The following is a 72,089-nucleotide window of genomic DNA, read 5'->3' as shown; positions in this document are numbered from 1 at the left end:
CCGTTAAGGTGCGGATGAGCTCTGGGTCTTTCGCGCCCTGGATGAAAGCAGCGCGAACAAGATCTTCGCTAATAGTGCCCAGACTTAGCTTCTTTGAATTGAAGCGCGTGATGAAGTCTGGTAAGGACTCATCTTCCTCTCGGATGCAGTTGAGGATTGTCCATTGCTCTTCGGTATACTTTCTTTGTTGGCTGAAGTGTTGGCTGAACTTCTGCTGGAAGTCTGCCCAATCGTAGATGTGGTGGACCGGTAGACGATCGAACCACGCTCTAGCTGGCCCAACAAGCTTCATTTGGAACATGTAACACCACGTAGGTTCCGTCCAATTACTGACGGTTGCCCCCGCTATGAATCTGTTCAAATGATCGTCTGGATCAGATATACCATCGTAAGTGCCGATGTTGGACATCTGTTTGGCACTTTTCGGGGCGATTGCTTCCGCAATGTCCCTTGCAAATTTGGACGTTCCCGCTTTTGCAGCAGTTGGTCTAAATGTTTTGGAGAAGTCACGTGGGTTTCCACCCGCGTTTTTTGGTTTGAAGGTTTCTCCAAAATGCCTTCTCGGTTGGGAGTCCGTTTCCTTACGCTTCCCTTTCGCCCTATGACGAGGGTTTGCGTCACTATCGGATTCCTCCGAATCATCGTCCAAGTACTCTCCGAATTCATCAGCCTGTTGGATTGAACGTAAGCGTTCATCCAACTCAGCTTGGAATTCTTTTTGACGTGCTTCCGCCCACGCTTTAACTTCATCGAGTGTTTGGCGGGGGAGCCTCGTTCGTTGTCTTTCTAACTGGGTATCGGTGAATCCCAGTGAGAGATTATTTACTGCACTTGCCCCAGCTCGTGTAACTGGGGTAGTGTTCGTAAAATTTACTGCACTTGCCCCGGTTTGGGTAACCGGGGTAGTGTTCGTAAAAACTGTGTAGTCGCCGGTATTCCCCCCAGTAGCTGGGGTTGTGGTTACCGGGGCTTCTTGGTCACTCGTTGGTTTTGGGACCGGAGTACCTTTAACCATCTTTCCAGAAGTTTTGAGAAAACTGAGAGAATTAAGTTCTAGCTTTTATGCACGGATGGCGCCAATGAAGAAACACTAATCGGCCCCGGGCAGATTACGGATAATCTGGGGGTTAAATAGATGTTTCCCACGAGGGGTTAGACCTGGCGAAGATGGTTCTTCTGATAACCTGCAAAACAGACACCGTGAGCTCGTCACTGAGAAGGGGGGGTACCTCCTTGTGACCACCCTCCGGCGTGAGAATCAGACTAGATTGCTCTTGAATATAAGTGTATATTAAGAGAATGACTAGAGCAGATATCAGGTAATATATCAAGATATGAAATATGAGATAAGATGATACCATTCCAAGGTGTTGGAGTATTTATAGCCGAAGGTAGGTTTCCAAGCAGGTACGGCCGGCTGAATAGTGTTCCTGTTCTGCCAACTGTGGGCTACGCACATGCCATGCTGGTGGTTGGTGGATAGGCAGCGGCTGATAGTGACCAGGCCGGCTGTGTACTATTCCTGTTCCACCAACTGCAGGCCATGCACGTCCTCCGACAGGTTGGTGAGTAGGCAGCGGCTAATAGTGACATACAGTACAAGAGCGTGCTGCTCGTCATACTGTTGTCAGTGAGCTGTCGTATCCTTGGTCAGATCTTTTGTCCATACCTCGTCAGGTACAGTACAAAAGATCCTCCAGTATCGTACGGACTGGCTCATTTGGGCGGGAGTTCTCCCGGCTTTGTGCGGGAGTGTTCCCGGCTTGCTCACTTCTTCCTCAGGTGACATTACTGAATTATTTAAGAGTTAAGTGCCTTGTGCGTGTAGCTTTGCTGCGCAGGTAGCCTTCCCTGATGGCTTGTATTCGCAACTGCGGGAACAGGCGGAGTACTTCACCATTGGGAGGCTTTTCCTGCGGGAACAGCTTGCGTACTGCGCGTAAGGACGTCACGTCTCTGAGCATGGTGGGTCCTGCGGGTCCAGTTGGTTTCTACGCAGACGTCCCTCTTCAAGGGGTTGCGAGTTTAGCCTTTGCGCAGACGTCCCTGTTAAAGGTGAGTCTTGCGGGTTCAACTGCGCAGACGTCCCTCTTTGAGGTGAGTCTTGCGGGTCCAACTGGGCTCTACTGGGACCTACCTCTTCACTACGTGTGAACTAACTTTGCGATTCTAGACACTTTGAGAACCTAGTTTTATTAAGACCAAGTTTGCTATTTTACACTTATACAATGTGTGATCTATACCCCCTAAAAGTTTTCATCCATTTGCAAACATGATAAAACGTAACTTTGAAGAATACGAACGAGATCCGGATGATCTTGCTTTTGCTAAGGTTCAATTCTTTGATGTTTTCTTGTGAAATATTGAGATCTACACGATGGTAATACCAATATTTGAATTCGAGATGAATTTACGAGTATTGCTTAGGCTGATTTTTAAAGAGGGAGAGATGGCGTATTCTTTTAAAGATGATTTACATTTTTAAGGGTTTAAAGGGTATCTATACTAGTAACGTTTCCTAGGCCTATACTCAAGCCCATCGTATTAAAAGGTCATAATTAGCTCTTTTTAAGACTTTGTAATTAAATAATAAATAAATTCCTGGATGTTACATATTCTCTGTCGGGTTTTTCATAATAGAGATTAGTTATAGATAATGAATAGTTACTCTCTTTTTCAACAAAGGTTTTTCTGAGTCTATCTGTTGATTGGATTTCAACCATCTCAATTATTTAGTTATTTCAACAATAAAAAATAATACAAGCACCGAGCGGCCTAGCTATCAATACAAGTCATCTTGGAATCTGCGCTCAAGCAAAAGATAAACAAGGTAGATGTTAAAGGATTAAAGTTATTACGCGGGTGACATATCAATCGATTAGGAATATGAGGAATGACTTGATTTTCAACAACAAAAACGCTTGATCACGAGGTTGATGAGTGAGTGACATGAAAACTACTACTTTACTGTGAGTGAAACATAGAAACAAGGTGTTGGGCTCAGATCGGGAGACGTGGAGTTCTTTTAATGTAGGTTAATCCCCATGTTATTTTCCTTATTTTTATCTTTTGTATAGTGATGTACTACGTATTTTTTACTCTGGTTGCCTGTTTTCTTACTAGGCTTCTTCTTTTTCGTTTTTAGGGTATGTTTAGACGAGCTTCTAAAATTTGTTTATTTATTTATTTATTTGTTTGTTGAAAAACAAAAGGTGTTTGAAAAAGATCCTCAAAAAATTTCAAAATAAAGCTTTTAAAAATGACTTTTACTTTTCGAAAAACAAATAAGCAAATCTAAAAGCTTACTTAAACACCCTTTAATATACCCGACCTTAAAAAAAAAGCTACCAATCACAGTGTTGAGTCGCCTCCACTAAGTTTTGGATGTGCTTTAAAGAAGAATCAAAGTGTACTAAAAATATTTAAAACAAATAATCCAATTTAAAAAGTTTATTTACAATGAGCTGTTTCTTATATTAAACTTTTAATAATACGATATTAACTCAAATCTCAAAGTGCTTTATATCGATTGATATTAAACTAATTGTCATGGACTCGTGGTTATGATAGCACTGCTCGTAGGTTACTTATAATCAATTCGTTAAACCTTAAATTGAGCCGTGGTTAAACGAGTTCGAGATAAATGATCCGATACATTAATCAATATTTGTAAAACTATAATGATAAAGGATCCGATACATTAATCATTTGTCGTACAATAGGTACGCGACACTCTGAAACGTCGATCTTCAATAACCACGCTAACCCCTAAAATCACAATTACGCGAGCCGGTCTTTGTCCACCTCTTCTCCCATTGATTCCGTCCACCTTCACCATCACCGTTCAACGATTCAGTCCACCGTCCACCGTCACGACCATCGTCTACCGTCGTGAACACCATCTTCTTCCGTCATAGCCATCAATCATTGTTCACAGGCCAGTCGTCAAATTGAGCAAATGAAATTGAAATTGATATTGTTGAACCTAATTGATCAATTAACCTTGAAATCGATTCAATTAATCATCAATTTAAAGATTCAATCGACCAATTTTGAGTTTTGAATGATGGGTTTTAACCTTGAACGTTTTTAGTGTTTTTAACCTTGAACGCTTTAGGGTTGGAATTTGGCTTGAACGCTTTAGTGTTTTTGACCTTGAACGTATTTCACCTACATAATGTACGTTAAGCGATTATAAAGTAACTAAATATATATTAGGTTATGTATAAGAATTATAATTATTTAAATCCTAATATATAACAATCTAGCCTTATAAAACTACTTACAAGCGCAACTCAACTTCTAAGTGAGACATTCAAAGATTTTTGGGTTCAAGTTTAGAACGTGACAAAAAATAAAGGGTATGAAATTGAGACTAGAGGTGCACTAATCGGGTATTAAAAAAACCAGGGTTCGGGTATGATCGTATATTGGAATATCGGGTATTAGCAATAACCGAGTCGGGTTCGGGTCCGATTATTGGCTTGAAAACCATACCCTATGTACCGAGTCCAGGTCAGGTATTGAATCGGGTCTTCAATACCCGGGTATTTGAATACTCTATTTTCGAGTATTGAAAAAACCATTTTCTGGGTATTTAAAAAAACCCCTTTTCTCCCGTTTTTATCTGTCAACGGGTCTGCTCATTTTTATCCTAACTCAATTTTTCTTTACATACAAGCTTCAAAGTTCATTCAAACATATATAAACAATTAAACAATGATATGCAAAACATATATTTTATGCGTATTTCAATTGTTGTAAGGTATATCAAAAGTGTTGCTCTAAACAAGTATTTATATCATATATGTGTTAAAAAAAAAGATCCGTTGGAGAACGACTATAGATTTATGGGCAGCCATACAACCACATGTGCACAAACTTTAATATCCGGGTATGCAAAAAACCCGGGTTTCGGGTATACCTAGAACCGGGTTTCGGGGTAATATCGGGTACGAGTTCCAACATTGAAAGTCATACCCTATCCGTATCATACGGGTAGGGTTGGGTTCGGGTTCGAGTATTAAAAACCCGGGTTAAAAAAAACAGTTCCGGATCTTTTTTGTGCAACTCTAATTAAGATGATCGGGTTAGTCAGTGATCCGTAGTCAGCAGTGATCTAAATATTTAAAAGTTAAACGAACGGGCTCGGGCCTACTTAGGTCACGCATTATTGAGTTGGTAGTTGATATTTTCCACAAATAAAAGCACTTGGAATCTTGTGACGAATGGACTTGCTGTTGACTATAGATATAGTGTCCCCATAAACGTAGTACAAGCTGTTGAGTTCACCATCATCATCATCATCATCATCATCATCATCATCTAACTAAATCATCTTCATTATCTGGTAAGTCTTTCACACATTGCATATCAAATCAATTAACCTACTTACTGTTGCAGAAGCCTTTATGCTACCATTCATATATATATATATATATGTTTTTCTGATCAATATATACATATGACCTCCTTGTTATAGTTTGTAAAGCTTCATCCCAGCATTAATCTCTTTTAGAAGGTTTATTATTATTATTATTGTTATTATTTTATTTTTATCAATAGCAGCTAATTTCTAAAAGTTTTTTTTTTAGAAAAAAATATGCATGGATTCATATGCAAAATTGGGAAAGTAGATAAATGAGGAAGGTGATAGGTTTGGTATAATGTTAGGTACCTAGGGAAACAAAGCTACTTTTTTTTATCTATTTTTGGTTTTGATGTGATTTTAGTTATCCTCACATATTAAATACTTTAGTAAATCAAATTTAGGGGTTTAAAAAACTCGGAACGAGCCGAGATTTTTCGAGCTTGAGTCGAGTTCGAGACTCGGCTAAAACTCGTTTAGTTATTGAGCTTGTGAGCACGGTATGAAAAGCTCGTTTAGGCTCAACGAGCCTTAACGGACCTTTTGTATTTTTAAGTTTTACCTCTTCTTAGGGGTGCAAATGAGCTGAGCTGGTCGCGAGCTACTCGAGATTGGCTCGTTAAAAAGCTCGATCAAGCCGAGCTTAATCGAGCCCGAGCCTAAAAATAAGCTCGTTTAATAAACGAGCCTGAGCCTGAGCTTCACTTATCGAGCTCGAGCAAGCTTGCGAGCCTAAACGAGCCTGAGCTTGAGCTTCACTTATCGAGCTTGAGCCAGCTCGCAAGCCTAAACGAGCCTGCCCGTTATATAGTATTTTCAAAATATATATATTTAATAGGTATTTATTAATATATATAATGTTATGAAAAAATAAATAAAAATAACTAAATAATATATATTATCTTATACATGAAATTATAACAGAAAAAAATAAATAAAATAATTATAATTATATAAAAAATAATTGATAAATAGTAAACGAGCCTAGCCTGAGCTGAGCTCGAGCTTCAAAATCCATTCACGAGCCGAGCTCGAGCTTTGGAACTAGAGCTCGAAACGAGCCGAGCTCGAGCTCTGTGTAAGGCAAACGAGCCAAGCTCGAGCCTAGTCGAGCCCGGGCTCAGCTCTTCTTGGCTCACTTAAGGTATTATACGAGCTCTAGCCGAGCTTAGGCTCTTTTGAGATATTTCTCAAAAACACATAAAAATACATTAATTGATAAATAAATAATAAACAAGCTCAAGCTCTTGTAAGTCACAACCGCTTGTTTACACCCCTAGTTAAAATACGGTAATATGAAATAATATTCTAGGAAAGTGAAGGTTAGGATTATCATCGGTCAAAATGTAAGTATGCATTATTATCGGCCAATAGTTCATAGTTTGGATTATCAAAATCCCATTTTCCAGTATGCTATTACATGATCATTAAATTGAATATTGCCTATACTAAGTTGTTACAAAACTGTAATTGTCTTAACCCTATTTGCATAAGATACGCGACTTCACTGAAAGTTGAAATTTTCGCTTAAATTGCTTAGCATTTTATCATTTTTCATGTAATATGTGATTTCAATGTTGCTGATTATATGCTGTATAATGTGAAACTGCAGCTGAAAACCGCTCGGTTGAATGGGTAAGACGGTTGATGTTTCTGGATTTCCCACTTTAGTATCTGCAGATGTTATTAAGGCAGCTTTGGAAAAATATACCGGTGCAGGAACTATTGAGGCTTTAGAGGTCAAACAAAAAAACGCAGGGGCAAGAGCGTATGCTCGAGTCCAATTTACAGCAAAAAGACATGTAGAGAACATAGTAGATTTGGCTAACCAAAGGAAATTATGGTATGGCACGTCTTATTTGAAGGCTTATAAAAAGGATATTGATCTTGTTCAGAAGCCTAGGCAGTTTGCGTTTGAAATGGATGGTGCAACTCTTCATTTCGGTTGCCAGGTGTCAAAGATGAGCTTGTCGGTGCTCTGTGAAATGGAAGATGCGTCGGTGAAATTTGGGTTTGGATTAAGAAAGTTATACTTTGGCGTTTCATGGTTGTCAGAGAGTTACAAGCTGCAACTCTCGTATGAAAATATTTGGCAAATTCGGCTGCATTGTCCACGTGGCGTTGCTTCAAGGTTTCTCGTTATTCAGGTTGTTATTCAGGTTTTTTTTGGCAAATTCGGCTACATTGTCGACTCGGCTCGAGCTTGGCTCGTTTTGACTAATGAGAGCTTGAACTCGAGCGTGGCTCGTTTCGATCTCCTTTTCTAAAGCTCGAGCTTGGCTCGTAAGATGTTTTTTCAAGCTCGAGCTTGGCTCGGGCTCGGCTCGTTTAATATATTAATTAGTTTATACATGTTTTTAATTATTTTTAAATTTTTTTAGAAAAATCTTAAACGAGCCTAAGCTCGGCTCGAGCTTGGCTCATTTTGACTAATGAGAGCTTGAGCTCGAGCTCGGCTCGTTTAGAGCTCTTTTTCCAAAGCTCGAGCTTGGCTCGTGAGATGTTTTCTCAAGCTCGAGCTTGGCTCGGGCTCGGCTATTTATCATATTAATTAATTTATATACGTTTTTAATTATATCTATATATTTTGAGAAAAATCTTAAACGAGCCTAAGCTCGGCTCGAGCTCGTGTAGTACCTTAACGGAGTCAAAGCTCGGCTTAAGCTCGGATATGCAGTGCGAAATTAATACATCAAAGTCTGAAAGAGGTAAAAAATACATTAGGCTCGACGAGAATCAAATCTTGAGTTGAATAGGTTTGTTATATTATGATAAATCAGAGATTACAACCATATATATAGGAAAACTAATTACACTTTAGTACCCTACACAATGTTAAATATTACTAACTACATAACCGACATAGTCTAACATTCCCCCGCAAGTTCAGGGCGAGGAGCGACCTGCAACTTGGATCGTAGAAACTCAAATCTCTTAGAAGACAAAGGCTTCGTAAAAATATCAGCTATTTGATCATCTGTAGAAATAAATTTGACATTTAGTTTTCCCCGAGTAACTTGTTCACGAACAAAGTGATAATCAACTTCAACGTGCTTTGTACGAGCATGAAATACTGGATTAGCTGTGAGATAGGTTGCGCCAAGATTATCACACCATAGCGATGGTGCCTTGCTGTCCAATCCGAGTTCACGAAGAAGAGACTTCAACCAAATCAGTTTTGCTACGGTGTCAGCAATAGCCTTATACTCAGACTCTGTTGAAGATCGAGATACAGTTCGTTGTTTGCGAGCAGACCATGAAATAAGATTTGAGCCTAAGTAGATAGCATACCCCCCGTGGATCGACGATCGATTGGGCAACCAGCCCAGTCAGAGTCAGAGAATGCACGAAGATTAGGAGCCCAATGAGAATCAGAAAATGCTTGAAGCCAATAACCCGTGTTGTGACGAATCCATAAGCCGAGATTGATTGTGCCCTTAAGATATCGCAATATACGTTTGACACTGGCCCAATGGTTTTCAGTGGGAGCATGCATGAACTGGCAAACCTTGTTAACAGCAAAGGCAATATCAGGACGGGAAAGAGTAGCGTATTGAAGAGCACCAACCGTCTGCCTATACCGAGAAGGATCATCAAGTAATGGGCTATCATATGGTAATAACACGTGAGAGGTACTCATTGGGGTAGAAATAGGTTTGCAATCTGCAAGGCCAGCCCGATGCAAAATATCACGAACATATTTCCGTTGCAAAAGAACCAAATCAGAACCATGATGTACAACTTCAACCCCCAAAAAATAATGTAACTGCCCCATATCCGTAAGTGTAAAAAGAGAATTAAGACGTTCAATGATCGTAGATACAACACTAGAATCGTTATCAGTAATGATGATGTCATCAACATACACAAGAAGATAGACAAGGGAGCTTGAGTGATTGAGAATGAACATCGACGGGTCCGTTTTAGACCCATAAAAACCCAAATGATGAAGAGCAGTGGACAATTTTGTAAACCAGGCACGGGGAGCCTGTTTAAGCCCATACAAAGACTTGTTCAATAAGCACACATAATCTGGTCTGGTTGGATCAATGAAACCAGGTGGTTGACGCATATAAACGGTTTCCTCAAGATCACCATGTAAAAAGGCGGTCTGAATATCCAACTGCCTGAGAGGCCATTTGTTTGTGACGGCCAGAGATAAAACAGTGCGAATAGTAACAGGTTTGATGACCGGGCTGAAAGTCTCATGATAGTCAACGCCATGTTGTTGATTGAAACCCTTAGCAACAAGTCGAGCTTTATACCTACTAATCTTGCCGTTTTCATCCGTTTTTAACCTGTAAACCCATTTACAATCAACCACGTTAGTATTAGGGACAGGGGCACTAGTGTCCATGTGCCATTCCTATGTAGCGCAGCCAACTCATCAGCCATAGCTTGGCGCCATTCTGTAGACTTGTTAGCAATGGTAAAACTGGTAGGTTCAACAGGTACTGGTGGGGAAGTGGTGGCAGTATAGGTTGCTGGACTGTAGCGGTTAGTTTGTTTAGGATTAGGACGAAGATTAAGAGGGTGAGGCCTCGGGGCTTGTGATGATTGAGTGGTGGTGTCGGGTTGGGGGTTGTTTAAGGACTCGGCAGTAGGAGTGCCGTACCCGGCAGTAGGCGGGGAAGATGAGGCAGGTGGTGATGACGGTGGGGTAGGTTGCGGAAGTGGTGATTGTGGAGGTGGCATTTGGGCAGGCTGTAGTGTGGAACGGAAGGCGGTGGTGGTGAGTTGGGCTCGGGTGGAAAACTAGGTGGTGGATTAGGAAAGATAGATATGTATGGAGCGGATGGTGGTGAGGAGGTAGTAGGGGGAGGGGGCTGGTAAGGGAAAACATGTTCCTTAAAACGAACATGTCTAGCAATATAAATCCGTTCACTTGAAGGATCAAAACATCGATAACCATGGTGAACTGGGCTATAACCGAGGAAACAGAAGGAGTTGATCGAAAATCAATTTTGTGATGATTGTACGGACGAAGATAAGGAAAGCACTGACAGCCAAAGACTAGTAAAAAGGAATAATCAGGCTTACGTTTAAAGACATGCTCAAAGGGGGATTTATTAGAAGAGACACGAGAGGGGAGCCGATTGATTAAGTACACGGCAGTTTCGAAAGCAAAGTGCCAAAAACGTTGCGGTAGACTGGGTTGAGCCAGAAGAGTGAGTCCAGTTTCCACAACATGTCGATGACGTCGCTCAACAAAGCCATTTTGCTCACTTGTGTGAGGACATGAACGTCTATGAATAATGCCAAGATTTCGACAAAAGTTGGTGAGAGGACGGAACTCTCCCCCCCAATCGGATTGAATGCATTTTAACTTGGTGTTAAATTGGCGTTCTGCCATGGCAATAAAGTTTGTTAAAACTGTATAAACATCAGACTTTTGAGTAAAAGGATAAAACCACATATATCGCGAGTGATGATCAACACATAATAAAAAATAACGATGACCATCAAGAGATGGTGTGTGTGAATGGCCCCAAACATCACAATAAACAAGATCCAAAATATTATTGCTACGAAAAGTAGAATCTGGTAAAGACAATTTTGATGATTTTCTCAACTGACAAGAACACAAGTTATTTAATAATCTATATGAAACAGGTAAAGAACAATAAGAAACAATGGAACAAAAAACTTGAGCATGAGGGTGTCCTAAACGTTGATGCCAAATATTTGAAGAAGCTTTGACAGCGGTGAAAGCAATCTTGGGCAAAGACTTGAGTTGTGGAAGGCGAATGGAGTACAAACCCTGTTCACTGGGACCCCTGAGGAGGATAGTGCGTGTAGACTCGTCCTTCACAACAAAATAAGAAGAGTGAAATTCAAAGAAAACATTATTGTCGACACAGAATTTTGAACAGATAAAAGATTTTGTTTTAATTCAGGAACATGAAGGATGTTGGATAAATTAAAGGTTTTGGTTGGAAAGTAGATTTTTGATGAACCAATATGGAAAATAGGTATAGAATTACCATTGCCAACAAGTAAAGAATCGTTACCGTAGTAGGCCTCAGAGTTGTCAATGCTAGATAGGTCTGGAGTGGCATGTTGATTTGCACCAGTGTCGGGCTTCCAAGTAGATCTAGAATGTGAGCCAGCATCTGAGTATGTTGCATAGTTGGCCTGTGGTGCTGGACGAGGCTGGTTCGGCTGATTAGGACACTAGGAAGGTAGATGAGATATTCCACATCGGTTACAATGACCATAGACAGTATTTTGAGTTGAAGCCCATGAAAATTTGCGTGTGCCACTGTTATCTCGGGTGCGGGGATTAGATGCACCACGTGAGTTGCCACGTGAATAGCCACGAGAACCACGACCACCTCGGTTGTTGGTGGCAGATCGAGATCCATAGTAGGTTTGGGGTCTTGGTGAAGACACGGGGTTCAGTTGATAACCCAATTGGGAAGCCATAAGTTGAAGATTTTGAAGTTGTTGTTGATCAAAATTGGGCTGCGGTACAGGGGAAGCAACAGCCGTAAGCGGTTGTGGTGTTGGTGCAGCATTTGCCCAAAAAGCTTGGGAAACTTGTGGAGCTGTGGCTAAAAATCTTGTAATCATGATCGCTTAAGATGCCATGTAGTTCATGAAAACTAACACAAGGCGACCGAGTTAATAAATTTGCCTTAAGACCATTATATTCCTCACGAAGCCCTGCAAGAGTTAACATCACCAGATCCTTATCTTTCATTGGTTCTCCAATATTGGCTAGAGCAGTTGCATATTCTTGTGCCCTGCTAAGGTAGTCAGCCGGTTTTTCATCACCCTTCATGGTGATTCTAAGAAGTTGATTTTTGAGAGTAAACTCGTGAGAGGAAGTAACAGGCGCATAGGCCCGTTCAAGAAATAGCCATACCTCACTTGATGTTTTGCCCTGAACATGTTGGTAAGATTCTTCAGACACGGTGGAGATGATAAGTGTACGAATATGGGCATCGTTTGAGATCCACGGAAGGTAGCTTGGATTATCGGTTGTGGCAGACTCGTTTGTGACCTTTTGTTCGGGACATGGGACTGTTCCATCAAGATAACCAAAAAGATTATGAGAGGTAAGAAAGGATTCTATCATAGAACGCCAGTAACCATAATTTGTAGGTTTGAGGGTGAAGGCAAATTTATGTGAATTGTGAGTGGTTTTCTCCTGATTTGAAAAGGTTATGATTGCAGCCATTGTAACAATTGGCTGATGTAAAATTAACAGTCGGATATTTTGTTCGACTGATGTAGGGTTGATGATCGGCTGAATTAGGGTTAGAGAAAGAGGTTGATCGAGATTTGTTTTTAGCCGAGGTTTTAGGATTTTAACCTGGCTCTGATACCAAATCAAATCTTGAGTTGAATAGGTTTGTTATATTATGATAAATCAGAGATTACAACCATATATATAGGAAAACTAATTACACTTTAGTACCCTACACAATGTTAAATATTACTAACTACATAACCGACATAGTCTAACAACGAGCCTAAAGTCCAAAACGAGCTTCCCATACAGGGATCGAAATCGGGCTCATGTTCGAAAAAGTTCCATTGTTTCGAGCTTTTTATCGATCCGAGTTCGAGTAGCTCGCAAGCAGCTTGGCTCTGCTCGTTTGCACCCCTACTTTAATCAACCTTGCTCAGTAGAATAATAACATTATCTGAAAACATTATGTTATATTTTGCAGCTGTATGGTACTCCGAGAATATCTCAGAAAGTTGAAGACAGTCCGTTTAGCTTTTATAGAGAACTTCCTGATGATCAGTGGGTTAGAGCAACCGACTTTGATCTTTTGCCATTGGACAATCATCTCATTTATGCATAGAGCTTCCACATTATGTTGAACCACCGGATCTTGAAAACTATTTTCCATATAATTATGAAGAAACTAACCACCCGTTTCAGTTGGTGACTGGTCATAGTTTCTCTGAAAGTTTGAATCTAGTCCCGATCGTGGGTCCCACCCGAGGTTATTATCTTCCATTTAATATAGTTTTTAAGATCTCTTCCTTGGTTCAACATGGCTGCATCCCGGGACCTGTTCTTGATGCTAGGTTCTTTGCGTTATTGGATCCTCAAAGACATCACATTGAATCAATTGAGTATGTTTTAGAGAAACTCTATTTTTTAAAAGAATGCTGTTATGATCCGGTTAGGTTGATAACCGAAGAATATAAAAAGAACAAAAGGTTAAAGTCGCCTGCTATCTCATTGGATAGTGGTCTTGTATACGTGAGGCGAGTTCAAGTTACACCAACAAAGGTGTACTTTTGTGGGCCCGAGGTCAACGTGTCCAATCGCGTTTTACGCCACTATTCAGATTATATTGATAATTTTCTTCGTGTTTCGTTTGTTGATGAAGAATTGCAGAAACTGTATTCCACCGATTTATCAACAAAAGTAGGCCGAACCGCAATTTATAGAAGAGTTTTATCAGTTCTCAAGGATGGGATAGTTATTGGTGATAAGAAATTTGAGTTTCTTGCCTTTTCATCGAGCCAGTTACGTGATAATTCCGCATGGATGTTTGCATCAACTGGAAGATTAAATGCAGCTGAAATAAGAAAATGGATGGGTGATTTTAGTAGCATTAAAAATGTTGCAAAATACGCTGCTAGACTCGGTCAATCTTTTGGTTCATCAAAAGAAAGTTTAAGCGTTGCATGGTATGACGTTGAAGAAATTCCCGATATAGAAACCGTAAGGTCGGGTACTAAATATGTTTCTCTGATGGAATCGGGAAAATATCTGCTGAACTTGCAAAAAGAGTTTCGAAAAAATGCGGCTACGATATCATTCCATCTGCTTTTCAAATTCGATACGGTGGGTACAAAGGCATCGTGGCTGTGGACCCCACCTCATACATGAAGTTATCGTTGAGGAAAAGTATGTGCAAATTTGAATCCGACAACACAAAGTTGGATATTCTTGCGGTTAGCAAATATCAGCCGTGCTATTTGAACCGCCAGCTCATCACTCTTCTGTCAACCCTCGGGGTTTATGATCACGTCTTTGAAAAGAAGCAAAGAGAAGCAGTACACTTGCTAGATGCCATTTTAGTGGAGCCAATGAAGGCACAAGAGGCGTTGGATTTAATGTCACCGGGAGAAAACACGAACGTTATGAAGGGAATGCTTTCGTGCGGATATATGCCGAATGCTGAACCGTTTCTGTCAATGATGCTGCAAGTTTTTCGTGCAACGAAGCTGCTTGAACTGAGAACGAAAATGAGGATTTTTGTTCCTAAAGGAAGATCAATGATGGGCTGTTTGGATGAAACCCGAACACTTGAATATGGTGAAGTTTTTGTTCAATATTCAAGTGTGGGAATCGGCTCGTATAAGTCCCGAATTGTTAGGGGGGCTGTGGTGGTTCCTAAAAACCCGTGTTTGCATCCTGGTGATGTACGGGTCTTGAAGGCTGTTAATGTTCCAGCATTACACCATATGGTGGATTGTGTTGTTTTTCCACAGAAAGGAGGAAGGTAAAATATATTGCAGATTTTATTTTTATATTTTTTATTATTTCTATGATTATTTTAGGTTTGTTTGTGCTTACATATATATGTTTGTTACAATGTAGGCCTCATCCGAATGAATGTTCAGGAAGCGATTTGGATGGAGATATTTACTTTGTCTGTTGGGATCCTGATCTAATTCCACCTCAGCAATTTGAGCCGATGGATTATACCCCGGCGCCCACTATGCAACTAGATCACGATGTTACTATTGAGGTATAGATGCGTTAGTAAATGTCACACGCACACACACTTATGAACAGCTCTATTTGGGATACTTTATTGTTCTTAACGAGTTGAATGAGTAAAAAGAAAAAAAAATATTAAAGAAAACACGTCAAACTTGACTAACGTCAACCAAAAAGTCTTCATAATGTTCGGGTGGACGGGCGGGCGGGTTCGTTTGATGGGTCAGAAAGGGCTCGGGTGAATATGTGTTTTGAGTAAATTGAGTTCAGGTCTAAACGAGCCTTTTTATAAAAAGCCAAAAAGTACTAATTTGGTTTGGGTCAAAACAGCTTCTTGTCAAAATGGAGTTGGATAAAAATGAGTCGGGTTTTGTTTGTTCATTGATATTCCAAAACGTTTTAGCATCATCATTTGTACTACAGTATAGGGGTGTTCACGGTCTGGTTTTTGCGATTTTTCGGTCAAACTGCGATGCAGACCGTTAGTACCGGTTTTCAGTTTTTGAAAACCATAACCAAACCGTAGAACTTTTAAACCGAACTGCACCGAAACAAACCGTTACTAACGGTTTGGTTCCACGGTTTGGGCCTTTCGGGTTTTTATACAAATTGTACAACATAAGGTATGATATATTTATACTAAAGTTGTCAATAATTTGCAAATATCAAACATGTTTAAACGCAATATGTTCACGGTCTAAGTTTAAACACAAGTTGTTCGAAACACACATCAAAATAACTATGTGACCAAACTTCATTATTACATCAAAAGTTAACGGTTTATTTAGCCCATTATCTAATTCATTGCAAGTATGCAGTTAATATATATATTATATACATTACTAGTTCTAATTTAACAAATATATTCATATATAATCTAAGATATATTAAGAAATTAAATATAATGAATTATACAGTACTGTCCGGTTTTATACGGTTGGTTTTCGGTATCAACAGTAAACCAAACCGTTCGCTACGGTTTGAAGTTTTTGAAACCGACCGACTGAAACTTAAGAAAAAAACCCAACCATGAAACCGAACCGATGACCGGTTTGGGCGGGTTTCACGGTTTTGAACCGAAGAAAAAAAATCTGTGTAAATAATAGAATAAAGTCAAAACTTTTGCATTTTATTGGTTTGAGTATTATTAGGCAAGAGTTAATAAAATGTTACAAGTTTCCTTACTAAAAATGTTTGTGATTTTACTACTTCAGGAAGTGGAAGAGTATTTCACAAACTACATAGTCAACGACAGTCTAGGAATAATCGCAAACGCCCACACGGTCTTCGCAGACCGAGAATTCTCAAAAGCAATGGCGAGCCCGTGTGTAGCGCTAGCAAAGCTCTTCTCAATCGCTGTCGACTTTCCAAAAACCGGTGTACCAGCAGAAATACCCGGGCACCTCCGACCCAAAGAGTACCCAGATTTCATGGAAAAACCCGACAAAACAACATACGAGTCACATAACGTGATCGGGAAACTGTTCCGGGAAGTCAAACACATCGCCCCACAAGACAGCCCGGTCACCCCCTTCTCAAAAGACGTGTTGAGACAAACTTACGACGCTGACATGGAAGTTTTCGGTTTTGATGATTACATTGACGAAGCGTATGATTTCAAAACCGATTACGATAACAAATTGGGTAACTTGATGGATTATTACGGGATCAAAACCGAAGCCGAGCTTTTAACGGGTAGTATTATGAAAATGTCGAGATCTTTTGACCGAAGGAATGATGCTGAAGCGGTCGGTTTGGCTGTGAAGTCGTTAAGGAAGGAAGCTAGAAACTGGTTTAAGAAAGGCGGAGGCGATAGGGATACCGAAGACGATAATGTTTATGCAAAAGCATCTGCGTGGTATCATGTCACGTATCATCCGGATTACTTTGGTCGTTATAATTCGTCACGTCAGCATTTTCTGAGTTTCGCATTGTGCGTTCATGACAAACTTATTGAGATCAAGAAACATAAAGCGAGCGTAAGTAGACATGTTGATTATGATTCGCTAACACAGCAGTTCGGCTCTGCGTTTGCGGTTTAATCTGGTGAGTTTGCTACTGTTTTGAGTTACCACAAGATACGTTTAAATTTGGTTTTTATTTGTGTAATAATATTAGCTGGTTTGGTTGCTTTATTATTATTGTAAATATTTTTGGTGTTTAGTATTTGAATAATTGAATCTTATGTAACTTTCTATGTTCATAGGTTTGATTGTGTATATATTGCCACTGCTTGAAATATATAATTTGGTAAACTAAGTTTAGTTCACAAACAAGGATCCATAGACTTAACTCGGTACCACGGTACCCCACTACTCAACTAGCGCCTTACAATTTTTGCATCCATGGACTTATTAAACATGACTAGTATTGAGAAAAATGTAAGTTTACTTTAATACTTATATGCGGGTTGTGAATGTGCGTACTATTGGGCGCTTGTGTAATTTAGGATTATAAAGATTTTGAAATTATATTTAGTTTATATTTGGATTGAACCAATATGGTTAGTTTGAAGTACCGCGTGAAACCATCACGTGAGTGTTGACGTTACACGTGGTTCACATGGAACACCATGTCGGCTGCTTGAGTGGGCACACGACCACACTCATGAGAAGCCAACATATCATGTCATGAGATGACCAAATATGCAAATGAGGATGACGACGGCAACAAATATTAGTTATATGTTGGTTATGTTTTTTATTTGTATGTTTTATGTGTATGTTTTTTATTTTTATTTAAATTTTAATTTTAGTATTACTACATTATTATTTAGTTTTTATTAATTTGTTACAAAGTTAAATAAATAAATAAAAGGTTTAATGCCCCTCACCATAGAGGGCATTATAGGTTGGGGCTTCGATGCCCTCAATGCTCATGTGACGCTGACATGGCACCGTGGAGGGGCTTCGATGCCCCCCACCATAGATAACAGCCTAAAACATGTACAACCTATATAGGCAAAGAAACATAAAGTTTAAAGCATTTCATCACCACCGCCACCAGAACTATAGGTGATCAAATCGGGTTGGTCAAAGGAACCGGAACCGGTTCAGAACCGGTTCCATTAGTCAACATCACTGTTTAAACCGGTTCCATGGTCGAACCGGTTCCCCAACCCTCGGACCCGGAACCGGTGGAACCGGTTCTGACCGGTTCCTAAACCGGTTCTTACACTGTAACCGGTTCCAACCGGTTACAGTGTAAAATATTATTTTTTTTTCGTTTTTCGTTTCCGCTGCTTGTGTAGGTGATGATTTGTGTTCTTCTGATTTCTGAAGAGGCTCATGCTACTTTTGTTGTTCACCCACAGAGCAATGGTAAACAACATATTGAACTTAATGCTATGAGTGTCAGCGTGTTTGAATTGATTAGTCTGTATCGTGTATCGTGTAATGGTGAACTTAAATCTGTATCGTGTTACATTTGTTGAGTTTGCTATGTATTATAGTCTTTTGGCTTACGCAAGTCAAATGCTGAATTATAATCAAGAGCGGTGTTATACGATTCGTATTTGTATAACATGTTAAATAAAAAAAACAATTAACATAAAATTCATTTTATTTACTTTAAGAAGTTCAAAATAAAAAGGTTACATGTTTTAAAATATTCAAAAACAAACTAACAAAACATTAAACTTATAAATATAAAGTTGTGACATATTATTTCTAGAAAAGCCTTCTTGTTCGTCGTAATTATTGAGTGGCGACTTATTCATCAGAATTACTTGTAGAAACGCCTTCTTGTTCGTCGTGCACTCGAACATCAAGTGGTGTTTCGTCTTCCAGAGTGGTTACGTGTTGAACACGATCGATTGAGTCAAAGTGATCCTTCAAGCAAATGCACATCTCCACCGACTCCGAATTCAGTCTTGTTCTTCTCACCGATATTACCCTGCCACTAAGAGAAAAAGCAGATTCCGAAGCTACCGTAGAAGCTTGGGCGGTTAGTAAATCACGGGCCATGGTGGCAAGAATCGGAAACTCGGTTTCCTTTACCTTCCACCAAGCCAAAACATCAAAAGTGCCATATTCCTCTTCGGATAAACCGGTAGAGAAATCATATGCGCTATACCTTCCTAGTTCGCTTGAAGGGGTGTTACCCCTTTGTTTTTTAGCCGTTACGTTGCGAACGGTGTTCATAAGGCTAATCATGGGGTCTCGTACTCTAGTAGCACTTGAACTTGATGAGACCCCCCCGGCGTAGGCATGTGTATGTTTGACCCATATTTATTTATATAAAAGTCATACATAAATTTAAAATTCAAGTTAAAATCATTTTGTGCCTCTGTTGAAAAGTTTGGGTCAACTTCATGCATATCTAAGGCTGAAAAAATTTCGTCTATCACACATTCAACCCCCGTAACATTTAACATTGGGTTTAAAGCGGCGGCGCAAGTAAAAATCGGTGGCAATTCAAGAAAGTATTTTTTTAATTTAAACTTCATTGGTAATATGATGTTTGAAAACATTGGACTTTTATTTTCAAATTCTTTAAGATTGTTAACGATTAAAAATAACTCCGAAAGAACCAAGGGACTTGTCGGATAATACGTTCCCGATAGTTTCGTAGTTGATGTTTTAAAAACTTCAAGAAAAGTCGATAAGTCATTGATAATTTTCCATTTCTCATTTGAAAAGGGGATTGCCAAATCATTCTCGGCAAGACTAGAATGAAACATTTGTAAAGTTTCTCTTTGTTTCAAAGCACTTTGAAACATTATGCAAGTGGAATTCCATCGATGAGGTACATCCCAATTAGCTCCCAAAGCTTTTCTTCCCGTATCTTTACAAAATTTTCTATAATCCATTTGTCTTTTTTTACCTTTCTTAAAAACTTCATGTAGCATTACTCTAAAATCGTTTATAACCGATGTAACCTCATCCGAAGCAAGTCCGTCTTGCACGATTAAATTAATGATATGTGCAACACACCTTGAGTGAAAAAATACACCATTGCAAATCGGCGTATATTTTAATTTTAATTTATCAACCGCCGATGTATTATTCGACGCGTTATCAAATGCAATTGAAAATATTTTATTTTCTAGTTTATAAGTTTTTATAACATAATCTAAAATTTCAAACAAATTATCTCCCGTATGTGGATACTCAAAGAGTTCGAAAGCAATGGTGCGTTTCATCATTTCCCACGATGACGGGTCTACTCAATGAGCGGTGACACAAAGATAAGATTCGGGTAGACCATGTGGAGCCGACCAAACATCACTAGTTAAGTTTATTCCCGTATTTATATTTTCAAAATATGCAATTAGTACCTCTTTGGCCTTCTTCCACAATTTTAAACAATAACGTTTAAGAGTATGACGACTTACGTGAGTGTATTGTGGTTGAAGCGTATCTCGAATCATGGCGGTTAAGCGAGGGTTGTCGAAGTGGCTAAACGGCAAAGCTTCTTGAATCACAAACTTCGCCATACGATCTTGAACTCGATCAATTTGGTATGTAAATATTCCGCCTTCACTATCCATTTGCGTTTGTTGCGACTCGACGTTCTGTTTCAACGCCCTGCAATACGGTCTTTCGATGTGTTTCTTCAAATTTGAATTCGAAAGTGGGTTTAAATAAATCCCACAAAACTTGCACCGAGCCTTCAATGAATGGTCACTCAATTCAACCAAATCCCAATTGCACCAAATCTCTTGATTACGATTATGAGGTACAATACGAACGAAACTTGGTCCGGCGGTGGAACCTTGACCAACCGATGATTGTGAGGCAGCCATAACAACAAATATGAGTATAGAAGAAGAGAAAACAAGAGATTAGAGAATTCAGAACGTTGTAATAGCGTTTTTTTTGTATTTTTTTGCGTTCGGGTTTGCGTTTTGAGTGTTGTGATGAACCCATTACACCAAATACCTATTTATACTAGTAGTGGGGTGTTTGGGGAGCCAAAAAACGGCCATTTTTGACCCCAACGGTCAAAAAACGGCCATAAAACCGTTTCCCAACGGCTAGAACTACTCCAACGGCTAGAACCGGTTCCGAACCGGTTCCGGTCGAACCGGTTCCAGAACCGGTTCCGGTTCGGTTCCGGTTCCTACCCGGTCCACCTCCAAAAATGTCAAACCGGTCCCGGATCGTCGGGTTGAAACGGAACCGAACCGGTTCCTACGAAAAACGGGTAGGAACCGGTTCGGTTCCGGTTCGGTTCCACCGAACCGGTTCCAGGAACCGGTTTTTGTTGTCCACCTCTAACCAGAACCATTCATTCCAAAAGATTCAATTTTTCCATTCATTATATTGCAATCATCATTTAATCTGGTTAACACGATCCGAACCAAACATGAAAAAAAATTGCTTAGTGGTTGTAACATCCTAAAATTCATAATGTTGAATAAAGAAAGTTACGTTTAGTGATTTCGCGTTATTAATTAATTAATATCGAGTAAAGAACGGATCATGGACTTAGATTAATTAAGATGGGTTAAATGAGAATGGGCCTTACGTCCATGGGCTTTAAGGGATATAAATATCCCTTAAACCAACCTAAAACCCTAAACCCTCATTTCATTTCCATCATAATCTCTACACACTCCAAACACACACACACACCATAAACGAGCAAGATCCGAGAGAGAGTAAACGTTAGTTGGTATTAGATCTTATTACACGAGATCTAGAGTGCATAAACAAGCTAACCAAGATCGAACGAGCGCTAAAGGTATGTTCTTGACCTTTAAAGTTTACGTAGTATTGAACGTTTTTACTTAAAGGTCCAAGCTTTATAGTATATACGGGATATATATACGACCGAAAACGGTTAGGGAACGTAGTGGGTGATGTCGAACCATAACAAGGGTATTAAAATCGCCAAAATGCTTGATAAAAACCAAACCCGTAGCTGAACTGGGCAACTTCGCCTGCAAAGCCATAACTTCGCCTGCAAAGCCATAACTTCGCCTGCAAAGCTTAACTTCGCCTGCAAGCTTAACTTCGCTTGCACGCAAGTTCGCCTAACTAATTAACTTCGCCTGAGTTAAGTTCGCTTAAGGTTTAACTTCGCCTAAAGCTAAGTTCGCTTAAGGTTTAACTTCGCCTAAAGCTAAGTTCGCTTAAGGTTTAACTTCGCCTAAAGCTAAGTTCGCCTAAGGTTTAACTTCGCCTAAAGTCAAGTTCGATTAGAAAATAAATTAAAAACCTAATGAAAAATGTGTTAAGACAGATAATGGAAATAAAATTTTTCCAAGCTGACCTGGCAGCTCGACCCTGCTAGGGGCTGCCGCCCCTAGACCCCGCTGCCAGGGGCGCTGCCCCCGGACCCCCGTTCGTTGTGGGTCATATAAAGATATAAATACAACATGAGTAGTAGTAGTTAATTGATACGTGTAAATATTATACAGTTAGCCGTGCACAGCTCAAGAAGGGAATAACTATTAACGGAGAGCGTAACAGGATTCAGGTGAGTTTCTAGCCCCACTTCTGTGTTATGTTTTCGGGGCTTTGTGCATACTCGATATGTTTGTTAATACACTTATCCTAAGTGATAAGTGTATGCCTTATATGAATGATGTGAAATGTATGAATGATTGCATGATGGTACGTGAACGATCTTCGGAAATTGCACATACTGCCAGGTTGTAATGCTATGTATAAGGTAAGTATGATATGTACGCTTATGTGTATGAATATGATAAAGTTAATAAAAGAAGGAAAGGATGGTTGTATGGTTGTATGGTTACGAAGAGGGTACCGGGCCCTAATAATACTCGAGGTATGATGTATGGTTGTATGGTAACGAAGAGGGAATCGAACCCTACTAATATTCGAGAACTAGGGAACCGAACCCTACTAATATTCTAGGAAAGAGGGTACCGAGCCCTAATAATACTCGAGGAAGGAGGGTACCGAGCCCTAATAATACTCGAGGAAGGAGGGTACCGAGCCTTAATAATACTCGAGGAATGTAGGGCGTAATGCTCTTTATAACGTAAGATATGAAAGCAAGTTAAAACAAAAGAAAGTATGAAAGTATGATTGAAAGAATATAAGTTTAGGTGTATTGTATAATGTATGATTAACTAGAACTCACTCAGCGTAGCTGACTTTTAGTATGCACGCAGGTGAGTAGGATGAGGCAGCTCGCTTGAGGAGACACGTGGCACTGAATAAGAGGCTGGCATCGGAAGACTCAAGACGTTTAAGTTTAATGTTTTGTTTATTTGAAAGACAAGATGACGTTTTAAGACAAGATGTGTTTTGTTATGAAATGTTTTATGAAAGCTTTTATATTCCGCGAATGTTTTAATTAACTATGATATTTAGAACTGCGTTATGAGTAAATCCAACACGAAAGTAGGGCTACCGGTAACGGGGCCTTACATTGGTATGACCCGTTTAGCGTGTCAGGTTTGGGTTGACCCGTATGAAAACAAGTTGGCCCGTGAACCCGTTTAGGTTTTTAAAAAAAGTTTTATAACTATATATTTATTTTTGTTTTTCCTGTTTTTCCTGAAGATTTTCAAAATTGTTCAAAAAGGTAAATAAACTCAAATTACTAGACCAAATCTAAATTATATACATATATTTTTTTAAATTATTTTTTTTGTGGTAAATGGGTTGAATAGGTTATGTTTGGGTTGACCCGAATTTATGTGTGTGCGGGTCAGGGTCGAAATATGACTCAAATAATAAAATAATACAGGGTGTGTTCGGGTTGTACATTTCAAATCGTCAACCCGACACGATTGACCCTTTTTGATACTTTGATCACAACCTTGATGTCCCTAATGAATTATGACATAATTGTTACAAATAATAATATATCATTACAAACCACGACCCTCATGAGAATGCAGGGGTACTCCACAATTCATATTTGTCCAAGAACATTAATGAATATTAAAAACATTAATGAATATCAAGAAATTTGAGCAAATGAGAAAATAATCAAATATCATTCTAAGAGTTTAATAAAAATAAAATACTTTATTAGTTGTCACACTAGCAATGCCCGTTGCTGGCATCACACATACCATGACCACTTATACAAAGTCTACTGCAATCATCATTGTTACTACAATGGAGAACCTCACGTTTGCTGATGATGGCGCCATTGCTATTGTATGTCGCTTGTAATGACGGGGCCGCCACAGATCCTTTCCTAGCCAAAACACATGACATCTGCAAACCTGTAAAACATATTTCATTAGCAACAATATGTGCCCTGCTTGTGGTGCGCGCATATAATGTATATATGTGTGAACCCTCGGGTGGGCAAAAGTAAAATTGCACTAATTTTGACGTTATTTTACTAATTTTGTGAAAATAACGTTAAAAGTGATGGAAGGTTAATCAGGCATCATGTGGTGGCGTTGCTAGCCGAAAGACAAGGGTACATGCACCAATCAGCCGGCGTCCCGATGATTGAGTGCTATGTGCCTTATGTAATATGTCCAAGGCTTGATGCAAAACTACAATCGAGCCGGGGGTCTCACCGGAAGCAGCCTCTCTATCCCCATGGGGTAGAGGTAAGGCTGTCTACATCTTACCCTCCTCAGACCCTACCATAGCTTTGCTATTGGTGGGATATACTGAGTACGATGATGATGATGATTAGCAACAATATTAAAATTTGAAAATTTTAAGAACTGTATATCAAGAGAGACAAATTTTAATACCGAAAAACAATAACATTGTGACTAAAAACACCATCTTTAACAAAGCTCCTTTCATGTTTATTGTTTAATAGATCTGAATGTATAATACGTGATATATATAGACAATAGACTACACAAAAGATTACTAATTAACCCTAGACTAGGATATGGTAAGGTGTATCATATAATATACAAAAAGATATCACATATTATTCATTCTTGATATATTTGCTGTATTTACATATATTTTGAATTCCTCTTGATACTCTTCCTATATTTTTCAAATTACAAAATGAAAAGGAATGATTTTATGTGTCAAATTTAAAGGAAAATGAATATTATAATTATGTAGCGCGATTAATTTTTTTTAAACGATTGGTGGATATCATTCCAATTATATAATAAATACCGTAATTAACTAACCGTGATGCCCATCTATGCACGACATCATTTTAAGATTAAACGACAAACGACAGTTTCCATTATGCATGAGACCACTGAATGCTTGTTGAATTGGACCAAGTACTGGTGAATTATCTCTTAACAAGCAAAGATACCGATTACCCAAATACTCAAGCTCGGTAACTAGAGAGTTATAACTAAAGGGTATAGTTGTGAAATAACGACAATATGAGGCGTTAATAAGACAGATAGAAATAATGATTTGTAAGAGCATGGTCTATATGTCTAAGTTGACTTTTTGGTCAACGTTGACCAAAAGGTCAACATAAGTCGTCAAAGATGGAAAAATGGTCAGAGTCGGATAAATAAGATGTCGACATAGAAAAAGGCACACGACTTAGTGTATAATGTGTTATTGTGGACCATGTTTTAAAGGTCACACTAGATATTGTCGCTATGGACCATAACTAAACACAGATGGAGAGATGATAGAAAATGGAGGTTACATGCATTGTTGAAAACAATATACTAGTATATCCTTTGTTCCAAAATCTCTTACCTAGACTGAAAACCGGTAATATGTCATAAGTACAATCTAAACTCGTTTTACTACAAATCCCGATACTAGATATTAGAGGTGTACAAAACCGATTTTAAATCCAAACTGAACCGGTTTATAAACCAAACCGGTTTGGTCAACAACTGGTCAAACCGGTTTGACTCAAACCGGTTCGGTTTATAAACCGGTTTAAAAGCAAGAAAGGCCAGCCTGGTCAAGTCGGTTCGGTCCGGTTTATAAACCGGTTTTACCGCTTTTAAACTGGTTTTTCTCAAACCGGTTTGGTAGATTTTAAGAGGAACCGGTCCTGAAACTGGTGGTTTGGGTCGGTTTGAGAATCGGTTTGGATGAAACCGGTTTTAAACCAAAACCGGTTCGGTTCGGTTTGCTTAAAACCGGTCCCAAACCGGTTTTTTTTGGACACCTCTACTAGATATTGTCGATTTTGGGCCATAAAAAAACCCAAATGGAGGGTGAAGAAAGAAAAGGGATGTTACGTTTTGGTGGGCCTGGTCATGTCTTAAGAAAGTGTTATTAGAGAAGATTGGTGTGATATATACAAGATTAAACCCCATGTTAATGTTTGTCAAATATTGGGCTAAGTCTTACGGTTGTACTTGTTGGGAACTTTGGTTTGCGGTCTATTGGACATCAAGAAAAATGGGCCTCAAAATCATTAATGACCAAAGTTTTGTTAGATCGATGGTGGGATTAGAGGTCCACAAATCGGTTAACCGGTTAATTTGGTAACCGGTTTTTTTGGTGGGAAATAACTGGTTAGACCGGTTTTTCGAGTAGGTTGACTGGTTAGAGAATCGCTTTTGACTGGTTAGACCGGACCAGTTAATAACCGAAAAAACCCGGATTTTTAATAAAATAATAATTAAAAAAATCGGTTAACCGGTTTTGAATTCAATAATACAAACCGGTTACTAACTGGCGGTTAGGATCGGTTAGTAACCGGTTACAAATTCGGTTAGAAACCGGTTAACCTCTAGGTGGGATAATGCTAAAACTTGGACAAGTCATTTTGACTGCTATCTTTCTTGTATGAATGTATGTGTTGTATTGGGACTTGGGAGTGTGGTAAAAGGAACTTAGTATTTACGGACCAACGGTATGTTATGCGTTTTCGACATATCCCGAGGTTTTTAAATGTCGACCCATAATTTTTATGCTTACTTCGAAAAAAATCTATGCGCGTTATATTCGGAAAAAAATGGCAAAAGAATGAGTAGCGGATTCGATTACGTACTTCTATTATTTCTTTAGGTACAATTAATGAACGAAGCACGAACTTTTTGTAATCATGATTATCTCAAGGTCCTTATTGCATCTCTTAGTATTACCGGTTGTATTGACAATTTTTGTGACATGACCCGATATATTCGAGATTAAAAAATCTACTCGGGTAGAAATTTATATTCTAGGTCCATCACTTCTCACAGTTGGAATTAGAACATGCCTAATAGGAAATATAGACGTTTAGATGCTAGATGGGCAGGGGCTTAAAAGTTGCAAGTGTGAGTAGTAAGGTTTTAATTTTATAACAATGTTAAGTACTAACTTTAACTTTCGTTAAAAGTTAACATTGTTAACGGAATTTGCGGCAACTCGTCATCATAACGCTAGGGCTTACAAATGCCCAGGCTTCAACGCTCGAATTTTACCAATACCTAATTTCACAAACCGAATATACATCGTTTTAAATATTATATTTTTTGTATGTTAATCTTCTTATACATATAAATTCAACAAATTTATGTTTTGAGTTTTATTAAGGTACCTTTATTAACATAACCAATATCAACCGGATATGCGTCAACTCGCTGTTGTAACACAATACCGGCCGAATAAATATATTTTAAATATGGTAAATTTAAAAAGAATACGTTATACAAGTGCTGTTTTTTAAGTATGTTAATATAATAAATTTATTTTTAGGTTTATTTCCGTCGTAAAGATAGTGTGAATGATGACGGCCTCCATCCTAACACTATAGTCCATTAATGGAACTAAAATAGTGAAATGTTACATGTTGAGTTACATAGAGATGGTGGTGCACATATAGTCATATACATAAATAATTGTGTTTGAAGCAAACCGCGTTAAGTGATAAAAATCTCGAAAGATTTTAATAAAGATAAAAAGTCGTATAGTCTTAAGTGGAGAATCGAAACTCACAGCAAATGAATGTCAAAGGCCACATTTTTTTACGTTTTAGGCCATCCATAAAAATATTTTGGATTTTTCCAATGGGTCAATACATTTTTTCTTAAATTACAAAAATTAACTGAAAAACACTTTTTTTTGCGCTGTTTATCAAACCTGAACTATTTTTTTCGCCAAAATACGAACCTGAACTAAATTTGAGACCAAGATTTAACTTCTGGCACGCAAAATGAGGCAAAATGGACCAAAAGATAAGCCCAATGGGCCCTCTCTAGTGGCGGCGCAATAGGGGTGGGACCCCTCCCATGTAAACTTCTTAAGTAAGCTTCAACAATAGATATTTTGCACAAGTCTTCCGATGTTATAATTAAATATATAAATGTTATATATAATGTATGGATGATATATGTATGTTATGAACAAGTATAAAGGTATGACAAGGTACAGAAGAAAGGGACCGAGCCCTAATAATACTCGAAGCAGAAAAGGGACCGAACCCTAATAATATTCGAGGCAGAAAAGGGACCGGACCCTAATAATATTCGAGGTAGAAAGGGACCGGACCCTAATAATATTCGAGGCAGAAAAGAGACCGAACCCTAATAATACTCGAGGCAGTAGGGCGTGATGCTCTTTAAAACATAAAAGTATGAAAAGTATGAATAGGTGTAAAGTATGTAAAGAAAGAATGAAAGAAAGGGATAAAGTATATATTCATGTATGTACGAAAGTAAGATAAGCAGGTTACGTATATGATATGCATCTACGGATGCGTATGTATAAGTATGTGAAAGTATTGTATGTTATTTGATTAACTAGAACTCACTCAGCTTAGCTGACTTTTAGTATGCACGCAGGTTGGTAGGATGAGACAACTAGCTTGAGGAGGACACATGGTGGAAGAATAAGAAGCTGGCATCTAAAGACATGCGACATTTTATTTAAATGATGTTTATGTTTAAAAGACAAAAGATGTTAATTGAGACAAGTTTTTGTAATGACTTGAAATGTTTATTGAAGTTTTTAATTTTCCACGAAAGTTTTATTTAACTCTGATATTTAAAACTGTGTAAATCCAACGTCCAACGTGAGGCACCGGCAACGGGGCCTTGCATCTTAACACTTTATGTTCAAAACAACTTATTCAAAATTTCATATAGAATAAATGATTAATAATGTATTTATACAGATATATAAAAAAATAAAGTTATGTCGAGTATAATGAGTATATAATCGGGTAAATGGGTTAGTGTTATCGGGTAAACGAGTCGGGTAATTGGGTATATTACAAATCCCAAACTCGTCCCAAACCCACGAAAATTTTCTAAACTAATCTCAAACCCGTCCCAAACCCCGATGGGTCGGGTATTACCCGTCCCATTTGTGTCGGGTTTCGGGTTTTCCTATCGGGTTCGGGTTTCATTGCCATCCCTATCCCCCCCCCAAAAAAAAAGGCCTCTCCTGGATTGTTGTGATAATATTTATATATAAACTAGTGATTTGCCGGCGAGTTTTGCCAAGGCAGATCGGTAAAACCTGAATGGTGGTAAAACTCAAGTGTAACTTATTGTACCGGAACTAAAACAAAAAATAGAACAAAAAAATTATCAAAATCAAGGTAGACCAATTGGGTGCTTCAGTTGGTAAAACTCAGCCGTTGTCAATCTCGGACGTTGAGGTGGTGGTCATTCTACGCAAATGTGTTCGGTTTCCGTCACGTTCGTTACGATACCAAAACTAAAAAAAAAAAACTGCTTTCGATCAGTTTTCGGTACGATACTGAAACTACAAGAAAATGCGGTGAGTTTATGCGAATTCGGTCGGTTTTTATCACGTTCGTTACGATACCAGGACTAAAACAATTTCCTTCCCTAAATTGATAACCACAAAATGTCTTCGACCCAATTCAATAAATAGCTCTAACTCATTTGTGTGGCTTCAAATATAATGGCCTAGAAATTGGTAATCAAAGCCATATCATCAACCACTATGAAAGACAAGATTACGCATGCAGTAAAAAAAATAAAAAAAAAGAAAAACCCAACATCTACAAGCAATTGACTGTTAACCAGGGCAACAATGCCAACAAATAGGCTCCTTGTTCCAAAGCAAACACAACCACCATCCAGCCAAATGCTTATTTAATATCAACTCATTAAACTATTATCAAATATACTAAAACATACTAACACTACATTGTGACACCAAAGTTCTTAAATATACGTACGTGTGTGTGTAGATACACAAACATGTATCATGGCTTTCTATAAAACTGCTCATTAGTACGTGCGTATCTTCATCTCTCTTTCTCTCTAAACATACATACAAAATTACCAAATGGGTGTTAAAGCTGAAGATTTCTCAGTAAAGGTGATAAGGACCGAAACAGTTGCACTGAAGAAACACTAGGTGACCCGGTACAGATTATAGATAATCTGGGGGTTAAGTAATGTTTCCCACGGATGAGGTCTAGCTGAGAAGGCTGTTCTTCAGGAGACCTGCAAAACAAACACCGTAAGCTCGTCACTGAGAAGGGGGGAGTTCCTCCTTGTGACCACCCTCCGGCGTGAGAATCAGACTAGGTTGCTCTGAATATAAGTGTATATTAAGAGATTGCTAGATAACTGGATAGCAGATGATCTTACCATTCCAAGATATTGGAGTATTTATAGCCGAATGTAGGTTTCCAAGAAGGTACAGCCGGCTGAATAGTATTCCTGTTCAACCAACAGTGGACTATGCACAGGCCATACTGGTTGGTGGGTAGGTTACGGCCAACAGTAACAAAGTCGGCTGCACTATTCCACCAACTGTAGATTATGCACGTCCCACTTACTGTGGATTGTACGCAGGCCATGCTGGTTGGTGAATAGGTTACGGCCAACAGTAACACTATTCCACCAACTGTAGGCCGCGCATGCTCCTCAGTAAGGGTTGGTGAGTAGGCAGCGGCTAATAGTGACAAACAGTACTAGAGGGTGCTCCTCCTCGCCCTGTTGTCGATGAGCTGTCACCCTGTGATTGGCTCATGGGCTGTTCTGGTCAGATCGTCTGTCCTATCCATACCTTGGTAGGTATGGTACAAAAGATCTTTCAGAATCAGACTGGCTCATTTAGGCGGGATTGTTCCCGCCTTGCTCATTCCTTCATGTGACTACTGAAGTAGCTAGTGTCTTGTGCGTGTAGCCCTGCTGTCTGCGGGTAGCCTTCCCTGATGGCTTGTATCCGCAACTGCGGGAACAGGCGGGGTACTTCACCATTGGGAGGCTTTCCCTGCGTGTTCAGCTTGTGTACTGCGCGTAAGATCCTATGAGCATGGTGGGTCCTGCGGGAGCAGATGGCCTTTGCGCAGACGTCCCTGTTCAAGGTGAGTCTTGCGGGACCAACTGGTCTCTGCTGGGACCTACCTCTTCAAGTCCCCCCAGTCCAATGTTCTTCTCCTGAATGTTTAATAAAGTGAGGTGAACTTTTGGACTTTAAGCAAGGGGTTTTGAAAAGGGTTTCTAGTTTTAAGGTTCTCCGTGGGGATTCTTCCCGCGGGTTTCCTAATGTCACTTGCAAAAATTCCCGATTTTTTTGCTTAATCTTTGGGTATGATGCGGGTAGGTATGTAACCTTCTCGCAAGTCAGGAGCGTTGAGTCTCACTTGTGTGGATTCTCCTTGAGGTTTTAGTGGTTTTGAACATAGTGATCAATTATGTTTAAACCACCAATTCCATCCTGGAGCCTCAAACAATGTATTTCTCGACGTTCCCGCTATGCGGGGATGTTATTTCCGTTTCCACAAGCATTGCCCAGAAGATCCTTCCTGGTTTCAATTCCCTGCCGGGCGCTAGGTATGTGAAGGGTTTTGCCTTAACACTGTACCCGCGCTCGTCTTACGGTTACTTTACTTTCAAGGTACTCCTGGCGTCAATTCCGTGCGGGTGCTAGGTACGTGAAGGGTTTTGCCTTAACACTGTATCCGCACCCGTCTTATAGTTACTTTATTGCCGGGGTATTCTTGGCTTCAATTCCCTGCGGGTGCTAGGTATGTGGAAGGTTTTGCCTTAACACTGTACCCGCATCCGTCTTATGGTTACTTGGTTGCCAAGGTAAGGGGTATTTTCCCGCTTACCTTTGAATCTTTTTGAATTTTGAATTTTGAAATTCGAAAGGTTGGTGAGGATAAGAACAGTCCAAACATCTGAAACGTCGTGTGACGGTTTCTTCTGACTGTGTCAGGACGTGCAGGAAGTTATGGTGACGTGACAGAACATGGTCATTCCAGTCGCTTTTTCAGGCGCGTGGGCATGATTTTTCGGGCGCGTGGCCGCGAAATTACTGGCACACGTCCTTTCAACAGCTGTTGCCAGCTTGCTTTTTGCCACGTGTCATAGTTTCATTGCACCTTTGATTTCTCTCTCCTCCGCATTAAATTCACCGCATTAATTGCGATTACTATATAAAGGGGGAGAGGGTTATTTACAATTCACACTTTTCACTCTTCTTCTTCTTAGTGATTTCCGGCAAATACTCCCCTTTTTCAGGCAAGCATTTTCCCGAAATCACTCTTCTTTCTGCAATAATGTCCTCTCGTGATGCTGAAGCTATAGCTGACGATAGGGGTACTGCTGGTGAGTGCCAGTGTGCTCTGCCCGGCGATCAGTACCGGTATGTTGTCAGGAAGTTCATGCTCGATCATCTCGAGCCTGAGTTTCCTGAATCCCACCAGACCGTGTACGATGCCCCCAGTGGCAAGATCGGGGTTTATGCTGCATTTTTTGTCTATGGGAATCTTAGATTCCCATTGACAAAATTTGTTTACCGTGTCCTTGAGAGGCACGGTGTCCATTTGACCGAGCTGCACCCCATGGCGATCGCCAAGATTCGCCATTTTGAGTGGGTGTGCCGGATTTTGGGCATCGAGCCCCATGTGGACCGCCTGATGACCTTCTATACCTGGAGGTGCATCCAAGGGTGGTACACCCTGACGACCCGTATTAAGGGTCTGAAGATTTGCGATACCGAGCGCAGTCTTCGCGCGTGGAAGCAGGAATTCTTCTACATTTCTGCCCGCGCCATCCCCCTTGCCATGAAGTTTAAAAATGGCCAAGCGATACCGAGCCTTCACGCCCCCAACTACCAGGAGGCGGAATGGTTTTCGAAGATATCCCGGATCCAATCTCCGGTTTACCGGTTTGCGGAGTCCGGGATGGTCATGTTAGGGATGAGCCGGGTGTGGAAAGATGCATCTCTGGTTCCCATCCTCCTCGAATACGGTTTGAACTCTGTTCCCTATGGTATGTCTTGTTTTTCTTTTTTGATACAAGTTTGTCTTCTAACTGTTTCTTTTCTTTCAGAGGGAAATGATTTGGAGTCGCTTCTGTTTCCGCGGGAAGCCGACGGTCCCGCGCGGATGGGTACTCGTGCTTTGGACGAGGGCGAGTTGCCCATCCTGGAGCAAACAGCGGATCGGTTTGTGGAGGTCTATCCGCTGGGCCACGAGATCCTGAGCCAACGGCGGCCAGGTAAGGCGATATTCCTTCCTCAACCCCTTAATGCTGTACCCGCTGTTGGAATTCTTGACCTGTCTTCTTCTGAGGAATCCTCAGATGCTCCTCCATTGGTTCGGAAGAAGAAAGCTGCTGCCGGCGGGAAAGGGAAGGAGAAGGCCTCCACGGCTGGTCCGGTGGTTCTATCTGACTCGGAGTCAGATAGTGAAGAGGTGGCGGGGAAGCCCGGGTGGTGAGAAGACCACTGTTCCGGAGGCTACGACCGTTACCTCCGGAGAACCAACGAAGACGACGGTGACCGGTACCAAGAGGCCGGCTCCATCGGGTTCCTCCCCGCCCGTCCGTACGTTCAGGGTCAAGAAAACCCGTAAGTACAATCATAATGTCTTTGCAGATTTATTACTTCTTAAATTTAACACTCTTTGTGCAGGCGTGGATGTTGACGCATTCCGGGGTGAAGCGCAGGGGAGTACCTCCCCGCCAATGACGGTAGGCTCGGTCAGCCTTCCTGAGGCGTCGACCCAGGCGCCTGCGTCTGCATCCGCTGGTCCAGTTGCTCGTTCCTTTGAGCCAACTGTTCCGGCCGAGATGACGTCACCGCCGGCCGTGAGTGCGATTTTTACAGCATCCTTCACGGAGCCGGCGGTTACTGCTGCTGCTGAGGAGGCGGCGACCGCGGCGGCGACCACAACGGCGACCACGGCGGCTGCCACCATGCCCGCGCCACCGGCACCTACGGCCGGACCATCAGGTACGCGCAGGGCTTCCCGCCGATCCTTGCCCCCTTCCCGTCTGCCTGACCTGTTGGATGGATTTCCTTTAGGTTCAGGTGATGGGTTTGGCGGCTATCGGCCTGTCATTGACCCTACAGGTGCGTAGGGTTCCTTTCTTTTTCCCTTATGTTTTTTATCTTTTCCTTACTGCCTTTGTTTCTTTTGCAGTGTCGGATTCCAATGAAGTGTATGTTCCGCGATGGAACATACGCCGAGGAACAACCCTTCGTACCCCTGTGGAGTGCGTGGACTGGGCTCGCCACGCTGCTCCTCATGGTGCGTTGGGGGAAGCCATGGCTAGCTACCAGGAGGGTAGGCTAACCAATGAGCTTCGGGTTCTCCAAGCCCGGATGCAGCCGCGCGTCGAGCTGCTTTGTCGTGAAAACGACAAGTTGAAAGCAGCTCGCGCCAAGGACGTATCTGAGGCGCGTGCTCTTCGGGAGGAGAACCAACAGCTGGCGGCAGCTGCCGCCGACAAGGAGAAGGCCTTCAAGGCCCTCGAGGTTGAAGTTCAGGCGCGACTCGAGGCCCGCTCCAAGGCTGCCCAAGCTGTGAATGAACAGCTTCGGCTGGCCAGGGAGACTGCGCGAAACGCAACCGAGAGGGCTGCCAAGGCTGAAGCCGTTGCTGAGCCTTTGCGTGTGGAGAATGAGGAGCTCAAGGCCAAATTAGAGGCTCTCCAACGCGCTCATGATGCCTTGGCAATGGAAGATGCCAAGAAACTCCAGGAAATCCTGGACCAGAGGGGGGTGCTTGACCACATCGAGCGGAAGCTTAAGGGCGTCGAAGAGGCTGCCGCAAAGGAAGTTTTACTTGCCAACCTTAACAAGAGCGAAGCCGAACGCGCCCATAACGAAGCTCAAGCTGCCCTCCAATGGGTTCTTCGAGAAGCGTTGCCTCAGGTATGTTTAGCTTTATCTTCTCGCTTTTCTTTTGTAAGAAAAGGTTTTAATACTTGTATTTTTTCTTTGTAGGTTGTGCGTCGGGTCTTTTCAGAGACCTCTTACGATGATGCTATGACCGCAGCCCTCAACGCTTCTCATGAGGATGGGGAAAAGGCCGGCTTCCTGCTTGGTCTAGGGTTTGTTGAGAAAGGCGTCCCGCCTTCCAACTTCCCTTTGTTCGATGTGGATACCGAAGCCATTTATGACCAAGCATTGAACCAATACGCCGCCTTCCCGCATCCAGTGGTGGAAAAGGTGGACGAAGTAGCTGCTGCTGATGATGGGTTAGCTGTCCTCAAAGCGTTCCTCGAACCACCCCGTTCTTCTGACGGAGCGGGTCCAAGTGGAAGCGGCCCTGAAGCTTGATCCTGAAGACCCCTTTCCATTGCTAAGATAGACTTGTATAGATTTACTCTTTCAGGCGGGTAGTAACCCGGCCATTCTTGTAATATATCATTGAAATATAAATCTTTTTGCGGATAAGATTGTTATTTCCTTTGGATTCCTTGCTTTATAAGCTCATGACTTAGTTTAAGTTAGCAATTTTCCAAGTTTTTTAGAATAAGTTAACCTGTTGAACGTGGTTGATGATGGGTTAAAGTTTCGCTTCCTCCTTCGTGATTGTGCGGGTAGAACCGTCACTTGCACTTGGTAGGATGGCTAAATTTTAACCGTCATCTGACCTGCGTGTAGGTTTTCTTCATTTTTCCTCGAAATTTCTAAGTATTTAGGATAAGTTAACCTTTGAACGCGGTTGATAGTGGGTTAAAGTTTTGCTTCCTCTTTCGTGATTGTGCGGGTTGAACCGTCACTTGCACTTGGTAGGATGGCTAAACTTTACCCATACCTGACCTGCGTGTAGGTTTTCCTTATCCTTATTTCTAAGTATTTTTTTTTTTTTTTAGGATAACCTTTGAACGTGGTAGATGATAGTTTGAAGTTTTGCTTCCTTATTTGTGATTGTGCGGATAAGACCGTCACTTGCACTTACAAAGATGGCTAAACTTTACTTACATCATACCTGCGTGTAGGTTTCCCTTATTTTTAACGTTGTGTTTATGCGGGTTTTGCCGCCTTCCACACGCAATGACTTACTTCTCCTCATTTATGCGGTAAATACCGGCACCAGTGGGGAGTTCATAAGGATAAAGGTAAACACATTATGAAAGGAGAATCATTTCCATTAGAAGTGGCTCTTGGCCTTTTCTTTACAAGTTTTGGAATTGATCTACATATAACATTTGCGTAATTGAGCTCCATTCCATGTTCTTGGGATGGGAGTGCCATCGAGCCTTTCGAGCCGGTATGCGCCCTTTCCCAGAACCTGTTTGATAACGTATGGCCCTTCCCAGATCGGGGCCAACTTTCCTGGGCGTTCTTGGTTCGAAGCCTCGTTGTTACGCAGTATGTAGTCTCCTTCCTTGAAGTTGCAGAGTTTTACCCGCGTGTTGTAGTACTTTTGCATCTGTCGTTTGTAGTTCTCTTCACGCACTGCGGCTAAGTCTCTGCGTTCCTCGGTTAGCATAAGATCCAACCGTCTTTCCGCATCATTGTCTTCTGGCTGACTCAAGACCCTTGGTGAGGGTAGACCAATTTCGACCGGGACCATGGCTTCAGTGCCATAAGTGAGGCTGAACGGGGTTTCTCCCGTACTGGCCTTCTTCAACGTTCTGTTTGCCCAAAGGACGTGCGGAAGCTCGTCCACCCAGCCGGATCTGTGTTTCAAGAGTCTTTTCTTTATGCCTTCGACGATGCTTTTATTTGCTCTTTCCACCTCACCATTTCCTTGCGGGTGTGCCACTGAGGTAAAGGTGTGGGTGATTTGAAGTTCTTTTAGCCATTGTTGTAGCTTTTTGTCAGCAAAGTTGGTGCCGTTATCGCTCACCAAATTCTGTGGAAGTCCAAAACGACAAATTATAAATTCCCAAATAAATTTTTTGATATGCTTTGCGGTTGTTTGGGCTAAAGTTTTTGCTTCTATCCACTTGGTGAAGTAGTCGATGGCTACCACTAGGAACTGAACATTTCCTGCTGCTGTAGGAAATGGGCCTGTCACATCGATGGCCCACTTCTGAAATGGCCACGAAGAAGTGACTGGAACCAGTTCGTTTTTCGGGCGATGCGTGTTAGGTGCGTAAAGCTGGCAAGACCTGCATTTTCTGATGTATGCCAGTGCATCCGTATGCATCCCTGGCCAAAAGTATCCCGCGTTGTTTAGCTTGGCTACAACAGCGCGGGGACCTGCGTGTATCCCACAGATGCCTTCGTGTACTTCCCTTAGGAGGTAGTTGGCATCTTGGTTGTCCACGCATCTCAAGAGTGGGCCAAGAAAGTTACGTCTGTAAAGGATGTCATTGACGAGTTGATAATTCAGTGCTTTACAGCGTAGTTTTCTTGCCTGTGTTTTTGACTCTGGTAGTATTCCTGCTGCAAGGTAATTTATTATTGGTGTCATCCACGTTTCTGTACTGGTTTGGATGACACAAATTTCCTTGTGCGGGACTGATGGCGCTTCGAGGAGTTCAATGCGGATGTCCTTTCCCAGGTGGGTGAAGGCTAGTGATGCAAGCTTGCTTAACGCATCCGCAGATTTGTTTTCGCTGCGCTTGACATGTATGACTTTACAATCACTAAAATCACGCATAAGGGTTTTTGCCTGGGCGAGGTACAGGGCCATGGTGTCGTTCACAGCCGTGTATGTTCCATTTATTTGGTTGGCCACCAGCATGGAATCCACATGGGCTTCCAAGTTTTTCACTCCCATCTTACGCGCAATTCTCAAACCGGCCAAGAATGCTTCATATTCGGCTTCGTTATTCGTACTTGGAAAGTCCAGCCGAATAGCGTAAGTATATTCTTGGCCCGCTGGGTTGGTTAATTTTAACCCTGCGCCTGAACCCTCGTTACTGGCTGCTCCATCAGTATAGAGTCGCCAGACATCATTGACGTCCTGTGCTGGGGAGGGTTGAGCCTCCTCCTGGCACTCTTTCTCCCGCGAAGCGGGGACTTCTGCAATAAAATCGGCCAGGACCTGGCCTTTTATGGCTGGTCTTGGCTTGTACTTAATTGCATATTCTCCCAATTCAATTGCCCATTTGGCTAGACGTCCCGATAATTCGGGTTTGCCTAGAACGTTTGAGAGTTTGAAGTTGGTGAGAATGGTGATTGGGTGGCCCTGGAAATATCGTCTTAACCTGCGTGAAGCATGTATAAGTGCTAAGACTAATTTTTCGAGGGTAGAGTACCGGGTTTCTACGTCTGTTAGTACACGGCTAACATAATAGATTGGCATCTGGATGCCCTTTCGTTCTACTAGCAGGACTGCCCCGGTTGCTCTATCTGTTGCGGAAAGGTATAGGATTAACTCCTCTCCCGCTTGTGGTGCTGTAAGTGTTGGGAGTTCGATCAGGCGTGACCGAATCTCCTGAAAAGCTGCTTCCGCTTCAGGTGTCCAGCGGAAGTGCGTTTTCTTCAAGCAGTTTCTCAATGTTGACACGAAAGGAAACGACTTATCTGCATGGTTTGCCAAGAAGCGATTAAGTGCGACTAGTCGTCCATTCAGTGTCTGAGCCTGTTTGATGGTGGTAGGTGATTCCATTTTAACAATGGCTTCGACCTTTTCAGGGTTCGCTCTAAAGCCATCTTTAGTAACAATGACTCCCAAGAACTTCCCTTCTTCCATCCCAAATGAACACTTGCTCGGGTTGAGCTTCATGTTTATCTTTCGGAGCGTGTTGAAAGTTTCTTCAATGTCTTTCAACATCGCCTCAGGCTCGAGGCTTTTGATGACCAAATCATCCATATAGACTTCCAAGTTTCTCCCGATTTGGGCATGAAACTCTTTGTCCATTAGTCGTTGGTACGTGGACCCTGCATTCTTAAGTCCGAATGGCATCATTTTATAACAAAATGTACCATCGGGCGTCCGAAATGCGGTTTTGTCCTGGTCATCAATGGCCATGTGGATTTGGTGGTACCCCTTATACGCATCCAAGAAGCATTTAAGGCGGAATGGTGCCAACGAATCCACTTTGAGATCAATTTCTGGTAACGGATAACAATCTTTGGGGCATGCTTTGTTCAAATCTTTGAAATCTATGCACATGCGCCATTGTTTGTCATTCTTCGGTACCATTACGGGATTTGCAACCCATGTTTGATATCTACTAACGCGTACGATGCCTGCGTCAAGGAGTTCCTTGACTTGGGTTCTACACGCGTTAGTTTGTTCAGGCCCCATCACTCCGCGCTTTTGTACGATTGGCGTAACAGCCGGATCGCATTTGAGCTTATGCTCCGCCTTACTTCGGGGTACACCAGTCATGTCAGCTGGTGCCCACGCAAAGATGTCAACGTTTTTCTGCAGTAAGCGTTTGAGTAAGGTGCGGGTGGGATCAACGATTGTTGGTCCAATGGTAACGGCCTGGTCGGGGTATTTGCCATTGAAGACCCATTTTTCTGGTTCAGTGATGGTTGGTTTAGCCTTTTTCGGTTTGGGTTTAGATGAAACAGATGCAATGCATACCTGGGGAATGCCAGAGATCATTGCTACACCCTCAGCTGTTGGCCATCCCATCATGCCATGGACTGAAGATACCACGGCGTTAAATCTTGCCATCCCGTCTCTTCCGAATAGGATGTCGTACGTATGATGTGGCTTTTTCATTACGACAAAATCCACGTCTTCTGTGCGTGAATGATTCCCATCAGTAAGAGTAACGGGGAAAGATAGGATACCCAGGGGTGTTTCTGTACTTCCGTCAAACCCTTCCATTGAAGCGTAGACCGTTTCCAAGCGTTCTTTGTCTTCATCATCCAGCTTATCAAAGAACTGTCTGTACATCACTGTCGACGAAGCGCCGTTGTCAGCAAGAGTGCGTGAAGTGATGTAGTGCCCCAGCTGGCTTCTGATGACGATGGGGCCTTCTTTGCTGGGGCCTCCTGGCACTCGCGGGAAGCGCACCTCAGCTTCTTTCCACGCGCATGGTTCTGCCACCCGTCTTTTTCTTCCTCTGACCTTGCCATGAACCATGTTGATGCTGATATCGACGGGCTTTCGTCCGTTACCTCTGTACCGGTTGTCATTCCTTCCTCCCTTCCTGATCGATGCCACAAGATGTGCAAGCCTTCCGTCCTTGACAAATGTCTCAATAATATCCTTCAAGGATGTGCACTCTTCAGTACCATGACCCTTTGTCCCGTGGAAATCACAGGATTTGCTTTGATCCGCATTAGGTTTCTGCCGGATCAATGGGGCTTTAGGCCATGGCAATTTTTCCGTGGCAAATATCTCCGTGACGCTCTTCGTGAGTGGCGTCCACCGGTGTTTTCGGTTTGAAGGGTGTGTGTTGTCCCTTCCGCCAACAAGAGGGCGAGAGCTGGATGAGGTGTCAAAGTTTACCCTTGACTGCCAAATACCTAGCCTCCTCTTTTTGTTCTGCCGGGCGATCCGGACATTGTTCTCTCTGGTCCTCTGCGTGTAGAGGTGTGTACTCTGGGGAAGATCTCTTCCCAGTTGCTTTTCCGTCTCGGCAAAGCGCTTTGCCGCCGTCATGATGGCATCCCAAGTTGATGGCATGCCATCCTTACCCGTCAATGTGCGGATAAGTTCTGGGTATTCGGCGCCTTGGATGAAGGCGGCGCGAACCAGATCTTCACTTATGTTGCCGAGACTAAGCTTTTTGGAGTTGAAGCGAGTGATGAAGTCTAGTAGAGATTCATCCTCCTCTCTCACGCAGTTAAGGATCGTCCACTGCTCTTCAGTGTACTTCCTCTGTTGGCTGAAATGCTGGCTGAACTTGTTCTGAAAGTCCGCCCAGTCATATATGTGGTGGATCGGTAAACGATCGAACCATGCCCTGGCCGCTCCGACCAGAGTCATCTGGAACATGTAGCACCACGTGGGTTCCGTCCAGTTGCTGACGGTAGCCCCCGCAATGAACCTGTTCAAATGGTCGTCTGGGTCGGATAGACCATCGTAAGTGCCAATGTTGGACATTTGTTTGGCACTTCTCGGGGCGATTGCTTCCGCAATGTCCCTTGCGAACTTTGACTTCCCTGCATTTGTAGCAGTTGGTCTAAAGGTTTTGGAAAAGTCACGCGGGTTTCTCTCCACGATTGGTTTAAAGGCTTCCCCAAAATTCCTTTTTGGTTGGACGTCCGTTTCCTTACGCTTCCCTTTCGCCTTATGGCGAGGGTTCGCGTCGGTGTCGGACTCCAACTCGTCGTCTGAGTACTCGCAGTCACTGCTCATATTGAGGTGTTGGCGAGTACTGGCGAATTCGTCAGCCTGTTGAACTGAACGCAAGCGTTCGTCCAATTCGGCTTGGAATTCTCTTTGCCGTGCTTCGGCCCATGCCTTCACTTGATCTAGTGTTTGGCGAGGAACCTTCGTTCGTTTTTCCAGTTGGCTATCGGAGAACCCCAATGGAATATTTACTCCACTTGCCCCGGCTTGGGTAGTCGGGGTAGTGTTCGTAAGGATTGTATAACCGCCGGTGTTCCCCCCAGTTGCTGGGGTTGTTACCGGGGTTTCTTGGTCGGTTACTGGCCTTTGAACCGGAGTAACGTTAACAATTTCTTCAAAAATTGTGAAAAAACTAAAGTAGTTCTAGCTTTTATACACGGATGGCGCCAATGAAGAAACACTAGGTGACCCGGTACAGATTATAGATAATCTGGGGGTTAAGTAATGTTTCCCACGGATGAGGTCTAGCTGAGAAGGCTGTTCTTCAGGAGACCTGCAAAACAAACACCGTAAGCTCGTCACTGAGAAGGGGGGAGTTCCTCTTTGTGACCACCCTCCGGCGTGAGAATCAGACTAGGTTGCTCTGAATATAAGTGTATATTAAGAGATTGCTAGATAACTGGATAGCAGATGATCTTACCATTCCAAGATATTGGAGTATTTATAGCCGAAGGTAGGTTTCCAAGAAGGTACAGCCGGCTGAATAGTATTCCTGTTCAACCAACAGTGGACTATGCACAGGCCATACTGGTTGGTGGGTAGGTTACGGCCAACAGTAACAAAGTCGGCTGCACTATTCCACCAACTGTAGATTATGCACGTCCCACTTACTGTGGATTGTACGCAGGCCATGCTGGTTGGTGAATAGGTTACGGCCAACAGTAACACTATTCCACCAACTGTAGGCCGCGCATGCTCCTCAGTAAGGGTTGGTGAGTAGGCAGCGGCTAATAGTGACAAACAGTACTAGAGGGTGCTCCTCCTCGCCCTGTTGTCGATGAGCTGTCACCCTGTGATTGGCTCATGGGCTGTTCTGGTCAGATCGTCTGTCCTATCCATACCTTGGTAGGTATGGTACAAAAGATCTTTCAGAATCAGACTGGCTCATTTAGGCGGGATTGTTCCCGCCTTGCTCATTCCTTCATGTGACTACTGAAGTAGCTAGTGTCTTGTGCGTGTAGCCCTGCTGTCTGCGGGTAGCCTTCCCTGATGGCTTGTATCCGCAACTGCGGGAACAGGCGGGGTACTTCACCATTGGGAGGCTTTCCCTGCGTGTTCAGCTTGTGTACTGCGCGTAAGATCCTATGAGCATGGTGGGTCCTGCGGGAGCAGATGGCCTTTGCGCAGACGTCCCTGTTCAAGGTGAGTCTTGCGGGACCAACTGGTCTCTGCCGGGACCTACCTCTTCATGCACCTAACCAACCATGGCATGATCACTGGCTTCCATTTACAAACCTGGACTTGTTGGTGCCACCCTTTGATGTTGGTTCTGTCTTTTGTTACAAAAAATCCCATGAGTCAACTGATGTTACCACAATGGTTGATGCCCTCAAGGCTTCTTTATCTCAGGCACTCACCTTGTTCTACCCGCTAGCCGGAGAGATTGTTCGCAACTCTGCCGGTGAGCCCGAGATTCACTGCAACAATAAAGGTGTCGATTTTATTGTAGCTGCTGCTGAAGTGAAGCTCCATGAACTCAACTTTCATAATCCTGATGTAAGCTTTGAAGGAAAGATGGTCCCCAAGAGGTCTCATGGGGTGCTAGCCATCCAGGTTAATTAACTATTTAAATTCATTCATTAAATATGATACAATAATATCGAAATAATTGTCTAAGCAGTTAAGGTTTTAGTTCATCATGTACCCGAACTAACCAACTGACCCCAAAAACCGAAACTGAAGTAACTTGGGTTGGCTATTGTGTCTGATTTCTGGGCTTCAGGTCAACCCAAAAAGCCCGAATATACCTTTTATTTTAAAACAAAATATATTATTAAGTATAGTAGTCTAAGCTTGTTTTTTTTAACAACTAAATTCTACCAAGGATTTAAATCCACAACCTCACATTTGTGAAATGTGTCATTATACCACTAGACTAATTGACAATAAGCTAAGCCTTAGCTGCCGGCTTTATTTGTATATCGCGTAGATCGTCTGTTTCTATTCCACATACTACGGATTGACTGTTTATGGTTTATTTATATTTTCGATTTATGACTAATAGCAATCGTAATCGAGCACCCTAAACACGACATATTGAAGACAAAAATTATGTTGGTTTTCTTATTATATATGGTTGGACTTTGTTAAATTTTACTCTTTTTGATTGTGTTATCGGGTTATGTTTATTTATTATTTGGTTAGTTACGTTACAACTGAAGAATATGCAGGGCCGGTTCAACGATTTTGGAGGATTAAATTGAAATTAGTTCTTTTGATCCTTTCTTGACAATTGTAAATAAAAATAATAAAAGATCGCTTGAAACGGGTCTCAAACTCATGCCCTGCAACTAAGTAACACACAAATATACCACCAAACCAACAAATAAATTTCATTTTTTACTTTAACCTTACACACAAAACCAATCAAAACTACGTAGCTTTGATTAAAAACACCTATTTAATTAAAATACTTGCCCCTCTTTTAATAATCTTTATTTATATAGTAATCTTCAATGTTTAAGACATTCGTTTTTTTCTTAACTCTCCCTCAAATTCGTACATAAGTGGCTTACCGTTCTTGAATTATTCTATTTTTCTTTTGAATTTTAGTTTATGTGTATACAATGAGATTATATTTAATAGTTCAATAATAAATAAATGAAAAAACATATTTATACAATAAAAAACAGAAAAACCTCATTTTGAAAATCTGCAAAACTTTTCACTCGTTAAGATCTTCGATTATTTTATTTTATTTTCGGTTTATGCTTTACATTTCACAATGATGCCATACATAATACTTTAATTATAGATAAATGGAAAACAAATTTATCCATTAAAAAAATAAAAAAAGTTCCATCTCGTAAAAATGCAAAAACTTTTCGACACTGGAATTTGTGGATGGATATATATGCAAACAAATATTATAGTAAAAAAAGTTGATATTTTTTCACCTTCTAAACACACAAAAAAATGGTGAAGCTGTAAGCCAATGTATGAGTGTTTTGTAAATATGGAAGGGATTTTCATTAAATAGGAGATTTTTAATCAAAACTACCTATTTTTTATTGGTTTTACGTACAAGGTTACACGGTTTACAACACCGTATTCACTTTTTCCTTATAATATATCTATATTTAATTGCATTTTTGGAGGTCTTAGTTATGTGTGGACCTAAAGCCTTTTCCTGATTTTGATGGCCCATTGGTCGGCCTTAAAAATATATTGTTTTAATATTAACATGGTAATTTTTAAAATTTCTATCTCTTTTTCTTTTTGTTTTCTAGGATACTCGAAGTCTGATCAACTCAATTCAAACCATAAAATATGTGAGAAATTTGGATTGGGTTATGGGTCAAGATTAAAAACTTTAAACACGAAGAAATCGACTAAAAAAACCCGAAATTCAAAAAACAAACCCAAAGAACGTCACCCCTAAGATCATGTGGGTTGTCCAAAACAATTGGTAAACAAAAACTTAGTTTACTAAAGACATGTAATTTTACTATGGTGACTTTAACTATATTTTTAACAGGAATCTAACACCTATGTTCAAGCAGGAACTCAAACTCCCCAACTTCTTCGACAGGGTCACTGATTTACATAACTCTTAGATATCACTAGACCAAAGTCTCTTTTTAATTATACAATAATTTGAATTTAATATTATTGTTTTGTATATTGAAAAAAAGTTAATTACAGCACCAAGTTCAAATATTATAAATTAGAATTAAAAAAGAAAGTTATATTGAATGTTTATAAAAGTAAAATAGTTATATGTAAACTAATTCATAATCCAGATCTTTTTAAAAGTGTTACTTTTAAGACTTTTTAAAATGGTACACTTACCTTTTTTGACTATATATTGAAATTTATAGAAGTAGGCATCAACAAATACGATTGTGTGTATATATAAATGCGGCCAAAACGACGAAAATATATACTATGTTTATCTAAATCTAATTGCGGCCAGAAATGACGAAAATATTATGGGTTGTCTTATGGTCATATAATACAGAACCTTTATGTTTAAACTCTAAATTAAATAAGTGGTCAGTTTCAACTTTCAAGTACGTGTGGAGTAGGTGAGTGTTTAGTTAGGATATGTGTAACAGGCTCAGGCAACCCCTGTCCTATTGTAATGACGTGTTAACACTACTTACATTTTGTAGTGAGACCGTTAAACATAACATTAATAATTAAAAAGTGAGTATAGAATTCATTAAAGCATATATAGGAAAAGTAGACTTTGTTCTAGGTGGCCACACAATTCTAACCTATCATTGTATTACTGGCGGAACTACCATTTTTTTATATCTGTATAATAAATTTTTTTCAGTCTACTTAGGGTCTGATCATATCAGTTTAAAATAAAATAGATAATTAAACTAATTTTATATAATTAATAAAAGTACAACACATGATTAATGAAAAATATAAAATCTAACATATATATCTAAACTCGTCTAATTATACAAATAATGGTTTTAATCTAAAGTTCCTAACTTGTATAGTTTTTCAAACCATAATCCCTACTCCTTAACTATATAAATTAAAACAATAAAACTGACCATCGAATGAGTGATTCATTTAATCACTTTCCCAAATTAGGAGGTCTAATGGAAATTCGGCAAGCGGATGGATTTAGTGGTGACGAAGCATGATCGGCTGTGGGTCTAGGTGTTGTCTGTCACTATTAGCTTGTTTTCTCTTTGAAATTAAGGGTTAGTTTTGTTTTTAGGAAGGTTTAAATCTTTAAAATCACGAGCTAAGACCTAAAGTTAAAGGAGCTAAGCTTATGGTTATTCGGCTAGTTAGGTTTAAACCAATATAAGTCTAAGTCTCCATGGTTATAACATTTGGATTTTGAATATTATAAAAGTTACATTGATAATTAATGTGTATATTAACCACACGCATACACATACCATTAGGTTATGTGTAGTGGAGGAGCTATAAAATGGGTGTTTTGCGTCATATGGCGCCCAATAAGCAAATGATGGATTTTTGTTTAAGGGGTGAAATGGTGTTGTAGCCCAATATATATATATATATATATATATACACCACACACTATCCATTATAATAATAAAATCAAAAATGGAAGCAGGCGATAAATACCTTGCCCCCCCCCTTATCGCCCCACAATTCGTCCCGGGGGGGGGGGGGGGGTGTTCTTGCCCAACGTCGCCGGATTTCGCACAAAGACCACACCCACTACGGGTGGCCTTAGAGGTGGATACGCCCGTGTATTAAGTACGCAAAATTGTAGTTAAATGTGTTCGATTTTATAGTATAATTTTTTAAAAAGATAATAACAACATTTATATATGTTTTAAGGGAATATGTACTACTAGAAAAAAGTTAACAACCGTGGGTTTTCAAATTAAAATTCTCAATGGTTCAACTTTATTAATTATGACATAATTATTCGATTTTGAAGACAACTTATCATCGCAGGTCACAACGTTGAAATGCGGTGGAATGGTGATAGCATGCATGTTTGATCATCGAGTAACTGACGGCTACTCAGCCAACATGTTTGTTTCATCATGGGCCGATATGACTTGGTCCCAACCACCATCATTCTTGCCTTCTTTTCGTCGTTCAGTTCTCATCGTTAGGCATCCAACCATCTACGCGCCTTCAACAGCCAACATGTTTCTTTCACTTTCTAATCTCCCGTCACTTCAAACTGATAAAAAATGTGAATCAAATGATCTAGATCAAGACTTTAATATAAGTCGAATGTACTATATGGAAGGTGACCAACTTAAGAGACTTCAGTTGTTAGCCAGTGAAAATGGATGTCAAAGGTCGAAGTTAGAGTCGTTTACCTCCTTTTTGTGGAGGATTACGGCTAAGTTCATGGAGGACTCGGGCCATCATGATCATATTTGTAACATCGCAGTTGCGGTTGATGGAAGGAGAAGGTTATCGGATGGAGAAGGAGTCGAGAAAGAAAATCTTATGGCTTCACACTTTGGTAATGTTTTGTCTATCCCGTTTGGAAGGATCCAATCAAAGGTATAGACTTCGATTTCATGCACACTTGTGCCATAGCTTAAATATATATACCAACATAAGTTGCTAAAAGTTATACAAAAAAATAAAAATAAATAAATAAGTGCTCGGGCTACCTTTAGCCAATGGGGGCCGCATACAAAGTACCCGGCGTTACTTAGTTGGTCGTTCAAAAAAAAAAAAAAATTAAACTAACCAAGAAGTAAAGTGGAAAATCATGATAATAGCCATGACAAAGTGGTTGATGAATTTTTCATTTACCAAATTACCATATCACTTTAAAGAAAAAAATTAGGCAAATTGTAATCTTTTATCAATTTAATTGCAAATCAACTTAATATTTGTTGTTTGTTTCGTTTTAGTGCCATTTTTTATATAATTTAATTATACATGTATACTATGATATTTAAAAATTAAAAAAAAAAGTTTGTAAAAGAATAAAATAATGTTCTTTTTAAAATTATACTTTTTGAGAAGTTAACATTTTTTCAAAAGAATTATTAATTTTTAAGATTTAAATTATATATCAATAAATTATAATGATACTTTTATAAAAAAATAAAAAAACATTCAAGATATGAGCTTAGTGTGTCCATTAGCTCAGCAGTATGCATCGGATGCGCGGTTGCATGAATCTGCTGTCTCATGATGGAAATATGTTGCGTCGTGTATAGATCTGATGCGCCGGGATGACAATCTAATGTGTAAGCTAGGACATAAATTTGCTATGTTGAGCACACATATAAATATTGGTTCATTGATAATTTTAAAAGTCAAGGTCATTTTGGTTAACTTCTGTTATCATGGCCCATTTTTTGATTTTTCAAAATACCACATCTTTTAAACAAAGCTAATTTAGTTGAAAATAATGATATTTTTTTGTACTTGTGATTCTGAAACATATTAAACAGGATTTGAAGGACATGCCATTGAGTTCGGTGGCAAACAAGGTTCACAAGTTCTTAAAAAGTGCAGCTAACAAGGAACACTTCTTGGACTTAATAGATTGGGTTGAGGATCAAAGGCCAAAACCGTTTATGTCTCGGCCATTTGCTGGAACCGAGAAGGCGGTCTCAATTATGGTGTCATCTGGTCAACGGTGTTCGATCATGGACAAGATGGATTTTGGGTGGGGGAAGCTAGTGTTCGGATCTTGCTATGTTCCGATGATATGAAGGGATTGTTATGTAATGACGATGGCGAGTCCTGTCAAAGACGATGATTGGGTTGTCTATATGCATTTGCCTAGGAAGCATTTGAACTACATGGAGACACATGCGAGTCACCTGTTTAAACCCTTGACTACTGCTTACCTTAAACTTTAAGATTGACTAATATTGGTATAAAATCAAGGCTTTTGAATCTAACGGTATATTGTTTAAGACTTATGGTTAATAGTTTGTGTGTACTTCAATTCTATTTAATTGTTCTCTTTCTTGTTAATAAAAACATATTATATACTCTTTCTCTGTAACTAAGGCATTATTATCTTTTAAGGTTCCAAAATTTACTACTTTGCTTATGTTATTCAGTCCACCCGTATTGATAAATTATCACATGTTTATACTTTATATAATCATATGATTCAAGTAGTTTAACATGACACGACGGTAAATAAAGTTCGATTATAACCATTACCATCTATCAATAACAAATATATTTCCAAAAATTGCAACTGAATTCTATCTAGAGGATGTTGGAGCTAATTCAAACTCAGGTTACATGTTGAAGAAGTGACCGTTAGAAGATCAAGCTGAGTCAATAAGTCTCCTAGTTTGGTGGTGAGTCTAGGTGTTTTTATTATGCATGTTTTGTTTACCAAGTATTTCTCTTAGATTGTTTGTTATTTGATTAAGTCTTTCTTTATCGTTGTAAGCTCTGCCTATTTAAGGCGTTTATGATTAATGGAAAAGTATCCATCTTTGCTTTCAATATTCTTATCTATATCAATCTGCTCCAACAGATTGGTATCAGAGCGTATCCAGGTTCTGTATTCGATCACAACTACAATTCCTTAATCATCAAAAACCCTAACCCTTATTCACAAAACCTTTTTTTATTCTCATGGCAAATAACAATTCTGGTGGTATTCCCTACTCCCCTTCCAATCTTTAAGATGGGAGGCTATGAATCATGGAAGATTCGAATGAAGACAATTATGATATCCCAAGATCTGTGGGACTATGTGACCGGATTCAATGAGGCCGATGGTGATAGAGTTAGGCTGCGTGAGAATAAGAAAGATGCTAGGGCGTTATCACTAATTCATTCAGTTGTGCATGATGAGATATTCTCTCGAACTGAAGAGCAACAACGTCCAAACAAGCATGGACACTCATGCAAAACGAGTACCCGGGATATTCAAAAGTACAAAGGATAAAGTTACAGGGACTCAAAAGAAAGATTGAAACGATCCAGATGAAGAAAGGGGAACCAGTGGCTGATTTTGTTTTGTCTAAACTGATGAAGATTGTGAATCAGAAGCGTGCATATGGTGAGGTAGTGACGAATCAGATTGTTGTTGAGAAAGTACTTTGAAGTTTACCGACAAGATGGGAACATATAGTGGTTGCTATAGAAGAATCCAAAGATCTGAGTAGATTGTCATATGATCAACTGATGGGATCGATACTGGCACATGAAGTAAGAGTCAATCAAGGGGTTTCAACCCATGTTGAAGAACAAGCCTTTCAAGTAAGAGAAGATGATACAAGCCCGTTTTCTCGAGAAGAGGTAGAGGCTCATTCAAAAGTCGTGGACGAGGTCGCGGAAGAAGTTTTGGATGAGGAAGAGGTGGTGTCCAATGTTACAATTGTAACAAATTTAGGCACATAAGTAGAGACTGTTAGTATGAGCCTCAAGTAGGAGCAGCCGTTGAAGGGGAAAATGAGGAATAAGAGGGCCATGTGCATATGGCAGCTACATGTGAAGATGAAGATGCACTCATGGTTCAAGCCAACAAAACCATAGGAGATGTGTGGTTCCTAGATAGCGGTTGTTCAAACCATATGACATGGCAAAAATCCTTGTTTGAAGACATTGATGGCACAAAGAAAGTAAAGGTACGAATGGGGAATGGAAAGAAGATTCAACTGGAAGAAAAAGGTACCGAGAGGCTCAATGCAATGACTGGGAAACACAAAGTCATTAGAGATGTCCAATTTGCACCAGAGTTGGATATCAATCTCATAAGTGTAGGAAAATTAATGACACCGAGCATAAGTTGTTGTTGGATGAGGGAGTATGCACGATCACAAACAAGAATGCTAATAAAGTTGTTTGAACCATTCCAATGTCAGGAAACAACACCTTCCCACTTGACATTTCAAGAACTAATGAAGTTCGGTTATCTGCAATAAATGATGAAACTAATATTTGGCATTTAAGGTATGGTCATTTGCATGAGAGGAATCTCCAAGATTTGAGTCAAAGGGAATGGTGTATGGTTTGCCAAAGGTAAAGTATTGGGATGTGTGTGAAGGCTCTGAGCAAGGAAAAAGGGAACGTGAGTCATTTCCATTGCATGGGTCCTGAACAAAACAAATACTTGATCTAGTGCATGCAGATGTGTGTGGTCCATTGCCAACTCAGTCTCTTGGAGGTAATAAAATGTTCATTTTATTTTTTATTTACTGATGACTATAGCCGGATGACATGGGTCTATTTTTTAAAAGAAAAATTAGAAGTGTTTGACAAGTTTAAGTTGTATAAGGCTATAGTTGAGACTGAGATGGGGTTGAAGATCAAGGCCCTAAGATAGGATAGAGAAGAGTTTATATCCCATGAATTCATGAAATTCTGTGCAAATCAAGCCATAAGAAGAGACTTAATCGCTTCGTATACTCCAGAGTAGAATGGAGTCTCAGAGAGAAAGAACAGGATCATAGTTGAGATGGGAACTAGCATGCTGCATGAGAAGAATCTTAGCAAAGTTTTTGGAGAAGCTATAGCCACAACAGTCTGTATCAGAAATTTGTCACCAACCCGTGCACTTGATCAGCGAGCTCCGTATGAAGTATGATTTGATCACAAACCCTCTGTTCATCATCTAAAAATATTTGGATGCGTTTCTTATGGACTAGAACATATGCAAAATAGGAAGAAAATTGATTCATAAACTAATGTATTTTTATTAGTTATTCACCAAATTCAAAAGCATACAGACTCTATGACCCTGCAACAAGAAGTGTTGTCATAAGCAGGGATGTAACATTTGATAAACTGGCTAAGTGGAGTTCAAAAGGTGAAGGAATGCTTGAACTACCAAATGAGTTCATAATGCAAATAGGGAAAATGTGGAGTCTGTGCAAATACTGATGAAGCAAGCAGTGGTTTGGATGAAGAGGCAACTAAACCACATACTCCAATTAAGCAAAAGACTCCGAACCATGATCATGCTAGTTCAAGTGTTACACTAGAAAGCAACACACCCAAGTTACGTGCACTCACAGATTTGTATGAGTGCACTATCCCCATGGAAGGTTATGAAGCTTATCAATTGTATATATAATTACATAATTAATCCCCATGGTTGATGCACTCAAGACTTCTTTATCTCAAGTACTCGCCTTGTTCTACCCGCTTGCCGGAGAGATTGTGCCCAACGCAGCCGGTGAGCCTGAGATTCATTGCAACTATAGAGGTATCGACTTTACTGAAGCTTATGCTGATGTGAATCTCTGGGAACTTGACTTCTACAATCATGATGAGAATATTGGAGGGAAACTAATACCTGAAAAACAACATGGGGTGCTTGCAGTTCAGGTCAACTGTTTAAATTTATGCATGTTAATTTGATCGATAGAAGTGAACTATGTACCCCCAAGTTTACACTTATGTAAAGATTTCGTACTAAGAGCACCCACAACAACAAACATACATAAACCGTTACATAATAGTCACATCATATTCCAAACTTTTGTTAAACACCTTAATTTTTTCTACAACAACAAATCTTTACAAACTACATTAAAATATATTATAATTGTATATATATAATATATGTATATATGTGATACGATCCAATATGCATGTGAGAGAGAGAAAGGGGTGGCCCCACAACATACCACCTAGCAAGTTTGTAACAAGTTTGCATCCACAAACCCAACCTCGACACACTTGATCCACAACAAGTGAAGTTTGTCATTCAAGTCCATTCTTTCGCCACATACACATAAATTCAAACCTAGAAAACTAAGTTTGTTATAGATGCTCTAATAACCTAGTTTAGTGTATGCGGTATTTCTTATTATTTAATTTATCATTTATATTTAAAGTTTGTTTGTTAAATAGTAGTGTGAATATTGGGATAATATTTAAAATCTTATCATTGTTAGTTTTATTATCTTTTCATTCTCTAGCCGTTAAAAAACATTGTAGCTGATCTTCTTAAATCTTCATTGGATTTAAATATTAAGTTACTCAATATATTGAGTTTAACATGTTAATTGTGATAATTCAAGTAGTAATAAATTACTATGGAAGATTTTTTCTTATTACTCAATTAATTGACGGTCACAATTATTTTCTTTTTTTTAGGATCGAAGCAGGGCGGTTGCAAAATTTACAACCGTTTTGCCTTCAGATCTTGGTTGGTAGCTGTTGTTACAATTTTGGTCACAAATCAGTCGATAATTTTGCGACCATACTAATAGTGATTGTTTTGTTTTTTGCTTTAATTTTTACAACCAGATTACATCATTGAAATGCGGTGGAATGCTGGTAGCGTGCTTGTTTGATCATTGAGTAGTGGATGGCTACTCATTGTACATGTTCACCACTTCATGGGCCAATAGGTCTCGCTTACAACGACCATCTCTCGTACCTAATTTTGATCGTTCAGACCTTAAACCTCAGCACTCAAGACATTACACGCCTTCAGTAGCCAACATGTTTGTTCCCCTAGCTAAACTCCCATCACCTCAAACCATTTCAGACACTGAATGAGACTCCAATGATCAAGACTCGCTTATAAGTCGACTATATTATATGGAGGGTGACCAAATCAAGAGACTCCAATTGTTGGCTAGTGAAAATGGAACTAGAAGGCCTCCGATAGAGTCATTCACTTCGTTTATTTGGAAGATTATGGCTTTATTCTTGGAGGATTCTGGCTGTCCTAATTATATGTGCAACATTGCGGTTCCTGCTCAAGGAAGGAGATGGTTAAGTGAGGGAGCCGGAGTCGAAAAACAAAAGTTGATGGCTGCACGTTGTGGTAACGTTTTTTCTATCCCTTTCCGAGGAATCCAAGGAAAGGTAAAAGATTTTGAAAATGTTTTGGTTAGAACATGCGCCGGAGAAAAATAAGGCTAGAACATGCGCAATTTAGTTTTCAGGGATTAATGGTGCCCCCGACGACATTACAAATTTAGTTTTCAGGGATTAATGGTGCCCCGGACGACATTACAAAAGGAGGCAAATCATAGTTTTCTCTATAAAAATAATGAAATTTATGAAAATGATATACATAAAAAACAGTCGTGCCTACCAAGTTTTTGAACATTTTCAACCCAGACCTACCCAACCGCTACATCCTTCGCTGACACGGACAAATCCAAAATCACCTTTGGTATCGGATCGATGCCATCAGTCAACGATCTCTTACACTCCATCCTTAGGCCAAACGCCCTGCCTACGATACTTGGACTGCCTTAGCAAATTTTTTTCAAGACAACAATTCTCCCAAGCCATCTACCTTGAACATAAGTTCTCTAACGTAAATTTGATAACATGGCTTCATACAGCCAAGTGAAAAGAAGATTTAAATTCAAATTGAAATACTTAGAATAATCAAATGAGTTTCTGACTTGTTGTAGTTTTCATTTTCCATTCCTTAATTCTCTCCTGTGACTTAGACAGCTGTGATCACTATATCTTTGTGTACCTTTTTATCTTAATGTATCAATCGAGCTTTGTTAAGATCCTCTATATATACCATTATAGGCATATCTTCATATTACAAAACAAAAGTTTGATACTCAATTTGTTATTGTTGGAAAATTTCTAATGAATATGAGATCAATGTAGGAGCCATGCACATCTTGTGAAACGTTTCATAATTATGCCATAATGAGAATTAAGTTACAATGAATGTATACAAGTGAGACTTTTTGTTAGACTCTTCATGAGTCCTAATGGTTATGTATAAATAGAGGCTTTGTGCCTTGGTTAAATGGAAGAAAAAGAAGAGAAGTCTTAAACAAAAGGATGATCATAAAAAAGAAACCTTAGAATATTTCTTTTTCCAAAAATATTGCAAATGAGTACTCTTTAAACTTCATCTTCATATTTTCAAGTTCTAACACACTAAACTATCCGATGCAACATCGGGCGTGTGGCCTTTCCCGGCTAAACATACTGCTTCGGCTGTTGTACCCTGGGAGATAGATGTGTTGTCTTATGTAGAGGTGTGAAATCTGTTTTAAGAGAAGCGTGCTGAACACGTGCCACAACCTCAACCATTAACCACACTCAATATATATTGTTTTTTTTTTCATTTTTTGTTGCAGTCAATGGAGTTAGCCACATCAAGGAAAAACTAAGATGAATGTGAAAATACTCAACGAGTGGAAGACTCGATTCAAGAAGTTCCTGTTGAAGTTATCATCAAAGACATCGACATGAATCTTTATATTATAATATAAATTTTACTTAATTTTATTTCCTTTTTGATTTTGTACACGGTATTGTACTACGACATTTCTCTTGCATAACGAGAGTATCGTTATATTTATTTTATTTTATTTTTTTATATAATATTGTGACCCATGTTTTACAATCTTAAAACAGATTTCGTGAGATTGTTATTACAGATATATATCATCTAACATTGCCTCAATGCTCATTTGGGATTCACTAATAGATATAAAAACATTATTTTATAAATTAATCAATTCCAACTCTTAATAGTTGTGCAGGCAACCAAAGTTGACTGCAAATTTGCAAATAAGTCAACGTCTATCATTAAGTACAAGCATGTGCGTGGCCCACAAACTTCTAAAAGAACATGGAGCGATGACTAAATCGGGTATTATTATATTTACAAGATGTTATGACTTATGATACGCCATATATCCTCCACTGTATGTGACTCTGAACATCATCTAACTCCAAAATGGAAACCAGTTTTCTTGTAATTTTTACATTCGTGTATTTCTTGCAAAGGTTTGGCACATGCGGCAACACCATGATTACGTCTTCTTCAAATGTTACATGTATCGAAAATGAGAGGCGGTCCCTTCTTGTATTCAAACAAAGCCTCTCAGACAGATATAATCTTCTGTCAACATGGAGAGGAGTTGAATGTTGTGAATGGCACGGAGTTGGGTGTGACAGCCAAAATGGTCATGTTGTTAAACTTGATCTACGAGCTAATGTGTCTTTTGACATGATAATGTCCAACAGTGAAAAACAGCAGCTTGAAGGTACGTTGAGTCACTCGTTAATGAATTTGAAGCATTTGTGTTACTTGGACTTAAGCATGAACTTATTTTCGGGAAGCATTCCTAAATTCTTAGGATCTTTTAAGCATTTGGAATACCTTAACATGTCAAGCTTAAGTTTTGAAGGAGTAGTTCCTCATCATCTAGGAAATCTCTCAAAGTTGCAATATCTTGATCTTAGGAATTCTTTTTTCATGGGAAACACCTATAGCGATTATCATCAGACCCTTCTCAATTTTATTGCCCCAGGTTCAATGTATATCAAGGATGATTTGGGATGGGTGTCTTCATTATCGTCGTTAAGGCACTTGGACTTATCAGGGATAATAATAGGTAAACATATAGATTGGTTCCATCCAGTTAACAGGCTCTCGTCTTTGCGTACATTGAACCTGGCAGATTGTGATATCAAAATCCCATCCATTGAATTTGTCAATTTTACATCTCTTAATTCACTCGATCTCTCTGGCAATTACATCAATTCCACCATTCCTGTCTGGTTATCAAACCTTACAAGTATCATGCATCTAAACCTTCAATCTAACCTAATCTACGGAGAAATTCCTGAATTTTTAGGAATGTTCAGTGCTCTTGCTTCCCTAAAACTCTCGCTAAATTCCTTTGATACATTGATACCAGATCATTTATGTAATTTGAGCAGCCTCGTTCACCTGGACCTTTCCGAAAACATGTTTTCTGGTCAAATTCCACAAGCTTTGGTCTACTCTTGAGGCTAGAAGACTTATACCTTCATTTTAATCAATTGAGTGGGAACATTCCCTTAAGTCTTGGGAAACTTTCAAAACTCAAGAATCTAGATCTCTCACTTAACTCATTGGCCGGGGTTCTTTCTGAAACACACTTCACCATGCTTAACTATCTAAATAATCTGGTTTTGTCATCGAATTCGTTAGTGTTAAATTTTAGCTCTCAGTGAATCCCTCCCTTCCAACTGCATGTATTTTATGCAGCTTCATGCAACATTGGACCCCACTTCCCGAATTGGTTTCAAACACAGACAAAACTTCAAAGGATAGATCTTTTTAACTCGAGTATTAGAGATACTATACCAGAGTGGTTTGAGAAAATTTTGTCTCATATTCTTCACTTAGATTTGTCAAATAACCAGATCAGTGGCATAATTCCGCGAATTCATTTTGATAGTAGTAACAAAATGGAGGATGGAATCCTGAAATTGAACTCAAATAAATTTGAGGGATCAATAGCTACATTTCCGTCAAATGTGAATTTATTGGATCTCTAGGATAACTTACTATCCGGAAATGTTCCTCATACGGATGGAACAAAGAACCCACGTCTGGAAGTTGTTAATCTCTCAAAAAATCGTTTTGCAGGAAGCATTCCACTACACTTTTGCAAGTTTCTTAGCATCCAGGTTTTGAATTTATCACAAAATAACTTTTCTGGAAGGCTTCCAGGGTGCTTAGGAAACTTGATTAATTTGTATGTGATAGATGTTGGAAATAACACCATAACCGGCGGTGTTCCAAGTTCATTGGGTTCTCTAGAACTACTTTACTCATTGCATTTGCAGGGCAACAAATTTGAGGGGGATATTCCATTGTCCTTTCAAAAGTTGACTCAATTAAACACTCTGGATATAGGTAACAATTTTTTCATGGGAACTATCCCTTTCTGGATTGGAGAAAAGCTATCTAACCTTGAAGTTTTGAATCTACAGTTAAATAAGTTTAAAGGCAAGATTCCGCTACAGCTTTGTCATCTCAAAGCTCTTCGATATTTAAGCTTGGCACACAAAAACATAACAGGGATAATCCCTCATTGCTTTCGAAATTTAAGTGCTATGACCACGACTTCTGTTGACGGCACTTCCGTTATGAACTATGAAGAAAATATTTTGACTTCCATGAAGGGAGGGCAGTTGTTGTACACTACGACAATAAAATATCTTAGGTCCTTAGATCTCTCAAACAACAAAATTGTTGGAGAAATTCCCGGTGCGTTAATGTACCTTGTGGGGTTGATGAATTTGAATCTTTCGGGAAACCTTCTAAAAGGACATATCCCAATGAGCATTGGAAATCTAAGGCAACTGGAATCTTTAGATTTGTCTATGAACAAGTTATCAGGTCGGATTCCCCAGAGTTTGACTAGATTGCACTTTCTAAGTTACTTGAACCTGTCTTTCAATAACTTATCTGGCCCAATTCCAGTTGGAAATCAGCTCCAGACTTTAAGTGATGCATCGATTTATGAAAGGAACAATGGACTATGCGGGCCTCCCGTTTCGAGGAGTTGCAACGGAAATGTTCTACCATACAATCATGTTAGTGAGGATGAAGATCAAGATGACACCGTAGACTTGTGGTTTTATACAGGAATGGGCCCAGGGTTTGTTATCGGATTTGTGGGACTAGTTGGGAGTTTGCACTTTTTCAAGTCCTGGAGGTCGGCTTACTTTGAGACTCTCAAAATTGTTTACGGTTGGCTAAGGAAATCAATTCTACTGAGTCTGGCTTGCCTAAGGAGGAAAGTTGTCAAATGAGGTATGTTCCCAAGCACCAGTTCATGTAATCGTCAAAATAAAGAATAATAAAAGAAAACTCATGTACAAGTTCATTTATGTTGTCACTCAACATTCCAAAGTTTACAAAACCAAGAGGTAAATTTATATAGATTTATGTTTCGTTTCATTGGTTTATCTAGTTAATTACTACTATCATTGACGTGCCTTTAAGCTAATGGTTCTACAAGAGGATACATACCAGAATAATGTGTTTTTATACATAATTTTATGCATGGATGTTTATTTAGAAATCTCCTTCGACTTCGTAATAGTGGGTAATAGTGGCAGTGCCAACCTGTTTAGTTTTCGGTTTGTGGGTAAAATAAGTCGAAACCCAAAAAAAAGTATTAGCTATGCATATTGGCATCAGCATTAATTGTTTGTATTCTGATTGGCTGCGAGTTCACATTCAAAATCAAATTCGTTCTTCAATAACGTGATATTAATGATTAGGACCTTCGTCATCCGATGTTATTTCTCTGCAAGATAAACTGATAAACATACATGTAATAAACAACTGATATCCTGAGGGTTCTAAGAATAACTGTCTTAAAAACAGTCAGACCACAAAGCAGCTCTAAATAACAAACATCTAAGCTAATCTGCAGTAAAAATAAAATAAAAATTTAAGACTAAAACAAAACTGTGTACATGATTATGAAAAGAAAATTATGCAGAAGGTAAATGAGAAATGAAAGTTTGTATTCGATAAACAAAACTGCGTACTTGATATTTATACATACCACTTAAAACCATGAACACATTTTTCCTAAATCCACACGTTTACATCTCATTAAACTCGGTAAACAAAAGACTATTGATCTCTATTAAACCCTTGCTGATTAAAGACCCATATAAATGATAATGTGCCGATCCGTGACCAGTAAACGAACCGATTAAAGCAACAATAAATTGTAGCCTCATAAAGAATAAAGAATTAACCGATTTACAAAGAATTCAAGCACCAATCAGGTTGGAGCATTTCATCGAACAGTTGGTGTGCGTCCGCAAACCTTTCAGTACAAAGTTAAAACGGAACCACGTGCATAGAGAGCAAATGGAAAGACTACCAGGTTGGATAATGAATGTGGTGACACAATTTATTAACTAATCAGCTTCTTATAACTTGTCCAATTTTACCACCATTCCGCATGCTAAATGGTGGTAATTCCGAAATGATTTGGAATTTATAAACTAGTTTAGTTAATCTTATTTTATTTCCTTTTTTATTTACTTTTTTGAAAAAAAAATAATAACACAACCTGACCGAAAAAAATCAAAACAAGTTCTGATAGGAAAGTTCAGGGAGACTTTGAGCTACGACTTTGATAGATGACTCTAAATTTGCAACAAATTGTGGACTGATCAGGTCTAATTGTCTAAACCAAAACATACGTTCCTTTATGCCCAGCCGGTTAGGTTGTACGTTGGTGATGACTGTATAGGGGCTACTACTGGGGTTCAGCAGGGAGACCCCCTTGGGCCCCTCCTCTTTGCATTAGCATTACACCCTCTTGTTCTCCGGGTACAAAATGACTGTAACCTCCCATTTCATGCTTGGTACTTGGATGATGGGACTATTATTGGTGGTGGCAACGAAGTCGCTAAAGCCCTAGACATTATCAGCTCGGAAGGGCCATCATTGGGGCTGCAACTTAATATTAAGAAAACCGAGATTTTTTGGCCAATGTGTAATGGGGTGAAAGTCAAAGATGGGCTTTTCCCTAGTGGGATTGGTAGACCAGAGAGAGGGGTAAAGCTCTTTGGAGGGGCTGTTAGTCGAGATCCCTACTTTATTAAGGAGTTGGCGAGGCGGAGAGCATCTCGTGCGGTTGATCTTATGAAACTCTTACCTTGCCTTAGGGATCCCCAGATCGAACTCCTCCTGCTTAGGTCATGCATGGGGTTGCTAAGTTGCTTTTTTAGGTTACGAACATGCCACCCCCATATGATGGATGATGCGGTATCCTGTTTTGATAAGGGGCTTCGAGAAGCCATCGAAGACATAGTTGTATGTGGAGGCCCGTTCTTTGGTGATCTTCAGTGGCGACTTGCATATTTACCGATGCGCTTAGGGGGTTTAGGCCTTCTTTCGGCTCATGATGTTGGGGTTTACGCTTTTGTAGCGTCGAGGGCTCAGTCTTGGAAGCTACAGAATCACATCTTATGGAATAGCGGAGTTGTCGACCTGGACTCAGACTACGTGCAGGCCCTGGAACGCCTTAATGGCGCTCTCACAGACTTTGACTTTGGCGGTTTCTCTAATAAGGACACCGCCCCACCAAAGCCTCAAAAAACTTTGGCGAATGCCCTTTTTGGCAAAATCGCTCAGAGTCTGGGAGAAATTTTTGGATTGTCCCCCGACAGAAGGCGGTTATTGAATGCTTACAAGGTCCTCATGCCCAAGATTTTCTGACCATTATCCCGATTGATGGCCTGGGCCAAAGCATGTCAACGGTCGAGTATAGGGCCATTCTTAAGTACCGTTTGATAGTCCCAATTTACCCAGAAGACGAAACATGTCCGATCTGCCGTAAGGCTTGCCTGGATAAATTCGGAGAGCATGCGGTTCATTGCAAGGAGATGCCTGGGTTCAAATACCGACATGATTGGGTGCGGGACGTTCTTTGGGACATCTTAAGGCGAGCTGGGATATCAGCTAAAAAGGAAGCCCCCGTAAACTTCCTTACAGACCCCACGTAAGGGAGATCCACTCTACGACCGACATATTTGCTCGTCTTTGGTTGGGCCAGGGGAAAACACGCCTGTGTTGACCTCACAGGGGTATCTCCCTTAGCTGGTTTGAGGGATAATGGGTTTGTAGCTGGACAAGTAATGAAAAGGTCTGAAACGAAGAAGGTGGAGAAACATGCTAAAGCCTGCGAAGAGAACCAACATGTTTTTGTCCATCTGGCTTTTGATACCTTTGGCTCCTTGGCACCGGAAGCTATCCGTTTTCTAACCAGGGTCCAACGGGTTGTGCATAGCAATGTGTCAACTCTAAAGGGGCAGGGGTATGTCTTTAGCAGGTTAGGGTTTGCAATTCAGAAATGGGTGGCGGCGCAGCTTGTTGCCCGCCTACCTGCTATGTTGATGTAATATCTATGTTTCTATATAATGAAAGAAGTTTTATTTTAGAATAAGTGGGAATTAATTTTTATTTACTATTATTTATTTAGTGTTAAGTAATTATTATTTTTGCATCACAAAAATAGCTTATGATATCCTCCCCTGAGTGTGAGACTTAACTTTATCCTACTCCAAAATGGAAATTACCAATTCTCTTGTCATCTTCATATTTCTCTTCTTTCTGATAATCAGCACAAGCATCGTTACCACTTCTTCAAATGCTACATCATGTATTCAACGAGAGAGGAAATCTCTTCTTGTATTTAAACAAAGCCTCACAGACACGTATCATCTTCTGTCAGCATGGAAAGGAGAAAATTGTTGTGAATGGAAGGGAGTTGGGTGTGACAGTCGAAATGGCCATGTTGTCATGCTCGATCTTCGTGGAAATATGCTACAAGGTGAGTTGAGTCCATCGTTACAAAATTTGAAGCGTTTGCATTACTTGGACTTGAGTGGGAATGGCTTCTCAGCTAGCACTCCTAAATTCTTAGGATCGTTTGAACGTTTAAAGTACCTTGATCTATCAGATTCGGGTTTAGGTGGACTAGTTCCTCATCATCTAGGAAATCTCTCAAGGTTACAATATCTTGATCTTTGCTCTAGTAGTTTTATGTTGGATGATTTGGGATGGGTGTCTCCGCTATCGTCATTAAGGTATTTGAATTTATCTGGGATAGCAATTGGTAAACGTATTGATTGGCTCCATCCAGTTAACATGCTCCGTTCTTTGCTTACGTTGAACCTGGCAGAATGTGAGATCACAAATGTCCCTTCATAAAATTCGCCAATTTCACGTCTCTTAATTCACTCGACCTCTCTTACAATTACATCAATTCCACCTTTCCCATCTGGTTATCAAACCTTATTGGCCTTATGCATCTATACCTTTCTGATAACCACTTTCATGGTAGAATTCCTGATCGTATTGGCACGTTGAGCAACCTCGTTGATCTGGAGCTTTTTGGAAACATGTTTTCTTGTCCTATTCCCACTAGCCTTGGACTACTCTCGAGGCTTAAATACCTAGATCTTGGTTACAATGAATTAAGTGGGAGCATTCCCATGAGACTTGGGCAACTTTCAAACCTCAAGAATTTAGTTCTCTCCTACAATTCATTCCATGGGCCTTTTTCTGAAACACACACTAGCAAACTAAAGAATCTGAAATATCTGGTGTTGTCGTGTATATTTTAGGGACGAAAAAAATAAGTGTGGGATATTTGATATAATGCTAAATATTTATGTTTCCCGTGTATATTTTAATTAATATTTTAATAGTTTTTGTTCGTTTTTAGTCGAGAATTGTATACTACTAACGTTTCAGGGACGAAAAAAGAATAAGTGTGGGGATATTTGATATAATGCTAAATATTTATGTTTCCCGTGTATATTTTAATTAATATTTTAATAGTTTTTGTTCGTTTTTAGTCGAGATTTGTATACTACTAACGTTTTTATGTTTCGTAGGTTCCGGGGTTTGATCGTGATGAAAAAGGGCGAAAAATGAGCCAAAACGGAGATCCGGAACGCGTCAGGAAGAACCGGAACAGAGAACCGGTCAGACCGGGCCGGTCTGACCGCCCCCCTTGGAGAAGCACGCCGCGCCGTGCCTAGTGGAAAGGCAAAAATCCCTTGGCGCGGCACCTAGGCATAGCTGATGATTTTTTTTAGTTCGTTTTTGTTACTTGTTGGGCCTTGTTTTGGGTATTTAAATACCTTTAACTTAAACCTGACATAACCTAAAGCCACCACCCGATTTTGGAGAGTTCTTGGAGCTATTTATGAGTTTGTTGGTGATTTTGAAGGCGAGAGAACATCCGGTGAAGAGCTACACGTTCACGTTCGAGTTTACGGGTTTTATCATTTTCGATTCCCCGTTTCTTATACTTTCATCATGTTTTCGTTATTATTTGTTTTGTTTGATTTAGATTTTAATATGCTAGGCTAAATTCTATAGACTGCCTAGGTTGTGATGAACCTTAGTTCGGTTTGATTTTATTTGGATTTTCGTTTCGTTATGGATATTATGTTCTAAGTAAACGGTTGAGTTTTATTTAGTTGATGCGCATGATTGCTTGGTTTTGTTTACTTGAATTTATTATTTCACATTGCCCTTGTTGATTGTTTCATAGGATAGGGTTTTGTTAGGTCATTTACTGTGTGTTCTTGACTAGTTTATGATTGATATTGATTAATATCATAGAAACAATAAAATCAATTAAACAAATAAAAGTGAGCTGCTAGTCTAAAGAGCTGTAAAGTGATAGACTATTAATAGATTTTGCTTGTCGGGATTGCTAGATTTAGTTCTTCGTAAGGAGTCCGTCTAAATTTGATTGTCAGCTTAGTCTATTAAATTAATTGGGTTTGCTTTGCTATCTTTTGAATTCCTCGCTGTAAGGTAGGTTTTCGTTATAAAAGATACTTAGACATAAACAATTAAATAACCGTAAGGAAGTTTAATATAAAACTGGTGAGCCTTAAAACTTGTTAGAAATCCATAGGCGTCTTCTTGAAGTTCAAGGGTCCTTTTCGGGTTTTCTGCCAAGGGTCTATCTTATGATTCCGTTTCCATAACTTGCGTTTTTCCATTTAAATTAATAATCGTAACTTTGGGGATTCCGGCATGGGTAGTTATTTTAATCATCTGAATCAATCCAAGTTTTCTAAATTGTTTAGTAGTTAAAACTAATTAGGGTTTAAGTTTTATTAGTTAATTAATAATTAATGATTATGTTTTATTATTATTATATTAATTAGGGTTATGTTTAATTAGTTTATTATTAGTTTAATAGTTAAGTAATCATTAGTTAATTATTATTAGAGTTTTAATAATTAGTTTAATCCCTCTCAAATATTATTAATAAATAGTCGTGTCTTGTAATTGAGTCTATTTTTAGTTTCGTAATTTGAAGAGTCTCGTGGGTTCGATATCCGGACTTACTTAGCTGTACTAGAGTCGACCGGTTCACTTGCCGGTTAGTAGTTTAAGTTAAGTTTAAGGGTCTAGAGTATTACTTAGTGTCTAGATTAGTATAATTGTAGTTATTTATTTTATAACTACTTTTAGCACATCAGAAGTAAACCATACGCACAACATCCAAACACCCTGAGATGGCGGACCGATGGCTTGCTATTGTTCCATCCTTGCTCTGATACCATAAATCTGTTGGCTTTTGAGATGAATAAAGATCAAGAAAGGTAGCAAGGGTTTCTTTCCTATTAATGAATGAGAAAAATAGAACGTACATTCTTGAGATCTAAAGGATCCCTTAAATAACAAGAGATAACAACCTAGCAACTAACCTCCTGAAGACTAGGTAAGTTACAACGTTTAAAACAAAGGAATAATTCAAACAAACTTAAATAACAAAATTAAATAATAAAAATGCATGTGCATAAGAAACCCATGTGTTACATGTGGAGTTTAGGATCATCCTTCAACAGAATATATAGAAGGAAAGTGAGGAGTGAATAAAGAAACTAGGGTTACATGTAACCATAACACACTAAAATATTTTGTATTTTATTTTCAAATGATGTATGTAGTAAGCAATAATGAAATTATGTTTGATATTTGTTTCTTCCTGGTGGCATGTGGCTTGACGTGTTACAAACCTGCAGCCAAGCAGAGTTGACGATAAAATAACTAATAAGGTAAAACCCAAAGTATATATAATGCTTAGAATGCTGTGAATGGCATGGAGTTGGGTGTGACAGTCGAAATGGTCATGTTGTCAAACTTGAATTTCGATCTCTGGCAGATTTTCGGCTCGGTTATAATTTGCTCGGAGGTGAGTTGAGTCATTCCCTACAGAACTTGAAGCATTTACGTTACTTGGACTTGAGCATAAACAACTTCTTAGGGAAAATTCCTGAGCTCTTAGGATCGTTTGAATGTTTGGAATACCTTAACTTGCCAGGCTCAGTTTTTTTTTAAAAATTGCCTCATCATCTAGGAAATATCTCAAGGTTACAATATCTTGATTTTAAGAATGTGTTTGTAGAGTATGATCATCATAAACATGTGGGTAATAGTAAATACTCACAAACAAGCATATATGACTTGGGGTGGTTGTCTTCGCTAACGTCATTTGCGTACTTGGATTTATCAGGGATAACCATTGGTAACCATACTGATTGGCTCCATTCAGTTAACATGCTCCCTTCTTTGCTTACATTAAACCTGGCATGGTCTGATATTAGTTATATCCCTTTCATTAAATTCGCCAATTTCACGTCTCTTATTTCACTCGACCACTCTTTGAATGACATCAATTCCACCATTCATGTATGGTTATCAAACCTTAGTGGCCTCGTGCATCTAAACCTTCAAGAAAACCTATTCCATGGTAGAGTTCCTAAATTTTTCGGAAGGTTTAACGCTCTTGCTTCCATCGACCTCTCATTCAACTCCTTTGAAACTTCAATTCCGAATCTATTATGTAATCTAAGCAGCCTTGTTCGTCTAGACCTTTCACAGAACACGTTTTCTGGTCCAATTCCCATGAGCCTTGGACTCCTCTTCAGGCTAGAAGACTTGTATCTTTATGATAACCAATTGAGTGGGAACATTCCCATGAGTCTTTGGCAAATTTCAAAGCTCAAGACTCTACGTCTCTCCAATAATTCATTGGTTGGGCCTCTTTCTGAAACCCACTTCACAAAGTTAAAGAAACTAAATTATTTAAAGCTGTCGTGGAATTCGTTAGCATTGAATTTCAGCTCTCGCTGGATTCCTCCCTTCCAGCTGCAGATATTTGAGGCGCGTTCATGCAACATCGGACCCCACTTCCCGAATTAGCTTCAAACATAGACAAATCTTCAAATGTTAGATCTTTATAACTCAAGTATTAGAGATGCAATACCAGAGTGGTTTGAGAGCATCTTGAATCATATTTATTATTTGGATTTGTCCAATAACAAGATCGGTGGCAAACTGCCACAGTTTCATTTCGTTAGTAGCAACTCTACAAAGGACGGGATCCTGTTGATGAACTCGAACAAATTTGAGGGATCACTAGCTACGTTTCCCAAAAGTGTGCAGATTCTGGATCTCTCAGATAACTTTCTGTCTGGACATGTTGCTCAAACAATTGGAACAGTTCATTCAAGTTTGGAAGTTGTTAATCTCTCAAACAACCGTTTGGAGCTCTCACTAAGTACGTACCTCGTTTCTGTTTATTTTTTTTATTGTTTTAGTTCTAATATTTATGTTGTATTGTTTAAAACTAAGACCGGCCGTAGTGGAGCTTTATCCGCGGTGTTTTGGGCTATAACGCGGGGCACACCGCCCCCGGCGTTTTGGGACGAAATTAAAAAAAAACAATTATACAATTACAACGGTCATATGACCGTTAATAATAATAAAAAAATAATTATTATTTTCTACATAGAGTAAAGTGTCATTTTCGTCCTTGTGGTTTGACAAATAATACGAATTTATTCCAAAAAGTTTATTTTTTGCATATGAACCCTCCACGTTTCCCAGTTCTTGCCAATTACATCTAAATCACTAACCCCGTTAAATTTAATCGTTAAGTCAGGGGTAGACATGTATTTTCACTCTTTCTTTATTATAATACTTTTTCAGTGAACCGCGTTTTTTGTTCTTATGATTTGTCCAAATATACAGTTTTAGTCTATTAGTTTCAATTTGTAATTGTCTTCTCTATTGTTTCATTTCACTTGCAATTAAACCCGAATTCCCTAATCATTAAGTCTGGTCGTTAAACTCATCAACGTGTCCCTCACGTGAGAGGGCTTGCGAATTAGGACCGTGGTTTATTTGAGGAGAAAAACAACAAAACTGGTCGTCACGTTAAAGGTACGCAAATAAGTTAACGACCAGACTTAACGAGACTAATAAATTTGGGTTTAATTGCAAGTGAAATGAAATTACAAGAAAAAAATTGCGAACTTAAAACTATTGGACTAAAACCGCATATTTGGACAAACCACAAGGACAAAAACCGCAATTCACTGAAATTAGTATTATAATAAAAAAATAGTGAAAATACATGTCTACCCCTGACTTAACGATTAAATTTAACGGGGTTAGTGATTTGGATGTAATTAGCAAGAACTGGGAAACGTGGAGGGCCCATATGCAAAAAATAAACTTTTTGGACTAAATTCGCATTAGTTGTCAAACCACAAGGACGAAAATGACACTTTACTCTTTTATATATTTACCAACTTCATCCCCAATCAAAACTTATCAAATTTATAAAATCTTTCTTTCTACTCTATATTTCTTCACAACAACTTCCCTATAAATGAATTCTCCTACTTCTATATATAATCAGTTTTTCGGGGCCGACCAACAAGCCGAAGACGCGGCGGAGAACGAGGCGGTTACGAGTGCGATTGTGCTCGCGACAACTTATATGAGTTCTGTTACGAGTGCGATTAGATCTCCACCACCCCTGTTTCAAAAAGAGTATATATCGAACAAGATCGTACCGAAGACAACAACCGGTTTATGGCGGATTACTTCGGCGACTCGCCGAGATACAAGAACCCGAAGACCTTAAATCAACAATTCAAAGTTGGTGATTGACAATCATATTGACAATCATTCACGATCGATTCATGTTCTTGAAAGATAGAATACTTTGATAACTTATCGAAACATGGATCCTTATATTGTACTTAGAAATGATGAGATATAAGTTATGATCTATTTATCTACTTTTGGTAATTCTGAAATAACATCGTTAACACGATTGCTTAGGTTATCATGCTAGTTAAAGAAATCAGATTTTAACGGAATGTGTAATTATAACCTACTTAAATCAACCGAGGGGAGGTTATGTGACTAAACTATAACCACCCAAAGTTGTTAAAATTGGTATTTGAGAAATAGAAGTCAATCCTAATCTTTCTACTTTACTAAACCACTTGTCAACTCAAATTAACATTCTCGTGGTAGCATGAGATTAGGAAATGGTAAAATTTAAAATGCGCATGCTACTTTCTTTTATGTTATAGGATATGCCCACTTAGAAATGAGGGGCTATTCTACCATATATTAATCAATTATTTTATTAAAGTTGTGTAAAATATAGGAATATTGAAACTATATGGATCACATTATTTGAGAGAGCCAGGGCTGGCCTAGGGGTGTGGCCGGGTAATCGACGGCCACTGGCCCGACACCTCGCTAGGCCCGAAAATTATTTTTAAATAAAAAAATATATGCATTTTTATGAAAAAATATTATGTATAATCAATGTTCCAACATAATTTCATAACCACTAGCTTGGTCTGGTGGCAAATAGGTATGACCTCTAACTAAGAGGTTATGGGTTCTAGTCTTAGTTGAGACATTTTTATGTTTATTTTTATACACAAGTTTTTACACAACTCAAATCATAATTAAGTAAGTCCACTTAAAATTAAATTGTTTAAAACCAAAAAAATGTTCCTTTTACTTAAGGCTCGGAAAATTTTTCGCCTTTGGCCCAAAAAATAACTCGGCTTTTCAGAGCCGGCCCTGGAGAGAGCCTAACTGGAACGATCTACAACGTGTTTACGAGGCGCATACAAGGGTGCATGGTTTACCCGACATGATAGGAGTGTAGATTGCATGCATTGGGAATGGCTAATTGTCTGCGATGCCAATACATACGAGGTGACCAAATGGGACCAACGTCAGCCTTCAAGCGATTGCTTCATACGACCTTTAGATTTGGTCGGCATTCTTTGGTGTTCCCGGTTCCAACAATGACATAACCGTCTTAGAGCAGTCGCCTGTGATGGAGAGTTACATATCTGGGACCGTTCCTGTCGCTTTGTTTTGGGCTAACGATAACTTCTACCATCATGGGTACTATCTGGGTGATGGAATCTATCCAGAGTATGCGATAATCGTGAAAACATTCAGAGACTCGTTGGATGAAAAAAAAGTATTTTAAGAAAGTGCAAGAGTATGCGAGAAAGGATATTGTCACACCCCAACCTAACGGCGGAACATGCTGGGGCGCAACATATAGCTCAAAGACACTAATATAATAATAAGTGTCAATATCTAATTTATTTCATTCATATCAAAGTACACAAAATATTTAAAACAAATAAATTACAACAATATTTAACTTTATAGTCTTTAGCCTAAAGTCTAAATCTATGTCTTCACTTCAAATAACATCTTATAACATCATGCAATATGCGTAAAAGTAATTTGTCAACAACTGAGCGAGTAATTCACATTTTGGTGTAAATATAATAATAATATTGAGAAATAACCAATTCCTTGCGTATGTGAATAGCATCAATTAATATAAACAACTAAATTTGTCTTTTCGATCATGCCACTAGAATACGGACATGTCTACTCGGACGGCGTGTGATCATACTATGTGGATGAGGATGAGGATGAGGATGAGATACCAACCAACAATAAAAGCAGTAAACACATAACTCATATAGCAATCAATAATTAATCGAGCAATATCACAACCACGCAAATAAGGGAATTGTGTTTAAATGAGATTATATAATAATAGTAAATAGCTTAATACGCATAGTGCCCCCAAAACAAAATTAGGAAAAAGAGGATGTGATTATTCACCTGATAAGATGTTAAAATGATCCTCACAAAAGTTCTTAAGGTTGTAAAGTCGACTACGCGAAGGCTTTAGATGACGAAGACACAAACTGAAAGTGAAATCTTGTTGTGAGGGTAGCGTTGCGAAACCTATAATTATCATTGGGTTTAAATTCGTAGACACTTAGTGCCTGAATAAAATTTACAACGATTGATGTTTTATAGCCCTTTCGTAACAAAATTGAAAGTTTGAGGTTGTTATCGGTTTTGATGTTCTTATTTTAATAGTTTACTACCAACAAATATTATATTTGTTTTATCAAAACAAAATAATAATAATAATAATAATAATAATAATAATAATAAAATAAAAGACTTCATCAATTAAATGAAGCGATTGAATAATAATAATAATAATAATAATAATATTGAGCAGTTTAGTATTAATGACTTTTAAGTAACAAGCTCACAAATCTGCTAAGATTATTTTCAAACAATTTACTATATCTTTAAATAAAAAAAAGAGCTAATATTAATAATAATAAAAAGAGTTTTAAGTTGAATTTATTTATTGAGAACTAAACCAACAGATATCTTCTTTCTCACATTCAAAGGTTTATTAAACCATTAAATTTTAAATCTGAAATTCAATCTCTAGACTAACGATTAACAAATACAGCAATAGGGCTTTTTATCAAAATAACGAGACGAGCAGGAAGGTGTATTTGTTACCTGATATTGAGTTGGATTTGCGACAGGTATGGCTGCCGGAAAAAGTTTCGGCGGCGGCGGATACGATATCCAACACAGAAGTCAAAATTTATGAATAATGTACACAATTGACGCTCCATCTATAATTCACAATTCAATCTAAAGTTGCAATATAACCCTTCAAATTTTATGAAACTATATTTCTTTTTAAATGATTTTATAAAACTATAATTATAACAACACGTAAACTTTGAAAACTCCGAGTAACGATGACACACGTTCAAACTTCGAAAGTGAGTGTATACATGTATAATTAAAATACATATGTGGATGAAAGGATAAAAAAAATGGACATGGATTATAACACACGTAACATTATATATAACGAAAAATACACCTTATATAAAGGTAATCAACACAAAATATTAATTATTTTAACGATTTGAAACAATTCGGGTTACATCAAAAGCCAAAAATGGGTCAGGTTCCGGGTTTGAAAATTGACGAATGTTACAGATATCGAGAGGTGTTTTGGTGTTCTTCAACAATGATGACATTTTGTTAAAAATCCTTGTCTTCTTTGGTCTTTAGAAAGAATGAAATGTGCTATGTATGCGTGTATCATAATGCATAACATGATCATCGATGACGAGGGAAGAACAATATGTCCAACGTTTATACCGGACCCGGATCTACCAAGAACTCCAGCGAGTATGGAGAAAAGACTCAAAAACTCGGATTTCGTGCGGTCAAAAGAGATACATAACGCACTAAAGGGAGATTTGGTTCAACATCTTTGGATAGATCGGCGTTTGCATGGTGAAAACGAGAATCAAAACGAAGGCAACAATGAAGACGATGATGACGACGACGAGGACGAAGACGATGAAAGCGAGTAGTTTTTTTTATTTTAGTGTAATATTTATTTAATAAGATATTATTGTTATTTGATTATTCTTTTTTAAAAAATTAAAAAAAAATGTAAAAGTGACTGGGCGCCACGTGTTGAATAACGACTGGGGTGAGACTTTATGACTACACCCTGTTTTTGTAATTTGACTAGGCGTCATGTAACGCATAACACCTGAGGGTGGGGCTTTATAACTAAGAAGTTTAAAGTTGCAACCAGCTACTCAATGAAATGAAATACTTCAACCAAATTGGTATGCCATTTTTAAGGTGATTATTTTTAGGCCCACACAACATAATTTGCTTTCCTTACATGTATGTGTTGCAGA

The 72,089-nt window shown here is 39.4% G+C and overlaps 2 protein-coding genes and 3 pseudogenes across 3 annotated transcripts; all 5 read left to right on the top strand.

The window, feature by feature from the left end:
- The first annotated feature begins 5,212 nt into the window (after positions 1–5,212).
- On the top strand, positions 5,213–17,252 carry LOC143565631 (putative RNA-dependent RNA polymerase 1; annotated as a pseudogene). The gene is made up of 5 exons (XR_013141107.1): positions 5,213–5,350; positions 6,981–7,515; positions 13,048–14,844; positions 14,943–15,093; positions 16,280–17,252. The product of XR_013141107.1 is annotated as a putative RNA-dependent RNA polymerase 1 (transcript).
- A 6,785-nt stretch (positions 17,253–24,037) lies between these two features.
- On the top strand, positions 24,038–48,788 carry LOC143565643 (coniferyl alcohol acyltransferase-like). The gene is made up of 4 exons (XM_077052548.1): positions 24,038–24,151; positions 42,642–43,052; positions 46,902–47,468; positions 48,377–48,788. Exons 1-4 carry the CDS (start codon positions 24,038–24,040, stop codon positions 48,638–48,640), a joined length of 1,356 nt encoding a protein of 451 aa, XP_076908663.1. The 3' UTR covers positions 48,641–48,788.
- A 3,204-nt stretch (positions 48,789–51,992) lies between these two features.
- On the top strand, positions 51,993–53,774 carry LOC143565642 (coniferyl alcohol acyltransferase-like; annotated as a pseudogene).
- Positions 53,775–55,380: 1,606 nt separating this feature from the next.
- LOC143565632 (receptor-like protein EIX2) lies at positions 55,381–59,463 on the top strand (annotated as a pseudogene).
- Positions 59,464–61,722: 2,259 nt separating this feature from the next.
- On the top strand, positions 61,723–62,367 carry LOC143565641 (receptor-like protein EIX1). Its single transcript, XM_077052547.1, has one exon. It carries the CDS (start codon positions 61,723–61,725, stop codon positions 62,365–62,367), a length of 645 nt encoding a protein of 214 aa, XP_076908662.1.
- The last annotated feature ends 9,722 nt before the right edge of the window (positions 62,368–72,089 follow it).

This window comes from Bidens hawaiensis, unplaced genomic scaffold (assembly GCF_021521415.1).
Source record: "Bidens hawaiensis isolate Kalapana, Puna unplaced genomic scaffold, B.hawaiensis_p1.1 tig00022500_1, whole genome shotgun sequence".
Lineage (NCBI taxonomy): Eukaryota > Viridiplantae > Streptophyta > Magnoliopsida > Asterales > Asteraceae > Bidens > Bidens hawaiensis.
The sequence above is the reverse complement of the archived record's forward strand: the minus strand, read 5'-3'. Positions and strand labels throughout refer to the sequence as shown.

What these genes read in the sequence shown, in the direction of transcription:
- LOC143565643 (XM_077052548.1), top strand. Translation starts at nt 24,038, where the DNA reads ATGCCCGTTGCTGGCATCACACATACCATGACCACTTATACAAAGTCT. An exon ending in ATGATGGCGCCATTGCTATT is followed by an intron (nt 24,152 to 42,641) that starts GTATGTCGCTTG and finishes TCCCTGTTCAAG; the next exon opens with GTGAGTCTTGCGGGACCAAC. An exon ending in ATGGGGTGCTAGCCATCCAG is followed by an intron (nt 43,053 to 46,901) that starts GTTAATTAACTA and finishes TTATCATCGCAG; the next exon opens with GTCACAACGTTGAAATGCGG.
- LOC143565641 (XM_077052547.1), top strand. Translation starts at nt 61,723, where the DNA reads ATGGAAATTACCAATTCTCTTGTCATCTTCATATTTCTCTTCTTTCTG.